General features: G+C 34.8%; 7 protein-coding genes and 2 pseudogenes across 9 annotated transcripts in view; 6 read left to right on the top strand and 3 right to left on the bottom strand.

The window, feature by feature from the left end:
• Positions 1 to 5994: 5994 nt before the first annotated feature.
• Positions 5995 to 7463, bottom strand: LOC106390963. Its single transcript, XM_013831524.3, has one exon. It carries the CDS (start codon positions 7151 to 7153, stop codon positions 6197 to 6199), a length of 957 nt encoding a protein of 318 aa, XP_013686978.2. The 5' UTR covers positions 7154 to 7463; the 3' UTR covers positions 5995 to 6196.
• Positions 7464 to 15666: 8203 nt separating this feature from the next.
• Positions 15667 to 16464, top strand: LOC111203070 (glutathione S-transferase T3-like). Its single transcript, XM_022696470.1, has one exon. It carries the CDS (start codon positions 15667 to 15669, stop codon positions 16462 to 16464), a length of 798 nt encoding a protein of 265 aa, XP_022552191.1.
• A 6341-nt stretch (positions 16465 to 22805) lies between these two features.
• LOC106378000 lies at positions 22806 to 24050 on the top strand (annotated as a pseudogene).
• An 11925-nt stretch (positions 24051 to 35975) lies between these two features.
• LOC106381115 (probable protein phosphatase 2C 15) lies at positions 35976 to 38568 on the top strand. 2 transcript variants are annotated; one of them, XM_013820985.3, is made up of 8 exons: positions 35976 to 36195; positions 36285 to 36614; positions 36690 to 36861; positions 36930 to 37083; positions 37151 to 37322; positions 37393 to 37518; positions 37781 to 38016; positions 38088 to 38568. In XM_013820985.3, the coding sequence occupies exons 2-8, from the start codon at positions 36402 to 36404 to the stop codon at positions 38329 to 38331; spliced, it is 1317 nt and encodes a 438-aa protein (XP_013676439.1). In that variant the 5' UTR covers positions 35976 to 36195; positions 36285 to 36401; the 3' UTR covers positions 38332 to 38568. The 2 variants fall into 2 exon arrangements, with proteins under 2 accessions (XP_013676439.1, XP_022551766.1); XM_022696045.2 differs by having other exon boundaries at positions 35988 to 36195; positions 36293 to 36614.
• Positions 38569 to 39060: 492 nt separating this feature from the next.
• LOC106393102 lies at positions 39061 to 44093 on the bottom strand (annotated as a pseudogene).
• Positions 44094 to 49397: 5304 nt separating this feature from the next.
• LOC106381116 (probable leucine-rich repeat receptor-like protein kinase At1g68400) lies at positions 49398 to 53232 on the top strand. The gene is made up of 2 exons (XM_013820986.3): positions 49398 to 50848; positions 52391 to 53232. Exons 1-2 carry the CDS (start codon positions 49510 to 49512, stop codon positions 53056 to 53058), a joined length of 2007 nt encoding a protein of 668 aa, XP_013676440.1. The 5' UTR covers positions 49398 to 49509; the 3' UTR covers positions 53059 to 53232.
• Positions 53233 to 54388: 1156 nt separating this feature from the next.
• On the bottom strand, positions 54389 to 57089 carry LOC106379364 (glycosyltransferase BC10-like). Its single transcript, XM_013819337.3, has 2 exons — positions 56193 to 57089; positions 54389 to 55143 (listed from the first exon to the last, which is right to left on the bottom strand). The coding sequence occupies exons 1-2, from the start codon at positions 56766 to 56768 to the stop codon at positions 54487 to 54489; spliced, it is 1233 nt and encodes a 410-aa protein (XP_013674791.1). The 5' UTR covers positions 56769 to 57089; the 3' UTR covers positions 54389 to 54486.
• A 6073-nt stretch (positions 57090 to 63162) lies between these two features.
• On the top strand, positions 63163 to 64197 carry LOC106379071. Its single transcript, XM_013819092.1, has one exon. It carries the CDS (start codon positions 63163 to 63165, stop codon positions 64195 to 64197), a length of 1035 nt encoding a protein of 344 aa, XP_013674546.1.
• A 5428-nt stretch (positions 64198 to 69625) lies between these two features.
• Positions 69626 to 72089, top strand: part of LOC106381117 (chaperone protein dnaJ 15) — a 2493-nt gene continuing 29 nt past the window's right edge. The window contains exons 1-10 of one of the 2 annotated variants that reach the window (XM_013820987.3): positions 69626 to 69895; positions 69976 to 70294; positions 70362 to 70466; positions 70547 to 70597; positions 70682 to 70771; positions 70847 to 70955; positions 71032 to 71180; positions 71267 to 71320; positions 71438 to 71656; positions 71958 to 72089. The exon at positions 71958 to 72089 is cut by the window's right edge and continues 29 nt beyond it. In XM_013820987.3, coding sequence (XP_013676441.1) covers positions 69768 to 69895; positions 69976 to 70294; positions 70362 to 70466; positions 70547 to 70597; positions 70682 to 70771; positions 70847 to 70955; positions 71032 to 71180; positions 71267 to 71320; positions 71438 to 71656; positions 71958 to 71984 — 1251 coding nt within the window. In that variant the 5' untranslated portion in view covers positions 69626 to 69767 and the 3' untranslated portion in view covers positions 71985 to 72089. Of the gene's footprint in view, positions 69896 to 69975; positions 70295 to 70361; positions 70467 to 70546; positions 70598 to 70681; positions 70772 to 70846; positions 70956 to 71031; positions 71181 to 71266; positions 71321 to 71437; positions 71894 to 71957 lie in introns of those variants that run through there. The other variant, XM_013820988.3, reaches the window with a different exon arrangement.

Genomic DNA, 72089 nt, shown 5'->3' with positions numbered 1-72089 from the left:
CGGAATGAAGAGTCATGATTGTCATGTGTTTATGCAACGACTACTTCCATTTGCTTTTGCCGAGCTCCTTCCAGCAAATGTCCATGAAGCAGTTGCAGGTAATTATAATTTTATAATATATATACATATGTTATGAAATGTTATTAATTTGATTACTTTTGCAATATACAGCCATCGGTGCATTTTTCAGAGATCTTAGCACACGTATGTTCAAGGAAGAAGTCATCGAACAACTTCATCATAACATTCCGATCATATTGTGCAACCTGGAGAAGATATTTCCTCCTTCATTTTTTGACGTCGTGAAGCATCTAGGTGTCCACCTACCGTATGAAGCATTGCTACGTGGACCTGTTCACAACGGAAGCATTGCTACGTGGACCTGTTCACAAAGGTGGAAGGTTCAATAGTTGCGGGGAGTTTGACAGCCGAAACATCTAACTTCACATCATACTACTTTGCTCCAACTGTTCGTACGAGCAAAAGAGTTCCTAGAAGATATGATGATGGTGGAGTACCGACATCATATCCAATTGATGGTGTTCCTGACATTTTCTGCGAAATTGCACGGTTTGGTGGTAAAACGAAAGAAGTATGGTGGTCATGTGAAGAGGATAAACATAGTGCCCACACTTATATTCTGCTCAACTGCGAGGATGCAGTGACTCGTTACTTTGAAAGGTAAATATTTTTGTGAATGTTAATTATATGAATTGAAGTTAATTATGTATGACTTGATTATTTGTTTAATTTGCAGCATGTTTGTATCTCAAGTTGAAGAAGCAATACCAGGAATATCTGCAACTGATGTGGACACACGTAAAGATAAGCACTTTGTCAAGTGGTTAAAATCACAGGTACGTAATATATCTCATACATCGATTAATTAAGTAAGTGTTTTGATACTTCAATATTAATTAAGAATATCTTATTATCCCGTGTGGTTTCACGAATTGGTTCAAGGTCCAGTTGCAAAGGTCACCACGTCACCTATGTATTTCACACGAGGATTTACCTTTCACACATACGAGTTTGGGAGACATCAGGCAACGAGTAACTACGGAATATGTGTGAAAGGTGAAACAGACTTTTACGGGATCTTGCAGGAGATTATTGAAGTGGAATTTTCGGGGTTATTGAAGCTAAAATGTGAATGGTTCGATCCTGTTGTAAACCGAGGGATTCGGTATAACAAATTTGGTGTTGTGGATGTCAATTTTGGGAGAAGATACAACAAATTTGAGCCTTTCATTTTAGCTTCACAAGCCGAGCAAGTTAGCTTCCTTCCTTATCCTCGGCTTCGAACTTCCGGGATAAACTGGTTAGCTGCTATCAAAATTACACCTCGTGGACGCATTGTCGCTGGAGAAGAACCGCCCTTGCAAGAAGAAGACGCTATCAATGAAGTTGAGGTACCAGAACAACCAACTGATGAAATCCTTTTGATCGACCCGCAAAACTTTCAATATGAAGATATTCCCGAAGATGCGACAGATGAAGCACGTGAAGACGAGTTCAAGAGAAGCGACGATGATGATTGTAATGATAGTGATGAGAACGAAAACGATTTAGAGTGATGTAATATTGATGAGAACGAAAACGATTTAGAGTGATGTAATATATGTAACAAATGTTGTATTTCTCTATTGTAACGTATGTTTAAAGAAATATTGTTTTTTTACCATCTTAATGTATGTGTAACCCAATGTTGTTTTATATAATATGTATTTCTTTAGTTTTTAAAAAAAATATTTGGAGTTTTAGGGTTTTAGAGTTTAAGTTGGAGAAAGAGCAAGAAGTAGTAGAGAAGAAGATATGATGTTAGATGATATGTGACTTTGGGGTTTAGGGATTTCATTCTCGGTGTTTAGGGTTAAGCGTTGTAAAATCGTCGTAAATGGTTATCTATTCCACGTAATTTCGTCGTAAATGGAAAAACGCGGGCCTGGTAACTTCGTCGTAAATGGAAAAATGTGGGCCTGGTAACTTCGTCGTAAACGGACGTTTCAACGTAATTTCGTCGTAAACCGAAAAATGCGGGCCTGGTAACTTCGTCGTAAATGAAAAACGCGGGCCTGATAACTTCGTCGTAATATTACGTCGCGTTTACGACAAACCTTTTCTATATATTGAGACGCCGAGAACGAGGCTGCCTCGTTCTTTCCTCTCAAACTCCTCTCCTCTCCCTCTAAGGTACACTCTCTTTCCTCTTTTTTTTTTTAAGTTAGTTTAGGTGATTAATTAGTTAGGTAATTAGTTAGGTAATTAGTTTAGGTGATTAATTAGGTAATTAGTTTAGGTGATTAGTTAGATGACATAATACTATAGTTTAGGTGATTAGTTAGGTAACAGAATAATTTTTTAATTATGTCGTCATAATTGATTAAATTTATTTAATTTTTTTTTAGATGGCTCCTAGAAGGAAACCAGCAGCACCTACTTATGCCCAGTTGTTTGGCGATGGTTCCGGTACATCTTCTTCCGGTCCATCGTCTTCCGATGCAGTTCCAGACTCTCAGACTTCTCAGAGAGTTTTTTCGAGTCCTCCTCTTCCACCGCAGATGCATCCACCTCCTCCTCCAGCGGCTGCACCTCAGCCTGTCCCAGAAGGTGCAGTTCATCCGGATTTGTGTGTGCCTTCATATGCTCCATTCGCGAGATATACGGTGGAGGATTTGCTTGTCCAGCCTGGACGGGAGGGTTTGGATGTTCTAGACCCCAAGGAACTTATTGGTAAGTTATTAATTATTATTACATTAAAATTTAAATTATTTTTATTTTCTAACGGTTAAATTGTTTTTTTTTCAGGTTTGGGGCTAACAACCGTGTTAGCCAGAGCGTTTCGGCGACGATTAAGGGTTACTACGACGGGGCATATCCGAACTGGAGCAAGACACCAAATCACGTTAAGATCACGTGGTTTAAATGTTTTGCGGTAAGATTTTAAAATTTAATTAAATTTTCACTTTTAAATATATATATATATATATATTTTTTTTTTTAAAAAAAAATATTTATTATTAATTGTAATTTTTTCAAAATTTTTCTGTTTCAGCAAAAGTGGCATTGGTCTTTGGGAATCACCGAGAGGGTGAAGGCGGAATTCGTTGCAAAGGCAAAGATCCGCCTCTGCAACACAGTCTCCGATTGGAAGGACAAGTGGGAGATCTACGGGTATGAGGGAAAGCCCACTGAGCTCACGACGGATGTGTGGGATGGCCTCATCGCCTATTGGGAGCACCCCTCTTCGATCAAAAAGGTCAATTCGTGCTCGGCTTCTCGAAGGACGAAGGATAAAGATGGTCATTTGCCCATGCTTCACAGAACCGGACAAAAACCTCATGCAGGAGTCCGTCTAGAAGCTGTAAGTTTTGTTTTAAATATATATTTTAAAATATTCAATTAATATAATTTATAATATTTAATTTAATTTTTTTTTTGTAGTTCGAGAAGACGGGAGTCTTACCATCTATGTCTGACCTATTCAAGTTGACTCACGCCACATCCGACGGAGTTTTTGTGGATCCTGCATCTGAGAAACTCTTCTAAGCAGTGGCTGGTCGGATTGAAGAACGGGAGACGCAACTAACCCAGGAGTCTCCCGATGGATTACCAGTCACATTGTCCACCGAAGAGGTCGACAGAATCTTCGAAGAGGTACAACTTAAAATTTTTGTTTACATTATTTTAAATATTTTAACATAATTAACTATATTAATATATGTTTTGATTTTATAGGTGGCTCCTAAAAAAAGGGACGAATAGTCGGTATAGGCTCTGTTAACGAAGTTGTAAGGGCAACTTCATCATACACTTCGAGACGGGATGAAGAGACTGCTCAGATGAAGGCTCGAATGGATAGCCAGCAGGTTCGTTTAGACTCTCTTGAGGATTTGCTAGACGTGATGGCCGTGGAAAACCCGGTTATGCAGAGAATGTTGAGTGAGAGACGAGCCGCTCTTGGGTTGTCAGTACGAGATCCCCAAGAGTCAGATCCAACACGACAACAGCCGAGCAACCCCACCAACTACTTCGAGGATATGTAGTTTTTTTTATATTTCCGTTTGTATTATGAATTTAAATATTATTGTATGACTTTTAAATGCCTTTTTAAAATATGTTTTTCAATTTCATATTTCGTTTTAAAATTTAAATTATTTTAAATTCTGAATATTAAATATAAATTAAAATTTATTATATACTAATTAATAATAATATAATAAGAATCGATGTAAACTCCTCGTAAACATTACATGGAGTTTACGAGTGATTAACATCGAAAGATTTACGAGGGTTTTACATCGAAATGTTTACGAGTGATTTACAACGAAAGTATTTACGTGTGCTTTACATCGAAATCATTACGTGGGCTTTACCACGAAATCTTACGTGTCGTTTACGACGAATTCTTTCCCTGCGCTTTACGAGGAATATATTTCGTCGTAAACGTAACGAGTCGTTTACGATGAAACCTCCGTTACGACGGACGTTTAACAACGAAACATCTTTCGAGGTTAATTCGTCGTAACACCCCGTTTACGACGAATTTACAACGAATACTGCCCTAGTAAAAATATGTTTTCTTGTAGTGATATAATAAAACATTGCAAAACTTAAATTTCGTAAGTTTTAAAAATCTAATATAAATAATAAAATTAAATTTTAAATCCTAAATAAACCAAAAGTAAACATAAAAATTTAATATATTTTCGATAACAAAAACTAAATTAACATCAAATTTTATTAACTAGTTTTGGTTGTTTATATCATTGTTCACTATATTATTTTCAGGTAGTATAGTGAAAAATTCATCAAAGTCTAAATATCACATTGAAATAGTTATATTATACATAATTTTACTAAATTGAATTCAATGACTTTGTTCATGACAAAATATTATTTATTTAGAAACATATAAAATCAAGAAAATAAGGTAAAAGCATGTAATTTACTAAAAAGAATAAAAAAACACAGTTTATGTGATAGAAGTTATAATTTAGGAAGTTAGAATAAATTTTATTCACAATGAACAAAATAAGCAAGAGTTTAAAAAGAAGAAGGAGATACAGAATATATGCAGCAACAAGGAAAACGATAAGTTCCCGAAAAAACTAAAAATAAAAAGTTCTTATTTGGAATACAAAAAATATTTAATAAAAAATAAAACCTAAGAAAAAGCTAAATAAAAATTACTCACTAGTTCATTTAGTGGTTCAATCGGTAATCAGATTGCTGGATTTAAGGGTTTTTAACGGGTTTTAAACTAATTAATATTTTAAAATTCAAAGCGAATTATTTAACAGGTTATCAAGTTTGCCGGTTCGACAATGGATCCGGATCGGACGTGAAAACACTGATTAGAGGTAAATTATTATATTTCTATCTCCATTTTTTTTTCTAAAGTAGAATTACAATTTTCTCTATTTATAAAGAAAAAGTAGTATTCCTTAACTTTTATTAAAAATTGTTATTTTGGAAAAATACATAGAAACAAGTCACCCTTTTACCATTTTTTTTTTCTATTTACAAAGAATAAAGTAAATTGCCGGTTTCTGCCCTATACGATATTTTACTCTCGTAATAATTATTTATTTCAAAACCTTTTATAAACTCGAAACCGGCCTTACTGCTGGCTTCGCATTATGTGGCATTCACTTTAAGTGAAGTAACCGACCAAACCATACAGACGACAAAAACACACAAATTATTTACAAAAAGCTTGTCGTTCTCGTTTAAACATTTTCGCCGTCTTTAATTTATAAACGCAACCATCCCAATCAAATCTAAAATATTTTCCTCACTTTAAATTGTTAAAATTAATGAAAGCTTTTTCTTCCATTTTCAGCCATATGTTCCATTAGTCGTAGCCATATTTTTACGACATTATATTCACAATTTATTTCAAACACCTATTAGAAACTTGCAACCGGCCACATTGCTGGCTTCGCATTATTGAGCCACTAAGTTAATCGACCCAAACCAAACACTGAAAAATATATTAAATCATTTTTTTTATAAAATCAACCTCAGATGATTTTATTTAAATTTTAAAATAAAAACTGACGAGAAACAAACATACAACCCAATTATTTACAAAACGTTCGGCGTTCCCGTTTTACACATTTTCGCGTTTAAATCATTCGCCGTCTTTAATTTATAGACGCAACCGTCCCCCAATCAATTCTTAATCATTTAATCACCGCTTCTCCTCAACGAAACCATCAGCCGCGACAACGACGTCAGCGTCCCACCAAGTCTCACCGTCCGATTCCGTCAACGCACCGTTAAACTTCCTCAAATCTCCCATGGCGATTTTCCCGCTGACGTCATCCCTGACATATAACTTCTCCACACCGCCGACGTCAACTCCGACTATGTTCCCAAGAAACCTCCCCGGCTGCCTCCACTCCGCCAGCAACGCCGGCATCCTAAAACCAACGCGTGGATCACACGCCTCCACTTTAACGGCGTCGCTACCTTTCTTCTCCGCCGTCAAGAAAAACGTCGACGGCGAAGAAGAGCTACAGTTTCTGAGAAACGACGCCACCACATTGTTCTGTTGATCATCATCTCCGTCGTAGTCTCCGCCGTCTATATCTAAATGATCCCAAAGCTTCACGACTCCGCTCGACCCGATCCCACCGAGATCCGGCCACGAGAACAAATCCCCGAAGCTACCATTGAAACATGAGAAATTACCATTTTGCCCCTGGTCGTCGTTATTGTAATAATCAGACCCTTTCACGCGGAAGCCTCCGTTGACCCATCCCTTATTATAGATAAAGTCAACATCTTTCTCGTCTTCGTCTTCATCTTCATCATCTTCTCGATCATCTTCGTCTTCGTCGTCTGAAGAAACAGAGGAAGAGCAAGAAACAGAGGAGTCGCTGTCATAATCATCGAAAAGAGTTGGAGGAGATATTGAGACATCGATTTTTCGTAACCTAACAACTAAACTCTTGAGTCTTGTAATGAAATTTGTGAAATAAGCTAAGAAAGCAATAATCAAAGCTCCCCATTTCCAGAAACCGTATGCTTGGTGTAGCTTTCCGATACCGGAAACAGCAACAGATCTGGAGAGAAACGACGGGTCGTTTATTGAGCTCATGCCCACTTCGAAATCTCTAATTATATTAATCATGGGAACCTCCATGGCTAAAAGTGTTTAAGCAACAAAAAAAAATTAGGTTTTGGTTTTGCTAAAGAGAAAATGGTTGAGAGGAGAAAGAAGAAGAGGGTTGAATGCAAGAGGTGAGGTAAGTCTTATAGAGAGAGATGAGGAGCACGGTAGCTAGTGGATGAGCGTGAGAGTTTTGTGGGCACACGTATGAAAAAGTGAGAAAGATAAGGTAACAATCGCAATGAGTTAACTTGTGCCGGATGGATTCTATATAGTACGTGTCTATCATTAAAGTGTTAAACTATTATCTCTCTGCACCACAACAAAAAACAAATTTTCTTGTTTTTTCGGTGTTATTTTAGTAATTAAAATCATAAATACACGAGTAGTTCGAACCACCTACCACAATATAGCTTTCTTTTAGTATTTGCCTTTTCCTGCTTCACAATAATTGAAATAAGGTTTGGATTTGAGGCTCCAAAATAATTGTGTTGGTGGTGGTTACTTTGTTAAGACCACGATTAACCTGTGGTTCTTAGAGTAAAGTTTTTAACGGAAATTAAGAAACTGTTTCTTATTTTTTAACTAAAAAAGTTAAGAACCGGTTATTAAAGTCTTTATTTAAGAATCGGTTATTAAAGTCTTTATTTAAAAACCGGTTCTTAGTTTTTTTAGTTAAATAAGAAACAGTATCTTAACTTTCACTAAGGACTCTATCCTAAAAACTCCGGATTAATCATGCTCTAAGAGGATCATCGAGGTCCTCGAATAATAGATCTTTTTGTTTTTCCTTATGAGCATTTTAAAACAATAACAGGATTATAATATTATTATATATGACAACTCATAAAATATGACAACTGTTTCCATATACATATTTATTTTCTTATCATTATGTACTAAAGAACTTTTAATATACATACATGACTTTTATTTTAGAAAGATACTTAAAAGTATACATAGATATATGTGGCGATTAAATTTACTTTTATCTCTTAGAGTATGGTAAAAAAAGAATTTATCATATTATGTAGTATATTATATTTAAATTACAGAATTTTGAAAACATATGAATATTGTTTTGAGAAAATCAGAATTTTTATATTATATTAAAAACACAGAAAGGGTGCTAGAAACTCTCGTGGACCCGGTCTGAGACAATTTCGTATTGCAAGAACAAAGACATATTAACCACAGATTTCCTGCCACGTGTGTCTCCTGAACGAGCGGGAAAACGAAATAGCATTTATGGCTGATTCCTACCAACATGAGCTGTAGATAGATTTGGTCCAGATGAATCACAATAAATTTTTATATGGTTAGATGCACGCCACGGTTTCTTCTATGAGAAGGTAACATCATCAGATCAAATCTTTACTTAATAGTTGATTAGGGGCTTTACGTTTTCATCTTGACTTAAAACTTGTGTGTTCAACAAAAGAATTCAAAGCAAAGTCTATTTTGTTTTACTCATGTAAATGTTGGACTCTTCTTTTGGGACAGAGTTAGAGATTTTAGTGCAATTTGTATTTTGAAGATAAGATTTTTCAACAGCTAATTAAGCTTATCCTCTCATGATAGTACATTACCCTTACACACCGAATATGCCAGAATGGTGGCTTGACTCGATCCAATCCGTTTATTAGTGAAGGTATTCTTCTACCCTACAAATAATGCATAAATGGATTAACTTTTTAAGCTATTGAATGGGTTACACTAGTAATGTGTTACCAATTTCTATGGTATTGAGCTCTTTGAATGGATTTTTATGTTACTACATTTAATTATAGGGACATGTGTAAATCATGATTTTCTGATTAAACAATACTAAAATTTAACACATCAATGTAAATTATTGCAGAATTTAAGATTCATTTTAATATTTATTAACTTTTTCATTTTATATGATCTTTTCTTATTGAGATAAGAGATGGTTAAATGATCGAAGCTTTGAATGGTAAAAAGTATAATAGAATATGATATATTATTGTGTTGTGTTTGAGAATACAAGATGCATATATATAAGCGGCGGTGACATTAACATAATATATATTAACAATATTAACACTAGATAATGCAAACTTTCATAAACACTTAATATAAATATGTTAAAAATATTTTGAGATTAACTTGTTCTTCAAGTCTTTCTTTTTAATTTTGAGGTCTTCATGAATTTCATGGGCTTCACAGTCTTGTTCCGTAAGATACACATATTTCGGCCTAACATATCTCTAATACTAGTGAATGTTATGAACAAAATAGTAGTATCAATATATATACTATCGGTTTAGATAAGATGTGTACGGGGGGAGGTAAGCTAACAATTTTTGGTAACTCTCAGCATAGAATAATCGTTCAGATGAAGTGTACAATATGATAAAATGTTGATAATGATGAGATTTGATTATTATGCATGGCAATAATGTGGAGTCAAGTTGAGATGCATGTTGTAAAGTGAAAGTGCAAGAAAAGTCATCCATTAAAATGATTTTATGATTTGGATAGGAAAATCTATTATTATAAAGAAGTGTTTGCTTCTCTCACATTAGGACACGTCACTAAGTCGTTTTCTCCTGACCTGACGCGTGTCCCATTCCTTCCAAACGCAGCGCTTCTTTAATAGGAGATGTTGGGCTAGTGCTGGGCATTCGGGTTTTCGGTTCGGGTCGGTTCGGTTTATTCGATTTTCGGGTTATTCGGATTGGGATATTTAGGAACCGTTTAGGAACCGGACATTTTTCGGATCGGTTCGGTTCGGATAGTGTCGGGTTCGGGTCGGGTTTCTATTTTTTTATAAAACCCGAAATGGAACCGTATTACAAATAATTCGGGTATGGTTCGGGTTTAAAGCCCAAAAAACCAAAAAACCCCCGAAAACCCGATCTAAACCCGAAAAAAACCGAAAACATGTCCGGGTTATTCGGGTAGTTCGGATTTTTGTAGATATTTTTTATTTATAAATTATATTTTATATATATTAAAATTAAAAATAATATTTTTTTAATATATTCAAAATATTCGGGTACCCGTTCGGTTCTCGGTTCAGTCCCGGTTCGGTTTCGGTTTTTCGGATTTACAAATATAGGAACCGTTCGGGTTTTTGTAATTTTCGGTCCGGTTTCGGTCCCGGTTTTTTCGGTTCGGTTCCGGTTCGGTTTTCGGGTTTCGGATAATATGCCCATGACTATGTTGGGCTTCGCTGTATCTATTGTGTAATGGATTAAACTTTCCTAGGCCCGACGTGGATGAAAGCATTCTAACCCTAATACGCTGCAACAAAGGTACGGAGATCGTCTCTTCCCTACGTGCGACGGCGATGTGGTGTCGTTTGCGATTCTTCTCGCGGCGAGAAACGGTGTGATTAATGGTTCACTCGTTAATCCCATTGATTCATGTGTCTTCAAAGCGATCTTTAGGTCTCAGAGACGGTGTGAGATTCGGTATAAATATATGTGATATCTCTCACCTTGAACTCAGAGTATACGGTGATATCTTTCTTGACAACATCAGAGAACCCAATCCAAATCCTTTGATGCGAAACTCACGACGAGGTCAAACAAGAAGTGGAAGAAGATGAAGAGAAGAAGAACAAGATCGAGACTTTAAACCTCTCTCTAGCTCTACCTGACGTCTCTCTATCACTCACAGCGTCAAATGCCGTAAAAAACTGAGGGTAAACAGTGAGCGAACGGATCTGGTGCGCCGGCGAAGGAGTGAACGGATCTGGTGCGCCGGCAAAGGAGTGAACGGATCTGGTGCGCCGGAGAAGGAACCAACGGATCTGTCCACAGCCGGTTCAGACCCATCGGCGATGCGCTCGCTAGAACCCCCATCTCCACAAAGCCGTCGAGTTCTTCCGACTACTCCTCCTTCCCTTCCGAGTTACCGGCTTGCCCTTGGATGGAAGTGACGCTCTCCGGCGACTCGAGGAAAAAGTTAGAAGAAAACGACAACGTCAGATCGGAGAGGGTTCTATACGACATCGTCTCGAAGTCTATCTCATCTGCCGCTGTTGATTATTCAAGTAACGGTCCGTGACTTGGGAAGAAGGAGTCTAAATCACAGGCCTTTATTAGACGTGGCTAATGTACCAAAGTCGCTAAATCAAAGGCTTAATTTCGATCTTTTGGCTTATATCATTATTAAATTTTGATTACATTTTTAATTATAATTTATTTATTTTTGAAAGAAATAAAACTAAGAACTTGAACGACTTGAACCAAAACTAGGTTTCAACTTAATCTCCACGCAGTTGAACTCCGGTTTTCTGAAAAGAGGAGATTTAGGAAACAAATTGGCTCAATAAACATTTGGTCAACATATAGACCGACATGTATTTCTAATTTTGAATAAAAATATCTATTTATCATCAAACTATCTTGACTTGACCTATTATATAATCAAACATATACTTGGATTTGAAAAGTACTATTACTATCTTTGCCGGATATATAGAAATATAAGCGATAGTTTTATATAGGTTAAGATAAAAATATAATGTTTCTTTGATACAGCCTAAATAATTTATGTGATAGGGTCTTAAAATTTTGACCCAAAGGAAAAAGTATAGTGTTTCTTTGAATATATGATAGGAAAACTGATTTTTTATAGTTTTGATATAAAATTATTAATTCATTGAATGCATAATTATATCAAAGAATCCATGGTCAATGTTTCTCCCTCTAATTTTTTGACCCAAAGTAGTGTTTCTTTGAATATATAATCAGAAAATCGTATTGTATTCTGATAAGTTTTCACATGAAATCACTCAAATATCATAGCTATATAAAATAATAAAATAGTTCATTGTCAAAGTCTCCTTCTGAATGTTTGATCCAAACAGCTAACAATGAATCAGAATTACATTCAGATAATTAGGAAAATATATATTGATCTTAAAATGTCTCTTGACTCATGTATTAAATTTACGGAAAATATTTATTGCATATTCTAATTGGTTATTTATAAATAATATATCAACAAATATAACAAAGAATTAACAGAAAAAAAAGACAAACAAAAACTTAAAAAAAACAAAACTATCTAATATAACTTCTTCCAATTACTAACACATTCAAAAACAACCATACAATATTAATCAAAGAGTTTCTTTAACTAAATACCTCCAACTACAATAATTTACAAAGTAATTAAATTAACTAAATTCAAAAAAAACTGCAATTAGCTGATTCAGAATTAAAAATATATAACACATTAACAATAAAATAATCACATGTTTTATAATATTAATTGAATAAACCATATAACTAAAAATTATATATATTAAAATATCAAAATTCAAATACGATATTCCGCGCGTAGCGCGGACGGGCCCTAGTTAACAAGGAACGAATGTTTTTGAGAAAACTCTGAAAAGGAGAAGCCACCAATTCGAAGCTGGAAAAGGGTTTCAGAGTTGGGCCAAACGAGTTTCAAAAGAGACTAATATTCAATGACCCACTTGGATTCACTATTGGTCCAAATAAATCAAATCAAAATAAATCTCTTCTGCCCATCAAATGAAAATCCTTCCTCTTTTGCTTTGTTTTCAGCCTAATCATAACAATAAGCACATCTAGGGATGTTAACTAAAGGATTTTGGCCCGGCCCAGCCACATATGATATAAACCCAATTCTATTTGAATCCTATGAATGAGAGAGTTAAGTTCTAAACGGTAACAACAAAGAGAATAAAAAAAAACATTCAATTCCTTATTATTCCTATAAAATTACACTATTTATAAAGAACAAAATTTTCATTTAAATTCGTTCTTATTCCGTTTTTGTAGAAAATAATAGAACAAAATTATTTCTCACCAAATTTGGAAAAGAACAATAATTTTCACTCATTCCAATAATTCGGTGACCATTATGTTCTTAAAATGATCACCAATTAAACACTTAGAGCACTATTATCAGTAAAAACTGTAAAAGGTTCTAAAAGAAAAAAAATCTATCATTATTTTAGTTATATGATTATATGTTTATTTTTAAGAGCATGTTTAAAAATTAACAGGTTGGCACTTGTGTTTTTAGTATATCACACTTTCTTAAAGATTTAGTTTTTGGAACTTTAAATCTTTCTTTTTAATGTATTTATGATTTTATCTTTTCTTTTAGTTCTAAGAACTTATACTAGAATCTTTTGTTGGAGGTGGTCTATCCTATTATAAGTACATTATTTCAATTTATCTTCATTGTACTAAATACTTATATTTTCTGTTAAAGTAAATATATTAAAAATTAATAATTTATCTGTTTACAAAGAGTGTCATTTTGTGTATTTAGTTCTTTTGTGAGACATTTGTCTCGTTTTCTTTTGTTTTTAGACGTGGTGTCATAACTTCAATATACGAATTCATATTTCTATCAATTTGTTGTTTTTGAGTATTCAATCCTATGTGACATTTCTCTGGGGTTATATTTCTATCTGTAATTTCAGGACACAATATAAAATAATTCTCTTCAACTCGTAGTATTTAATTTGAAATATGTAGAAACCAGGTTTACAAGACTCGAACTTAAGAACACTACCAAATACACAAATATTTTAAAATATTCTGAATCAACTAATCTTTGACCAAATTGGGCTCAACAAATTATGCAAAGTACAGCCAAATGCATATATTTGATGGGCTTGTGCTGATGGCCGGCCCTCAATAGCCAATGTAAAAACAAGGTTTACAAGACTCAAATTTAAGAACACTACCAAATACACAACTATTTAAAATCGCCTGAATCAACAAATCTTTGACAATTGGCCTCAACAAATTATGTAAAGAACAGCCGAAAGCATATTTGATGGGCTTGTGCCGATGACCGACTCTCTGCTCTCAATAGCCAATGAAGGAGTTGATCGATACATGATATGATTAATCATGGAGAGATAAGATTCAAAATTCTAGATTATGGGTTTAGAATTAGTTATAATACCCAACAAATAACAAGAATGTGTTTATAATTAATCAAAACCACTATTTTTGACCACATGCAGACCCAACCCTGAAAATTTTTGGCTGGAAGCAGTAAAAAAAACGTGAGTCTGTTATTTAAATAAATAATAATAATGAAATGTTAAAGGTGATGTTAATCAAGTTTGAACTGACCACCTTTTAAAGCACAAGAGCAACATTAAACAATTAAGCTACCGTTGATATTGAAAACATGGCTGGCAAAATATAGATATCTTAACAAGGTTTTGGCCGAAAGCATATGCTTCTATGGCTTTTACTCAGTGTCGCTACTGACCACTTGAATCTGGCTATGCAGTCTAAGAGCAAGATTATCGCCGTCCTTATGGACATATCTTAGCATAATAAACATTTAATTTAAATCAATAATAAGGAAAAAGGAGAGGGATGTTTGCTAATTAAGAAGTTTTTATGCTCGTCCTTAAGGGCACGTGTCAGCCTCCGGAAGGAAGACCGAATCGGGCTTAGGGTTAAGTCGAGTATTACGGTGTCTCTCGTTTTCATCGTCTCCCTCTTCTCTCCCGAAGGCGATTTGCAACACAACCGATCTGTTCTCGCTCAATCTACACCGCTCTGTCCTCATATACAAACCTTCTCCGCCGCTTCCAATCAAAATCAGGTATGTGTTCCTCCTTTGTCCTCCGTTTTGAGAGTTAGATGATTTTTTTGTCATTCTCGATCAATCTCCTCTGTTTCGGGGATTGGTTGGATTTTGTTGTGACGATTTGATTGTATGCTTTGTGTAATCTGATTGAATGGTTGGTGTTTGAGTAAATTAGACTGAAAATTAGGGTAGATTTAGGGAATTGAGCAAATTTTTAATGTAAGAATCCTTTGTGTAATCTGGTTTTGTTCTTGTAAATTGGTGATTATAAAATCGTACTCGATGCTGATTTGAAAGGATTTGTTCATGTTGTTGGTTTCGTATCTGGTTATACGAGTAGAAGGTAGCTTCGTCTGTGTTTGTTTTCGTCTCTTTGTGATTTTCTTTGGGATACAATGGGTTTATCATCTTTATCAGTTTTCGTGCTAGAGGTTTTATATGATCAGTCTGGGTGATTTGAAACTCCTTCGATTTGAAACTCATATAATTCACTCATTTTAGAAAGACATTGGTGATTTAATGGTGATTTTAACTTGATGAGTAATCATTCACTCATTTGATTTGAAACTCAGTTCATTTGAAACTCATATACTGAGTTATATGGGTCTGTTCTCTCATAGCATTAGTAAAAATAGGTTTATTATATGGAGATAGAATAGAATACATGAATTATGTAACCTTTTTCCGGAAATCAAATTGATAACTGTGAATGAGCTAAATTTTTTTTTGAACGAATTCCTCTTTTAATTTAATTGAGTAATGTGTAATATGTAATAACTTCTGATTAGACAGTGGTAGTTTATGCTTAGGTCTTTATGATTGTAACTTATTACCTCTTACTGTTTCACCTATTAAACCTCAACCATCCTTCATTCTATAATATCCTCATCATCTTCTTTCTCTCTTGTTTGTGAAAACGGTAAACCATTCCGGTTTCTGTTCAATAGTTTTCCTTCCCGGTTCTAATTGCTATGGATTCAAGGAATCCATATAGTCAGTTTTCTAGTTATGTAGGGCTCCTTAATAGTCAAAACTTTCCCTGTGAAAGTTTCCCTCCTTTCAGTTCACAACAAACCGAGGTTCCAACACTCCCTCAAGACACAGCAGTGGGCGGTAAGGGAAGAAAGAAATGGAGCCCTGCAGATGATGAGGTTCTAATCAGCGCCTGGCTAAACACATCTAAGGATGCTATTGTTGGAAATGATCAAAAGGGAGGGACGTTCTGGAAACGAGTAGGAGAATACTACGCAGCTTCCCCTCATGCTAGAGAGGGTGGTGTCTTGAGAGCGCACGACCATTGTAAGCAGAGGTGGCACAAAATCAACGATCAAACTAACAAGTTCTGTGCCGCTTTTGCAGCCGCAGAAAGACAGATTAGTAGTGGTCAGAATGAGAACGATGTCCTCAAAGCGGCCCATGAAATCTTCTACTCTGACTGTAAGATGAAGTTTACTATGAAGCACGCATGGTGTGTGTTAAGGTATGAACAGAAGTGGCTTAGCCTAAACACGCCTAAAGCTAATGGCAGTTCGAAGAGAAAAAGTGGTGAGCAAGGTTCCCAATCTTCAAGCACTAATGTTGCTGATCAAGAGGTCAGGCCTGAGGGTATCAAGGCTACGAAAGCAAGAAGGAATAATGCTCAAGAGAAGGTTACCACTGACTATAAGAGCTTGTGGGAAATAAAGAAGGAGGATTTGGAGATGAAGGAGAAACTGTCAAAGCTGGCCATACTTGACACGCTCCTTGCTAAAAAAAGAACCGTTAACTGAGGCTGAAGAAGTTGTCAAGAGGAAGATTATCGCTGCGTATTTCTAAAATGATGTTCTAACGAAGTTTCTATGTTTTACTAGTTTGTTATCTCTGTTTTTATTATCTATGTTTGTTATGTTTGTTAACTCTTTTAACGTGAGACAATAAATAATATATATGTTTGTTCTTTGATCATCTTTATAAGAAGAAATCAATGTTTGTTATCTCTGTGATGATGATGATGTATGTTTGTTATCTCTGTGATGCTGATGATGTTTTGTTATCTCTGTATGTGTTCCTCCTCTGTGATGATGATGATGTATGTTTTAATTTGCTTGGCTACTGATTATAAATCTAATATTTTTTTTTTTATCTTATTTTCAGGTTGTTGCTGATAATGGGACAAGACTATAGCTATTCCCAACCTTCACTGTCAGAAGAGTATGGGAACACAGTGGAAAGTGGCTACAGCGAAACTGAAGACCTTATTCGTCGGGACCAAGCTGAGATGAGCTTCAATAATAGTTTCCCACGTACTTTCCCGTACCCTCCTCAACCAGAGGTTGAGTTTGGCTTCCCGCAGACCTGTTATTGTGGTGGGAAACCTCTTCTAGCAACATCTCACACTGTAAATGATCCATGTAGAAGGTACTATACGTGTGTGAATGTTGATGACGGAGAGTGCCATGTTTGGAAGCGGTGGGATGTGGCGGTGATGGAGGAGATGAGAGCCAGGGACACACACATACTTCAATTGGAGGAAAAGGTTATCTTACCATCTCGAGTGACAATGAGACTGAGCAGAAGTTGGTTCAACTAGAGGAGATAGTGTCTGAGTTGGTTAAGAAGAAATCAAGGTCTGATGTCGACCTTCGTGTTCATGTTGTTGGTGTAATGGTTGTTGTTGTATTTTTAATAGGTATGATGCTAATGTTGTTGGTCTAACCTGAGCATTGTTGTAGTTCTAATCTTCTATCGGGATTTGTAATTTGTAATTTGTTATTTACAAGACTTTGATCTTCTAATTTTAATGGTATCTTCTATAATGTGTAATGGTTATTGTTGTACTCTTTATAATTTGTGTGTGTCAGCTCAATAAGTCGAACATAAAAGTCTTGTAATTTATAAAAAAAATACTTGACCGACATGAATTGTCACAAGAGTACAACATGATGTAAATTACAAAACATATTTCACCGATGTTGTCACAAGATGTTGTTTCTTTCTTCCACAACAATATAAGTTAGTATCACATGCTGCATCCCACTAAAACAATAGGCATCACGGGTGATTCTTACCAAAATATCACAATCTAAAATTCTTGCATCTATAAATATGAGACTCATTCACTCATCACACTTATACAAGTCATCCTTCTTGTTCTCGCTTGCAAAGCCTTTTTTCCCTTTTTCTTTTTAAATGGCATCTTCTTCACATTATCATTACCACCAAGATGATGATGATGCTAATTTTGAAACTCCCTTTGAAGAATTTTTTGAAAACGCTACTCTTATTCCAGAATCGAAAATGCGAAAAAGTGTATTTTTATTGAGAGAAATCGAGAAGAAGGCCACAATAAACTCTGGCATGATTATTTTAGTGAAACTCCAACATATCCTCACTATTTATTTCGACGACGGTTCCGAATGAACAAGCATTTGTTCATGCGTATAGTGCATCGTCTCTTTACAGAAGTTGAGTATTTTCAACCAACAGAAGATGCAGTCGGGCGGTCTAGTCTATCACCGCTCCAAAAATGCACTGCAGCAATTTGTCAATTGGCTTATGGTGGTGGACCTGATACAGTGGACGAATATGTTCGACTTGGTGAAACAACGGCTCGAAAATGTCTGCACGAGTTTACCGCCGCTATAATCCACTTGTTTGGCGATGAATACCTAAGACGTCCCATACCGGAGGATCTTGAGAGACTACTCTATATTGGAGAACAACGTGGATTTCCCGGAATGGTTGGAAGCATTGACTGTATGCATTGGGGGTGGAAGAATTGCCCTACCACTTGGAAAGAAATGTATTCACGAGGAACCGATAAACCAACAATTGTGTTAGAGGCGGTAGCTTCGTCTGACCTCTGGATATGGCACGCGTTTTTTGGAGCCCCAGGTACTATGAACGATCTTAATATTCTTGATCGATCACCTGTTTTTGATGACATTATTAACGGAATAGCTCCGCAAGTGAACTTCTATGTCAACAGAAGGGAGTACCATTTGGCTTACTATCTCACAGATGAGATTTATCCGAAATGAGCGACTTTTATTCAATCTATCCGACTACCACAGGGTCCAAAAAATTCATTATTTGGTAAAACCCAAGAATCTGTGCGAAAAGATGTTGAGCGTGCCTTTGGAGTCCTGCAAGCTAGATTTGCCGTTGTTAAAAATCCTTCTAATTTATAGGATAAAAATAAAATAGCAAATATTATGAGAGCATGTATCATACTCCATAATATGATTGTCGAAGATGAACGTGATTCATACACTCAGTATGACGTTTCAGAATTTCAACAAGGTGAGGGTGCTGATCTTACATATTCCGTCGATATGCCTACAAATCTCGGCAATGCAATTGATCGTCAAACAAGAGTTCGAGATAGACAAGGCCATCAACAATTAAAAGATGATTTGATTGAAAACATATGGGCTAAATTTGGACATCTTCCAAATAACATATAATTTATAAGTTTTTATGAATTGAATAAAATGTTTATGATGTTTGTAATTTTTTTTTTCTGCATCTTTGTAATTTTCTTATGTTTTCAATTTTAATATATGTTTTATTTTAAACTTATCTTTTATATGTCATTACTTATTAAAATAAACAATTAATTTACCAAGATACAACTAAAAGTCGTAGCAATAATCTACATTTAGAGGTTGTGTTTTACCTTTATATCTTATCATAAAAATAATACTAAAATAAGCTAAGAACTCAAAATAAAGTCCTAGCAATAATCTTGCTCTAATAAGAGTGTGTTTATTTGTTAGATATTTTAATGGAGATTTTTTTTTTGCAAATGGCATATGAAATAACTACTAGTCATCAAAATCACAAAAGATACTGTCTCATTCCAAAACGCTGTAACAAGACAAGAATATTTAAAGCTGAAAAGATGAATCTAAGAGCATATTAACCATGTTCTCTTATTTGGGATTCTTAACTAATGATTTGATATTTTTTTTTTACATTTTTCGACTAAGAGACGTCTCTTATATCTCTTATTTAAAAGACGGTTCTTAGGTTTTCTTAGTTAAAAACTAAGAACCGTCTCTTAGCCGAATCTAAGAACCTCAGTTAAGAGACCGGGGTTAATAATGGCCTAAGACCAGAAACATGTGGCTCACATCAGGTTTCGCTATGTACATCGAAAGTAAGAAAAACATGAGAAAGAAAAAGGAATCGAATAAAACAAACACTTTTTCTTTTTCAATTTTTCGGCAAAGATCATCAATAATGACACATTTGGAATTTCATTGGAAACGACGTCACCACAAGAAAACAGCGGCATACTGAAGGAAAAAATCGTCGGTATGTCGTCGGAATAACGCTATTCCGACGACATACCGACGAAAAAAGTCCTCGGAAATAACTCCTCGAAAATTCATCTTTCCTCGGAAATCCCTCGGAAATTTCCGACGGAATTTCGAGGAAATGAATTTCCTCGGAATATTCCGAGGACTTTTTTCGTCGGAAATTCCTCGGAATATTCCGAGGAATATGTCTTCGGAATATTCCGAGGGATACACTTCCTCAGAATATTTCCAAAATTCAAAAAAAAAATTATAAATTTATTTTTTTTAAATTGAAATTCAAAAATATAAAATTAAAATTGAAATAGAAAACATATTTAAAATACAAAAAATAATAAAATAGTTTTTATAAATAAAAAAATGTTTTATAAATACAAAATTAGTTTTAATAAATATAAATATTTTTATAAATATGAAATCATCTTTTTATAAATACAAAATAGTTTTTATAAATACAAAATAATAAAATAGTGTTTATAAATAAAAAAATGTTTTATAAATACAAAATTAGTTTTAATAAATATAAATATTTTTATAGATATGAAATCATCTTTTTATAAATACAAAATAGTATTTATAAATACAAAAAATAATAAAATAGTGTTTATAAATCAAAAAATGTTTTATAAATACAAAATTAATTTTAAAATATGAAATCATCTTTTATAAATCCAAAAAACGAATTTATATACAAAGAACGTTTTGTATATTTAAAAATAGTTTTTATAAATACAAAAATAAAAAATAGTGTTTATAAATCAAAAAAATGTTTTATAAATACAAAATTAGTTTTAATAAATATAAATATTTTTATAAATATGAAATCATCTTTTATAAATCCAAAAATCGAATTTATATACAAAAACGTTTTGTAAAATCGAATTTATATAAACGTTTTGTAAATACAAAAATAATAAACAATTTATAAAAAAAGTTCTAAATCAATTCAACACAACCAAATCACAATTCTAAACCTATTACACAACAAATCACAATCCTACCCAATCACCCTAACAAAAATCTATCAAAAAACTTCTAAAATCATCAAATCTACTTAAAAACCTAACAAATAGGACCTAAGAGAGTGGGATAAGGTCCTTACATGATTTGTAAAGGAATGGAAAGGATTCGCCGGAGAGATCGTCGCGAGAGAAGGTGGAGAACGCCGGAAGGAGAGAGAGATCGCCGGAGAGGAAGAAGAGAGAAATGGGGAAGAAGAGAGAAATGGGGAAGAAGATGCGGTTCGAGTTTATAAAACCTTGGGTCTGACGGATATTTTCCGTCGGAATTCCCTCAGTATTTTCAATTTCAATTTTCGCGAAATATTTGGCGGCTTGTTTTCCCGGTTAAATGAAAATATTCCGAGGAAATTCCGACGGCCACTTAAATATCCGTCGGAATTTCCTCGGAATATTTTCATTAATTCGAGGAAAAAGAATATCATGTGCATGTATTTCTATTAATTTATATTGTTCCTCGAAATTTCCTCGGAATATTCCGAGGAAATACCGAGGAACTAGTGTTTGGGGTTTCAAAACATCAATTTTTTTTGCCGTATTTCATTTCTTATACAATTGTAATGCATACCATTGAAGATTCTTTGTATAGATGAGCATAAACCATGAAATAACAAATTTCAAAACGAATTGTAAGTATTCCCTTTACCGTTCATTAAAGTGTATAAGTGTTTCTCTTATGTTGTGGGGATTTCGTTCATACAATCGGAAAAGTGTTTATTATAGGTTATTGAACAAATTTTTGACTTCATAATGAACGTAAGACACTTAATAAGGGTTATATAGGTGTTATTCAAACCGCAAAACGTTGTTTTCGGTTTAAAAACCCTATTTCCTCGGAATTTCCTCGGAATATTCCGAGGGAATTCCGAGGAAACCCTTTTCTTCCTCAGAATTCCGTCGAAATATTCCGAGGAAATTCCGAGGAACTAGTGTTTGGGGTTTCAAAATCTCGAATGTTTTTTTATAAACGGATCGATCGATGTATTTATGTCCAAAAACGCATCGATCGATCACTAAGATGGACCAAAGCGTAACAATGTGATCGATCGATGAGATTATCCCATCGATCGATCAAGGATATCAAGTGTTCCTCGGAATTTCCTCGGAATATTCCGAGGAAATTCTGAGGAACTAGTGTTTGGGGTTTCAAAATCTCGAATGTTTTTTTATAAACGGATCGATCGATGTATTTATGTCCAAAAACGCATCGATCGATCACTAAGATGGACCAAAGCGTAACAATGTGATCGATCGATGAGATTATCCCATCGATCGATCAAGGATATCAAGTGTTCCTCGGAATTTCCTCGGAATATTCCGAGGAAATTCTGAGGAACTAGTGTTTGGGGTTTCAAAATCTCGAATGTTTTTTTATAAACGGATCGGTCGATGTATTTATGTCCAAAAACGCATCGATCGATCACTAAGATGGACCAAAGCGTAACAATGTGATCGATCGATGAGATTATCCCATCGATCGATCAAGGATATCAAGTGTTCCTCGGAATATTCCGAGGAAATTCTGAGGAACTAGTGTTTGGGGTTTCAAAATCTCGAATGTTTTTTTATAAACGGATCGATCGATGTATTTATGTCCAAAAACGCATCGATCGATCACTAAGATGGACCAAAGCGTAACAATGTGATCGATCGATGGGTATATGTCCAAAAACGCATCGATCGATCACTAGTTCGTCGGAATTTCTTTGGAATATTCCGACGGATTGATGTTTCCTCGGAATTCCGTTGGTATATTCCGAGGAAATTCCTCGGAAATTCCTCGGGAAATTCCGAGGATTTCATTTTCCGTCGGAATGTACGTCAGAATACCGATGTTTTCTTGTAGTGCGTCCTTAAGGTCCACATAAATTCCATTCAAAGCACGCACTTTTGAAAGAAGAGACTGCTTCAAAAGAATAAAAAGACAAAAGTGTTTTTGCGTTTGATTCTCACTTGGAAACAGCTATACTTACAAGGCACGTTGTTATTAGCTCAAGTTCTTCAAATTTGCAAATCGATGGCGACGCTGCAGAGATTCGAGTTCCTAGCGACGCAGTGTGGAGTTGCACCGAGCCCGACATGAAGTCCTAGCCCGAGGACAAGTCCGTTGGTGCAGTTTCGTCGCAAGAAGACAACCTTAAAGATGCTTCTGAGTCTTATACCGCCTAGCCGCAGAGAGCAGCCGCTCATTCATCATGGCCGCTCCTTGGCTGCTGACAAGGACGTAGCTGGACGCAAACTGCGAGACTTATTCGTGACTTCGTCTCCCGTAGAGGAAGAAGAGAAGGAGAGACCGAAAGGGAAGACAAAAGAAGAAGTTCTTGCAGCCATGGCAGCTAAATTGAACGCAGCTGCTATTTCACAGGTGGAGAACAATGCAGCACCGGTTTGGTTTAGATTCAGCAAGCGGCTTCTCCAGCGAGCTTGGCGTCCTAAGCTTGGTACCATTCCTGAGTAATGTATAGCCTGTTTCTTGTCTTTCTTATGTGACACTCAAAACTAATTTGGAAACCATTTGTTTCTCTATGAAACAAGTATATTTATGCTTTCATCAAATCTCGTATCTTGGCAACAAATTATAAGTTTGAATATTCATAAGAGCATATCCAACAAGCACCTTAGTTTTGAATGGAGAATACAAGAAGTTGAAGGTGTATTGATCCAATAATGGTCACTTTTAATTTTTTTTCTTATAAAAATTTGATATTTACATTTTGATTCCTTAATATTATTAACTAGGTGATTTTCCCGTGCTCATGCACGGATATAAATATTTCTAAAGTAAATATAATATAATAATTGATTGCTATTTACTTTTAATTTTAAATTAATTTATAATTTGTATGCATCATTTATATTAATACTATTATATCACTTTAATTATACATATGATTTTATATATGTTATATCTAATCGATTTTATTGTTTTTACAGTCAATTTAGTTATCACTTGGGTAAATTGGATTGCATCTCTGAATTCAACTGTAATATTTTTTATTCTAAATATATTCAAAATTTTGATTAATTTCTTATTTGCATTTAGGTGGTTGTTATCTTAGATATGTAAATATATTTTATGAAGATTATGTATAACTTAAGATATATTGTGCTTAGAATGAAATAAAAAAATAAACTAAATTGGCTGATTCTAAATTACATAAATTAATATAACGATAAAATTCTTAAGTCTCATGCATATATATCAATTTTACAAAAGAACTAAATTGTAACAGTTGGTTAATATTTAATATTTTATTTTTTATAAGTTTTGAGTTGTCCTATGATTTATATTTATAAAATAAATTACTATTCTTATAAAATTATAAATTTTTATCGTAGTTAAACCTATGATTTTAGATATAAGTTTGATTAGTCGAGTCACTCATGTTATGAGTATAGTAAGTTATATATATTCTTCAAATTCAAAATGAAGTATAGTTATTTTTTATTATAATTAGGTCAAATCAAATCAATTTTGTTTATCTTTGAAATTTCCAAGTATTTTCATAATTTTATCAAATTATATGTTGATGTTTTTAAAATAATATTAGAAAGATAAAGCGATGATCAATAGGAGGTTACATGCATAAGCATCTGATACATTTTTGGAAGCTCATGAACACATATCAATATTTACAATAATTAAAATATTTTATAAATTCTAAATAACTTTAATTAAAATATTTTATAAATTCTAAATAACTTTATGCATTTGATTTATTGAATGGAAACTGAAATATAGTTTAAATAATCTAAAAATAAGAATTTAGTTTGCTTTGGTATTTTGATTATGGTTCTATTAAGTTTCACAAACATAAAAACATAAAATTTAAAAGTAAATTTAATATTAATAAAACAAATAACTTTAATAATGATAAATATAATATATCTACCTCATTAAACTATTTTGTGACTATTTGATCAAACGTTGTTTAGTTTAAAATTTATTTTTAGTTTTTTTTTGTATCTCTTAAAAATAAGCAGTAAACAAAATTATGATTGTATTTGAAAATAATATTATATAAGTAAAATATAATTTATCGATATTTTTTTGCTGTAACTGAAAAATATTATAGTCAACAAAATATATGAAAAATAAATAAAACATTTCCATAATACAAATTATAAACTATTTTTAGTCAATTAAACATATATCAGTTTATGTTACTTAATTATTTTATGTAATCATTTAAGAAAATAGATAGATATATAAAAATATTTCTATTACTTTGAGTTTTTTTGTATTGTTTAAAATTATGTTTTAAAAGAAATAATATTTCTTTTTCTAATATCAAGATTATCTGTGTAAATTAATAAAATCACGTAATATACAAATTTATATTTTTAATCTAAGAAAATATAGATATAAAGAAAGTATTTTATTACTTCAAAATTACATTTTATGTTATTTAAAATATTTTTAAACGTAATATTACTATTTTGTGAACTCTCCTTTTTTATGAAATCATATTATATATACATATATTTTTCGTTTTTCAATTCATTTTCGGGAAATTGCCAAAAATATAATTTTCAAAGTACCACTTTTTGTGTTTACACTAACCACTTTTACCCTCATTTTTAATGAAGGGTAAAAGATATTTATAACCTTTTGATTACATTTGACAAAAAAAAACATATGGTTAACTAATCTAAACTTAAAACATAACTCCAAACCCATGAAACATCAACTCTAAACCCTAAACCATGAAACATCAACTCTAAACCCTAAACCCCGAAACATCAACCCTAAACCCCGAAAAACAAAACCATAAACCCTAAACCCTAAAACTTCAAATCTAAACCCTAAAACATCAACTTTAAACCCTAAATGTAAACCCTAAACCCTAAATCTGAACTTAAAACATCAACTTTAAACCCTAAATCATCAACTCTAAACCCTAAACCATGAAACATCAACTCTAAACCCTAAACCCCGAAACATCAACTCTAAACCCTAAACCCTAAACCTTCAAATCAAAACCCTAAAACATCAACTCTAAACCCTAAATGTAAACCCTAAACCCTAAACCTTATATTTTTCTGAAATTCGAACCCTAAACCCTAAACCTTCAAATCTAAACCCTAAACCCTAAACCTTCAAATCTAAACCCTAAAGCATCAACTCTAAACCCTAAACGTAAACCCTAAACCCTAAATCTTCAAATCTAAACCCTAAAACATCAACCCTAGGGTTTTAGGGTGTAGGGTTTAGGATTAGGGTTTAGGGTTTAGAGTCGAAGGTTTAGGGTTTAGAGTTGATGTTTCGGGGTTTAGGGTTAATTTTTTAGGGTTTAGGGTTTAGTGTTTACTTTTTAGGGTTTAGGGTTTAGTGTTGATAGTTTAGGGTTTAGTGTTGATGGTTTAGGGTTTAGAGTTGATGTTTTAGGGTTTAGAGTTGAAGGTTTAGGGTTTAGAGTTGATGTTTCGGGGTTTAGGGTTTAGAGTTGATGTTTCAGGGTTTAGGGTTTATTTAAAAAAAAAAAGGGTTTAAGATTTATGGTTTAGGGTTCGTATTTCAAAAAAAAATAGGGTTTAGGATTGATGGTTTAGGGTTTAGAGTTGATTTTTAAGGTTTTGGGTTTGAATTTCGAAATAGTATAATTCAGAAAAAAATTAACATTTTTTTTTTATTTTTTTAGATTTTTATTTATTTAAATAGTTATTTATTATATATATAAAGAAAATGGGCATAAGAGTCTTTTGCCACTCAATGAAGAAGGTATTTTTGAAAATGTCTTTTTAGTGGTGGTAAAAATTAAAAGTGGTAGCATGAAAGTGGTAAACATGTAATTTCCCCTTCATTTTCTTTACTTTATATATATTTTACTTTTTATTATTTGTATAGTTTTTTTGGAAAATTTTAAAAAGAAAACTAAATAAATAATAAATAATAGTATTTTAAATGTAATATTTTTAATTTATTAATGGTATTAGTGTAATCAACCATCATGAGAGTTAACGTGAGAGCGACACATAGAAAATTGACTTCTCAAATAATATTATAGAGATAATTTACAATAATGACTAAATTTTTGTAAATAAATATAAAATACTATTTGACAAATATTAAAATAAAATATTTTGAGAAAAATATAATAATAAATACTAAAATGTAACTATCAATAATATACAAAGTGCTAATAAAATTTTATATGAAAATATAATTTATAAGTACACTGTACACACTCTAAAAAATGAGAAGACACATTGCGACTGAAAATGCTCTAATAAAACGAATAAACTTTCGTATTGAAAACTTCAACTAACAGTGATCAGAAACTCGTAAGAGATCATGAAATATCAAACATCTTAAAGGATTATGTTTTCGCTCTTTAGTACTTTTTGTGTGTGAAATGTTGGTGTAGTATTGTTGTGGGCACGAAGCTGACTTGACCAGATGGTCGAAGAAGCTTGAATATGATCGACCAAAGATGTGGTCGTATATCGATATGTATGGAATCTGACCTTATAACCTGAAACAAATATAAACTTTATTAGATTCTGATGATAATAATAACAAGAAGAATGCAAAAAGGATAATAAGGATAGATAAGGCGGAATCAAGCTGATGGTTGTGTACACTCTCAGCTTGATCAAATGATGGTTGAAATGGATGTGATGGAACCAATGTATAGATGATTGGCTCTCTCAATCAGTGGCTCGATTGACTCTCTCAATCTGTGATCCAAGTTTGTTTGAATCACACAAACAATCTAGAGTTCACGAAATCAATAGAACAACAAAGAATCATACTTTGAATTCTCTAACGACCAATTTTTATGCAAAGACTCTTCTTTGATAAAATAAGAACAAACTGATTTTACTTCTTAAAGATTGTAAGGTGATTTGTACAAAGAACTAGAATGAGCTTATGTAGGTCGTGGTATTTTCTCAGAATTACAAAACTAAAGAAAGAAAATCAAGCATTTAAAAACTACTTGTTGGAGCTTTTTGTGGGATTTTAGCTCCAATTAAAGAACTTGAATCTTCTTGAACCTGGACAGTTAAGGGGTATGTGATCTTCCTGGGAATCTTCCTTATGGATTGTAAGGTGCTGATCTCGTGCATAAACTCAAGGGAAAAGAGCTATTGGAGTTTGAATGCATGAGACTTCAAATAAGGCAAGCGTGGGCAAGAATAGATCCTCCTGATCCTATGCTTGCTGGTCCATGATAGGATGATGGCAAGTGCTCCTGGATGGTTGGATTTGTATTCTGGAGGTCTTGGTTCAAGTAGTAATCCTGATACGCCCTAAAATAGGGAAGGATCACTCGACCGGACTAAAGGGATATGAACTCGCCAAAAGGGAGAACTGATGGATTGAACGGTGACACAATGGGTTGCGGATGGCCCAATGATACTACCAGACTTCAGTTGGTGCTTGATATGACTCACAAGTCCACCAAAAGAAGGATTTCTAAACGTTGCCTGATATGACGCACAGGTCCAACGAATTAGAGGCTGTTTACTCGGAGATAACCTCACCAAGAAACAAAGAAGTGTTCTACAAAGAACAAATAGATAAACTCAAATAAAAGGGGGAAAAAGCTTATCTTATTTCGTGGCTCTTAGGCCCTATATATAGGATTACAAGTTGTAGAAATCCAAAGAAGAATGTGCTAAAAACAAGACATGGAAACTAGAAATGAAGACTTTGACTAAAGACCGAAATTAATGATTTTTGTTGAATTCTTTTTCCCATGCACGACCAAGACTTCCTTGCTGACTCCCTCTTGTCATTCTTGATGAGAATGGGCTTGAAATGGACTGAGGAAAGGTCTGGTCGAATTTGGTGTAAAACCGACCCAAATTGAATTTGTTATGAATTTTTCTTTGGGCTGAAAAATGCTCATTTCGCCCAGCAACTAAATCAGCTCCATCTTCAGTGTCACTTAGCTCATTCAGCTCCAAGCTAGTATCACTTAGCTTACTCAGCTCATCTAGCTCATCTACTATCACTTCAGCTGGTTTCAGCTCAAGCATACTCTCTTCAGCTGGTTCCAGCTCGTCCTCAGTCTCATCAGCTGGTTTTAGATCAGTATCCTCACCATTAATCCATCCTACTTTGTCTTTTGTTGAAGAATCATCTGGCTCAGCCATGGTCGCATCATCCTGGCCCGGGTCTATGATCCGAGGCGCATCATTCCCTCCCTCTTGAAAAGGATTTGACCTCAAATCCATTTTACCTGTATCAAAAGGAAATGAATCAGACAAAAAGAATTTAAAAATCATGTAAAATTTAGTGAAGGAAAATTTTGGAAAGAAACTTCCTTGGAGTTTTGAAGTTGGTTTCCTCGAGTACATGCATCTCCAAGTCTTAAACTGATAAGCACGATCTCTGCTTCTGTTCCTGACACCTCTGGGAGACTGATCCTGTTTATCCTGGACACTCAAAACAAACATTAAAATACCAGGATCATATGTACAAGACAAGTACTTGTTCAGATCATAAACCAAAGTTTCTTTCCCTAGAACATGTAGCACACGTTTCAGATCATCATGAAGCCTATCAAAGTAAGTCTTGTACACCAGAATGGTGTCAGGGCACGTGATAGCACAGTTCCTAAAGAACAAATTCAAATCATGCGCAAGTTTCTCAGATTTAGAACACAAACGATTAAGTTCAAATTGAGAATTTCTTATCCAAGGCTCAGCATGTTTATCAAAGAAGGTGTTGTAAATCAGAATGTTTTCGAGGCATGAACTACCATAGAACATTTCCAAAACGTGCCTAACTTGATCAGATTCAGAACACAAAAGTTTTAGTTCAAGATCAGATTCAGAATAAGAATGGACAGGTTTCAAAACAGAATCACCACAAAAATCTATTTCAGCTTTATGTGAATTCTGTTCCAGCAATGTGCTAACCATAAAATCTTCCAAAGCATATGAGGATGCAAACAAAATTCCAGTGATCAGTTCATGTCCATAAGATCTCAGACTAAAGCTATTTTCTTTGAAGACAAATGAATCAAACGATTTTCTAGAGCAGAAAACTAGTTGTTGCAAATCAAGCTCAGATGACTTTTCAAGATGATCAAGACCAGAAAGTTTTATGTCATTGGAACTGACTTTATCAAACAGATCAGGCAGAAAATTAATCAAATCAAGTTTCTCACAGTGCTCTTGAATGTATGTGGTCAAAGGCGTAGGAGTTGTGCCGGGATCAAAGCAAAGTTGGTTCTCCATGATGATGGATGTTATGCTTGGTGCTTCCGCTTCAAAGGTTGGACCAGGTTCGCCTTCCTCATCAAATATGGGACCTAGATCATCGTCCATGGGTCTCCTGGTGCCAAGAAGCAGTCCTTGATGTGAGTAGTCGAATGGTTCTTCCTTAAAATCCTGTGAAAATAGAACAAGACTACTCGGATGCTCCGGTTCAAAACAGGTTAGTCCATTAGTCTCTTCATCATCAAACATAAAATCAGATTTTGGAGATGGAAGATCACATTCATCCTCACAAATGATCAAACTTTCAATCATCTCTTCATCATACTCATCAAAAATTGGTAAAGAATCTGAAAAATCTTTTTGATCTTCAAGGTTGTTTTCAGATTTACCTTTGGGTTTTTCATTGATGAATAAGGAAGGCTTAGCTACAGATGCACGTGTGGTTGTGCTCTTCTTTTGGATCTTGCTGACGTCCTTGAGGGCTTTCACCACACCCTCCACAAGGTTGTCACAAAACTCCCAGACTTCAAACTGACTGAAAAGCCTTCTTTGATCAGCTTCAAACATCTTAACCTGAAAGTTCTCAACACAAAAGGTTAACAGATAAAAATAATCCTCACACTCTCAAGTGTTTGATCTCACCCACACAAGTGTTTCTCTCAGATTTTATGGTCACTCAAGAGTCTCCTCTCAAAGTTCTAAGAGAACAAATCAAATAACCCAATGGATTTCTCCAAGCAAGCAAGAGATGAACACAAGATAGAAAGATAAAGAGAATTGTTTCGAAATCCGTATTAACCACTCCAAGGCTGGATTTCTCCTCAGCCAGCAGGATTTCTCTTCCACCACCTAGCCAAATAAATCAAACTTTTTTTTTTTTTCTTTTCTCTTTTTTTTTTGATAGATCTTTTTTTTTTTTCTTTTCTTTTCTCTTTTTTTTTTTATAGAAGAATGGCGATAGGTAAGGTAGTGGCCCGGATTTGAGATAGAAAGATGAAGAAGAAGTGTTTAGAAATGAAAGATGAGAAAGATGGATAGATAGTACCGGTTGAGTGGCTCTGATACCACTTGATACGCCCTAAAATAGGGAAGGATCACTCGACCGGACTAAAGGGATATGAACTCGCCAAAAGGGAGAACTGATGGATTGAACGGTGACACAATGGGTTGCGGATGGCCCAATGATACTACCAGACTTCAGTTGGTGCTTGATATGACTCACAAGTCCACCAAAAGAAGGATTTCTAAACGTTGCCTGATATGACGCACAGGTCCAACGAATTAGAGGCTGTTTACTCGGAGATAACCTCACCAAGAAACAAAGAAGTGTTCTACAAAGAACAAATAGATAAACTCAAATAAAAGGGGGAAAAAGCTTATCTTATTTCGTGGCTCTTAGGCCCTATATATAGGATTACAAGTTGTAGAAATCCAAAGAAGAATGTGCTAAAAACAAGACATGGAAACTAGAAATGAAGACTTTGACTAAAGACCGAAATTAATGATTTTTGTTGAATTCTTTTTCCCATGCACGACCAAGACTTCCTTGCTGACTCCCTCTTGTCATTCTTGATGAGAATGGGCTTGAAATGGACTGAGGAAAGGTCTGGTCGAATTTGGTGTAAAACCGACCCAAATTGAATTTGTTATGAATTTTTCTTTGGGCTGAAAATGCTCATTTCGCCCAGCAACTAAATCAGCTCCATCTTCAGTGTCACTTAGCTCATTCAGCTCCAAGCTAGTATCACTTAGCTTACTCAGCTCATCTAGCTCATCTACTATCACTTCAGCTGGTTTCAGCTCAAGCATACTCTCTTCAGCTGGTTCCAGCTCGTCCTCAGTCTCATCAGCTGGTTTTAGATCAGTATCCTCACCATTAATCCATCCTACTTTGTCTTTTGTTGAAGAATCATCTGGCTCAGCCATGGTCGCATCATCCTGCCCCGGGTCTATGATCCGAGGCGCATCAAATCCTCCTGGTCGAGATGGATTGGTTTGGAACTGATTGATCGAAAGATTGTCCACTATTTCCTTAAATGGCTCCGGGTGGGTTGGATATCTTCTTCAAGGATCCATAACTTCTTGGTCCGTGGATTTTCTGGTAATTTCAAGCCTCAGTGATGAATTGATGAGTTGAACTTCATGGAAAATTGTTTTCATGCTAAAACTCCTTTTGGTTGTCGAGATATGCTCCTTGAACGAAACCTCTATTGTTAGATTCTCCTAGATGGCTTGTGTGACGGTTTGGTGAGACTTTGGCCGAGCCACGGATTTCAAGACCACAACAAGTATTTTGTTTGAGATTATGATTTTAATGCTCTATATTTTTATTATGTTGTATGTTCGTGAAATGTTTTGCATTTTTTGCCAAATGTATTTGTGATACTGAGAGAATTACTGACCGTCAGAAAATCTTTGGTAAATAAGAAATAACATAAATAAAAGAGAACAATAGCATTTGTTCCAGTTAAGCTTCAAAACGATAAACTTAAGACACAATTCAATAGTAAAGAAAGAAACTAGATACTAATTTGGTAGGCACAAAAAACTAATGAAAGACACTCATTTCAGATCATGATGCAAACACATTTTTGGTTTGAATATCATTATCTGGAATGGATCGAGAAACATTAGAAAAGTTGAGTGTAATATACAGAAACACGTGGGTGAAATTAGTGTGTCCTGTAAAGAACGGTATGTGTTACATAAAAAGTACAATACCAGGCCCAAGTTGAGTGTAATATACAGAAACACGTGGGTGAAATTAGTGTGTCCTGTAAAGAACGGTATGTGTTACATAAAAAGTACAATACCAGGCCCAAGTTGAGTGTAATATACAGAAACACGTGGGTGAAATTAGTGTGTCCTGTAAAGAACGGTATGTGTTACATAAAAAGTACAATACCGGGCCCCCTGTGATGGATACTCGTTTTGGAACAAATTAAATTGCTACCACACGTTGTCTCTGATTTCGACCACTGTCCTGATGAGGCACATGTTTCTTTTATCTCTGGATGAAAAATAAATTATGGTAAATATCTACTGAAGAAGTAGTGGTCACACATGTTTAAAACTGTTTCAGAAAGAATGTGATTGTGTTAAGGATCTATATCTGAGTTAAGTTTCTTAAGATGAACTGATTTGTAACAGCTACTTGACTGAGAAATAGCTACAAACTGGAGCTGATGCATTGATTTCATTGAACCTTGGTGACTAGCGGTGGAGCAAGTATGTACAAAAGTAATTTTCTCAGACACAAGAAAAATGGTGGTGACCGTAACAATTCAGTTTTTGTAAATATGTGTTGATAAATTTTTCGATGAACTGTTACGTTGATTTTTATGGGGTCCTTACATCTCTTTTGCCAAAATCTCATTGATCAACATGTTGAGTGCTTGGATAACTTCATCTTTATCACAAGTGGACCATCAAACTTAGACATTTTCTTTGGGTCACTAATGTTTTTGTTTAAGTGCGCTAGAGCTTTGCTAATTTCCCGCTTATAAAAAAACTCTTCCTTGTTTTACATCTTCATCAAAGTAGTGACACACTCTCATCTTGCTTTGTGTCTCTCTCCTTTCAAATCGTAACATGTACCCTGTTCGCCGGAGCACTCGAACAAATCATGCAATTAAAATCTTAAATCTAACAAGTGAATTTACTCAGACATGACAGCAGAAATGCAAATCATATTCTAAATAAATTTCACTAAAAGATTAAGATAATAAATAATAGTGAATCGGTCGAAAACTTGAACTACGCGTTTGAAATTAATCTCTGAAGGAGTTATGACTTTTCTCTCCAAAAACTCTCTAAAATAAAAATAAATCTTAGCTTAAACAATGACTTAAGAATAGACTATATAGGTCAAAATACATTAGGAGTTACAAATACTTCTAGACTCTTTTTGAAATTCTTGAAAACTTGATAAATCATGTCAGCTTTTGGTCTACGTGGGTGTCGATCGACATCCTCCTTGGTGTCGATCTCCTTGGTGTCGATCGACACCGGTGTTGATCGACACCAAGTGAAAAATACAGACTGTAACTTGATCTTTTCAGCATCACTTCACTTCATAATTCAATATGTTCTAGAATCTTCAAAGTTGTCTAGAACATACTTAAACATATAAAAAGTACCTATAAAGATTCTAAAAATGACCCGAAACATTTTTTCCGTCTAAATAGTGTTTTATTTCAATATTATCTATCAAAGACAATAACATAACAGTTGATATGGTACATCACATCAAAAAATCCAAAACAAGCACTTGAGAAATAATCTAACCCGGTAAAAACGATATGGCAAATACTACTACAAAAGAAATCAATGATGAAGCCCAAACCGAAACTTGGTTGGATGATGACAATACATTGATATCATAATGATTTCGTTTCACGTTTTTAACAATCAAAGTGCTTTCCCTCGTTACAACGGGCTGCAGTCATCTTCATTGCCTAAACTTTAAAAATTTTCCAGATAATGATAGATCCTTTTCTTTTGTTAAAACTGTTCGAGAAGAAATTATTTCCGAAAATTTTACTCTAGAACCCGTCAAACAATGTGTGATAACCATTACAACAACAATCAAAGCAAAACGACTGTATATCTCTGATTACAAAAGCTGGCAAAAAACAAAAATATTACTATAAACTTAGAGCAAATCAAAAACAATACTAGAAAACACAGAAGAAAAGTTACCGACCCAGACTCACGCAAAAAATCTCCTTTTTTGACTTAAATATTCTAAAATAAAATTTATATCTTAGTCAACACCTATAAAAACATTAATTAACCCAACAAATAACCCAACAAATAATGAGAATATATTTTGACTAGGATTTTTAACGTTAAAAACCCTCAACTAAGTTTGTTTTGGGTAAAAACCCTCAAACTAAGTATTTAACGGAAAAATCTTCAAACTAATTTATTTAATGAATTAAACCCTAGTAGGTCATAATTACCACTACTACCGATAAATCTTTAGTTTACGAGTTTCTACATTAAATAAACATAGTTGAAGGGTTTTACCATTAAAAATATAAAAAAATCAAAATTTTGTAATATTATCTAAAAAATAGTAACTTAAATTTTTAAAATTAGCATTTTTTTTTGTAAATATATGAGTTTGATGTGTTTTTAACATTAACATTATATATGTATAAATTAAAAATGTAAAATATCAGAAAATATAATAAAAATTATCTAAATATTTATTATTACATTTTTATTTGATGAGATATAATTTTAATTATATTTTATTGTTTTTTACATTTTTAATTTTTTAGTAATTATATTGCAGGTAAATCTTTAGATAATTTTTATTATATTTTCTAGGTTTTTAAATTTTTAATTTATATATATATACATATATAAAATGTTGATGTTAAAAATACATCAAATTCATATATTTACAAAAAAAAAATTAAAATGATAATTTTGAAAATTTAAGTTACTAACTTTTAGATAATATTATAAATTTTAATTTTTTTTTAGATTTTTAATGGTAAAACCCCTCAACTATGTTTACTTAATGTGAAAACCCGTAAACTAAAAATTTACCGGTAGTAGTGGTAATTATGACATGTTATAGTTTAATTTATTAAATAAAATTAGTTTGAGGTTTTTTCGTTAAATACTTAGTTTAATAGATTTTTACTCAAAACAAGGGTTTAACTTTAAAAATCCTTTCGACTAGAACCAAATTAAAATGAAAAGTACCATCATCTTTCTTTCATTGAAGATATGAATTATTGTGGGGGGGGGGGGGGGGGGGGGGGGGTGGTTATTATGGAGTCAGCACCAACAATCACGCGTTTATTTCTCCGCGTTGAGCTTCCTTCACCCTTCGGAAAACCATTTTAATAATTTTCTTAACTCTTTTGTCCTTATCCGTGCCTCTGCCTGAATCGGGCAGATATGCACTTTGCGCTTCTTCTTCTTCTTGTCTTCGCCACCGGCAAATCGCGAGACAGACATTCTCTCGCCAACAAAGAGAGCCCTAAGTGTTAGTCCTTTTACTTCACAACCCATTTCTCTTACAAGTAACAAACAAAAGCTACTTCCTTTACCTAATCTTTTCACTTCTTGATTCAGATTTGCAGGTCAAATTTGTAGCCTCAAGCTCGATTCATGGCTTGGCTCTGAAAGATTGTTTCTTTTAGTAAATTGAGATTGTTCCAAAGTCATCTTGGGGTCTAAGAAGGTGCTGCAATGGCGTATAGAGAAGGAAAGAGGCCTAGTCATGAGAATCTTGTGCCTCTTGCCGCTCTGTTAAGCAGAGAGACGAGAGCTGCTAAGATGGAGAAACCGATTGTGAGATACGGGGAAGCTGCTCAATCTAGGAAAGGCGAAGATTATCTCTTGATCAACACTGATACTCTTCGTCTTCCTCCCAACTCTTCCACTGCTTTCTCTGTCTTTGCGGTAACATTAAAGATATGTTCTGTAATTAATGTATTGATTAATCTATACCTTAGTGTTGTGTTTATGTAATCTTAGATATTTGATGGGCACAATGGAAAAGCTGCAGCTGTTTTCACAAGGGAGAATCTGTTGAACCATGTTCTTAGTGCTCTTCCCCGCGGGCTTAGCCGTGATGAGTGGCTTCAGGCTTTGCCTCGTGCGTTAGTCTCTGGATTCGTCAAGACTGACAAGGAGTTTCAGAGCAGAGGTATGGCCTCTAGTAGTAAGAATTAGTTAATGAATGACGTTGTGGTTTTATTCCTTTTATGATAACAGGAGAAACTTCCGGAACAACAGCCACGTTTGTGATAGTAGATGGATGGACTGTGACAGTCGCATGTGTTGGGGACTCCCGCTGCATCTTGGATACCTCAGGCGGTTCTGTTTCCAACCTCACTGTGGATCACAGGCTTGAAGATAACAAAGAAGAGTATGTATCTCGCTTTTGCTTTTAGATTCTTAAAGCAAACATCTAACCCTTCTATAATATTACTTAGGAGAGAACGGGTGACTGCTAGTGGTGGAGAAGTTGGAAGGCTAAGCATTGTTGGAGGCGTTGAGATTGGTCCTCTGCGGTGTTGGCCTGGAGGTCTCTGCCTTTCAAGGTCTATAGGGGATATGGATGTTGGAGAGTTCATTGTTCCAGTTCCTTTTGTAAAGCAAGTGAAGGTACATATAGATTTGTTTTGCCACTTTACAAACAAACACTCACAATTGTTTATATATATGAATATAAAAGCTATCAAACCTTGGAGGAAGGCTTATAATAGCCTCTGATGGCATATGGGACGCTCTCTCCTCAGAAGCCGCAGCTAAAGCTTGCCGTGGATTACCAGCTGAACTTGCTGCTAGACAAGTAGTTAAGGTAATACTCCCTCTGTTTCATAATAGACATGATGTTATGACTAATAGCACACAAATTAAGAGATTTACTTTTTCAAAAAAAATTATCATTAAAATATAATTTAAAACTAAATTAACTAATCATAAAAAGAACTGGAAAATACCATTGGTTGAACTGTTTTCAATAAAGTTAAAGTGAACATTGAAATGTCTTCTTACAACATATTGTGTAGTTGGGATTTGTAGACAAATGATTTGAGGAGTCTTTGAGTTTTGTGTTGCAGGAAGCATTGAGAAGAAGGGGACTAAAGGATGACACAACCTGCATTGTGGTCGACATAATCCCACCAGACAACTCCCAAGAACCGTCCACTTCTCCTCTTAAGAAACACAACAACTTCTTTAGATCTTTGCTCTTTAGAAAGAAATCGAACTCATCTAACAAGCTCTCCAAGAAACTCTCCACTGTCAGCATCGTTGAAGAGCTTTTCGAAGAAGGCTCTGCAATGCTAGCAGAAAGGTCAGTCCTTATTCTCCCTCAAAGACTTGAGCATGATCTCTTAGCAAATGTTTATGTTGATTTTCTTGCAGGTTAGGATCAGGTGACTGTTCTAAGGAACCAACAACAGGAGGAGGAGGAGGAGGAGGAGGAGGGATATTCACGTGTGCTATATGCCAACTAGACTTGGCTCCTAGCGAAGGCATATCGGTCCATGCGGGTTCAATCTTCTCCACGAGTCTGAAGCCGTGGCAAGGACCCTTCTTATGCACAGACTGTCGTGACAAAAAGGACGCAATGGAAGGGAAACGCCCAAGTGGAGTTAAAGTCATCTAAGATTGAAGAATGGTATCCACTTCCACTTCTTACACACACACACACACACTCTATATTCATATTCATTGTAATTCTTTCTTCTTTGGTTCTTTTTTTATTGTATCCATTCAAATAAATTTGAGTTGGACTGATTCTTTATGCATATGAGAATCAGGTTCAGTGTCGGATAGAGTGTATTGATTGGTATATGGTTTGAGAAGCTTGTGTTCATACTAAAGCAAAAAACTTTATGTATTACCTCTGTCTTCTCTTTTGTCATTCTCTGAAAAAACGAGTTGTTGCATTCCTTTTTTATACTTCATTATAATATTAAAAACCCAAGTACTATGAAATATAGAGGTGAATCCAAACTTTTGAAAAGCTGGCAAGCAAATCCATAATCAACCTTATGGTTTTGTTGGAGGTCTCCATCTCCTAAATATTAGCAGACCAAATATGAATGGCATGACCAGAGTCTATTTCTTAAAATCCTCTGCAGATGAAGTTATCACAAGCCACATACCATTACATTATCTTGCTGGAGCAGGTATTAAAACCAAAGTTAGCAACTTTTATAAACACAAAAAAGAATCAAATATAGAAACTTATGGGCAACCATCTTAAGAAAGCACTAGTTGGAAGGTATTCCAAATTCGGGTTAGACAGTGTGGTACGCTTTCGGGCTAGTCCACTCTGTAGCACTAAGTGTGTTCCTCCCGGAGCCACGACCGGATCAGCCGATAGGGTTTATTAAAAAAAATGAAAGCACTAAAAATTGAATTATCTCTTTGGTCAAAGTGGCAGAAGATTTTTTTTTGTCGATGGTTAATTATGCTATTAAAAACTATGAGAACTATTACAAGACGATTCTATAGCCGGCAATTCTACATGCTTTATGAGGATTCACGTCTGACTGCATCATCTTGAGCCGTGCATCATCTTGAGCCGTCATATGAGATTCATGCCTGACGGTACTCCTTGCGCCATGCCGAAGATCTCCTATATGCTTTTCTCCATAAATCTGCATAATTCGCTTTTGCTGGGATTCAAAACCCATACCTCCTGGTGTAGAAGCATTAATGAAACCTTAGTCAAACCACTGGACTAAAGTGGCAGAAGATTTTGTATAGGTTTTTAATTACGATGCTCCTATGCTAGTCGATATGGACATGTTGTGTGTACGGGTCTGGAGGCAGGGCACAGTCGGTAGTTTCTTGACAGGTGCTTCATGTAGTCTGCAAAACACAATAGAATGATCTATTATTATAGAAACAGTCATGGTCCTCAAAAACGAATTATGAGATACATATAGTATTCAGTTTCAGTTCATGCTTAATGCTTACTCGCATTCGCTTCCTGCATCTCATCGTTTCCACCAAGTCATCTCCAGGTTCGTCACCTAGTTCAGTCTCATGGCAAATACCATAAACACGTGGAAGAATGTTTTGATCACTAAGTCCGTTCTTCGCTACTGAATAGTCTTTGAATAGACTTAGACTTATACCCCATTTCTTTAACTTGAACGTAGACTCCCCATTATTACTTACATGAAGTTGTATATCCACCTGATCGTAGCAAGCATTGTCTTTGTTTAGTAGATGAAGCAGTTTATGAATTTGAGCAGGATGTTTGGTAGATAATTATCTCTGGACATTGCCTCCACGGTTGGACTATCAGTCAATCTAGCTTCAGTCAATGCCCAACAACCTGAAAAGTCAACCTCCTCGAGATGTTTCAGTTTGGAAATGTTAAGGGTAGCATGCTTCAGGTTTCTGCATTCCCACATACTTATCAAGCTTAGATTACTGAAGTTCTCGATCCACCAAGGAACCTCTTCAATCCCTGTTTCGCTTAGAAAAAGCTCTGAGATGTTGGTCGAGATATCAGGAAAACTCCTCAACCGTGAACAACTAGTAAGATCGAGTATGTCGAGAGATTTGAGGTTGATGCCGTTAGGAAGAGTTTCTAAGTTTATGCAGTGTCTAATGCTCAAACTTTTCAGTTTATTGAGTTTATGAAAAGAAGAAGGAAGCTCCACCAAAGTTGGTATATCCCGAGAGGTACAACCTCGTTAAATAGGAAGACAGAGCATGGTCATGAGGGGTGTAAGCGGCTGAAAAACAAACAAAACAAAAACTAGTAAAATAGTTATTTCTGTGAAGGGGAAATTTCCTAAAAATACATTTAACTCAATTTTGTTAAGATCTTTAATACCCAAAATTTTTTGTTACCCAGTTTAATATATCAACTAATTATTTTATTTTTCAATTCAATTCACTAAATTTAAAACTGTAAATTAAAATTATTAATAAATTTCAAACAAAATTTAAAAAAATCTTCAAAATTCAAAAATAAACTTTAAAAATTCTAATTTGATTTCAGAATTTAGGAATGAATAAAAAATTGAATGAAGATTTTATTTAAAAAAAAAAAAAAAATTTAAATGAAAATATGAATTGGTAGTATATTTGATATTAAAACAAAACTAAAATTAAAAATTTTAAGATTAGCCACAGTTTTAGTTTCTTTTATTTATTTAGAATAAAATAAGAAATTGTTTTTTATTTTTTTTTTGAATTTTTAAGATTTTTCAATTTTGTTTGAAACTTATTAATACTTTTTATTAAAATACGTATAGTTTTTGGATGAAAAATAAGTAAAGTTTGAGTATTAAAATAAGTAAAGTTTTGAAAGTTAATGTATTAAAAGAACAAAATAGTCAGTTGAAGTATTAAATTGGCCAAAAAGTTTAGATATTAAAAAGTTTAATAAAATTTAGTTAGAATATTTTTATGAAATTTTCCTTTCACTAATTGCTTCTTACGAAATATAGACCTAGCCACAATATATAATTTCTTATGAAGTGCTTAGAATGGACGTTAGGTTAAGTACATACCTGGACTCTTTCCCACAAATTTTCACTCTTCATTCTACACATTCCAAGCTCAGCAAGATTCTCTAGACGCAAGCTAGATGGAAATTCTTCAATGGCTGTTTCGCTTAAATCGAGCACGGAAATGTTGGTTGAAATATCAGGAAAACTCTTCAACCTCGAGCATCCCTTGAGAGTGAACCGTTCAAGAGACTCCAGATTCATTCCGGTTGGAAGAATCTCCAAATTTTCACAGAATGTCACATCCAAAAAAAAAAAAAAAAAAAAAAAAAAAAAAACTTCTTGAGTTTGTTGAGATATTGAATAGAGGAAGGAAGCTCCACCAAACTCGAGCAAAACGCAAGATTAAGTGTTTCGAGATTAGTGGCCATAGAAAGATTTGGGATTTCTTTAAGATTTCTAGATCTCTGTAAATCCATGTTCCTTAGCCCTGTAAGTGACTATAGTAAAAGTCAGGTACACCTTGTTTGAAATTATTGTTATCTATATTTATATCTAAAAATTACATGAACCCCTTCCCACAATTTCTCTAGCTTGCTCCCTTGCATATGAAGCTTAACGAGATATGTAGGACAAAAGTTAGAAGGCATACATTTCATTGGGTATCCATCCAACCTTAAGAATCTAAGTTTCGGCGGCAAATAGTCAAAGCCTTCCCCAAAACGCCACATGACTTCTTTTTCATGGTCCCATTTCTTAGTGTACATGTTTAGAAAACGGAGATTCCGCATCCCTTTGAAGGCCGTCTTATGTATTCTCAACTCATCAATATCTTCTATATTCAATGATATACCTAGAACCTTTTTAGTACCCTGAAAATATAAGAAACCAATTTATCTTAACCAAAAAGCTTCAATCTTATAAAAGATAGTCGTCATCGAATGAAAAATAAAATCTAACCGTGCTGTCTTCGAGTACATCGCATACATCCTTTGAATCTATCAGGAACTCACGTTCTCCTGGCTCGTCTGACTGTGCACGAACAATTTCTTTTCCCATTTCTTCGATATTTGTATCTAATGATTGTATATTTGTATTATACGTATGAGGGACTTGTCAACAAGAGTTTCTAGACCTATATCAACATTCAACTCACTATCTGCAAGCATCAACTTAATGTTCTTGATTTCATCACCGTTAAGGAAACATCCAATGTGACGAAATAATGCTTGATGTTCCTTCCTCTCTAATCCATCGTAGCTAACTCGTAGGGCTTTTTCTATTTTTCCGTCTAGCCCTTTCCCTAGTGTTGGCAACATGTCTACCCAATACTTCTTGTTTCTCGCCCGCAAACATGAACCTAAAATGTTTAGACCCAAAGGAAGACCACCTGCTCGTGCTGCAACTACAGTAGCGAGCTCCATGAAACCAACAGGTGGATAATTTTGTCTAAAAGCAGATTGACAGAACATTCGAAGAGCTAAATTTTCAGATGGCATACCCACCTCGTAAATACATTTTATCCCATGACCCCTTAGAATCTGCTTATCTTTTGTAATCACAATGACTCTGCTTCGAGGACCAAACCATTCATCTCCACCCACCAAAGTATCTAACACCACTTAGTCATCCAAATCATCAATGATAATAAGAACTTTAAGGTCTTTTAGCTTCCCTTTAACCACACCTAAGTGATCTACCTCTATGATTTTCTTATCTAATATTTTAGAGAGGAAATTTTCTTGCAAGTGCAACTTCATGTTATAGTCATCCGGGTTGGATTTACTATAATTTTCCATACTCTTGGAGATGAAACGTCTGTCTATGTAAATACTACCTTGGAAGTGTCGAGAGAGCCGACCGAACAGAACTCTTGCGATTGTCGTCTTACCAATTCCCGAAGAACGCCATATACCAACCATCCTCACTTCTTCAGATTCCAAATGCAACAACGCACTCATTTGAGCTATATGATCCTCAATGCCAACAAAGTTATCAAAATCCTTTGATGGAGTTAAAAGCAGTTTGTCCAAAACACCATTGGCAATTGCTTCAATCATTGTAGCTTCGTTGCCCCTAACAAAGGACAAAGATAATTTCACAAACATGTTTTTCTTACAGCAAATTGATTGTTAATGAAGTATAAGCATGATGTAATGATTCATAAAATCTCCCACCAGCTCACAGAATGGTATCCAAGGATGTTTGCTACATTGGTCAAAGCTTCCTTCCATCTACTTTTCACTTCTTCTGTTTTGTTGTGGCATGTCTCTTCAAAGATCTTTCCAAAGTCACCGGTTTGTTTTCTTACATGAGAAGGATCCAAACCGTAGAAAACCGGTATCACCATTTGACCAAACTTTTTCTTGCAATTCATGATCTCCACCAATTCGTTAAGGCACCAACTTGAAGAGGCGTAGTTTCTGGAGAACACAACCACAACAATCCTTGAATTCTTGATTGCATGTTGAAGCTCGGGATCAAATGACAGGCTTCTCTTGATCTCGTTGTCTTTAAACGCAGTGATCAGTTTTCTGTCCAGCTCCTTGAGAAAGTGGCTCAAGAAAGTTACGCGGACGTCTTCTCCGCTAAAGCTTGGGAAGACATCATACACACAATTGCGAGAACAGGAGGTAGAAAAAGAAGAACATGATGATGATGAAAGAGCCATAAAGAAAGAACTGAAACTAATTTTTAGAAGAAGAACGGCTTGGTGATGAAGGAGCCATATAATTTAGCAATTTCACCATTGTTTATATATTTTTACTTGCGCAAGTTGACTTAATCACGGCCACACAAGTCACGAAGACCACCGACATAGAAGAATCATTGAACTCTAATTAATGATGGTCGGTCAAAAATTTGCAAACCGGCCCGAAATGTTGGCGACTCGTTCGGACCAAACCTATTGATGTCTCTAGTGACAAACTATCTTAAATGGACCCAAGAAAGACACGAGATTTGTATGATTTGGATTCTACCCTTGGCCTTACGCTCCTTTGGCATATTTCCTTATTACTCAATTTTCGAAAAAGGCCAAAAGATTATTCTATACATGATTTCTTTCGCCAAAACAGTTTTTTAAATATCTGAAATACTTTTCACGAAATTAAGAAAGTTTGGAATTTGAGTTCTAACAAACAGCTTTTGCAGATTTATTTCAAAATTTATCGAAAGTTTCATATATATATATATATATATATATATTGCCCCAAGTAGAGCTATTCTGTATGCAGGAGAGTTCTGTCCATCTTAAATTTGTGTATTTGGAATTGTAGGTCGTGGAGTTGTTGTTCAAAAAGCTATTGATTACAAGAGCATCTCTAACATATTATTATATTTTAAATTAAATATAGTAATTCTAAAATATATATAATTAAATTTTATTTCAATATTCATTTTGATAGAAAAATAGAGTGATAAATAATAATTTTAAGTTGCCAAAAAAAATTAATTTTTACTCTAAATAGAAAATATTTTACTCCAAAATAAAATTTGTAGTAAATATATGAAATAAAAAGGATATTTTCTAGTTGTATGATAAATAAAATTTGATTTGTTTTGTCCCTTCGGGGACATACGATAAAATAACACGGACTTTTTGCAAAATTGACCTAAAACTCAAAGTCAAACACAAAACTAACCCTTTTTTTTTTTGGAAATTGGTTTTGCCCTATTCACCCTACAAGTTCATATAATTCACGAAAATGCCATCAAAATTCTTTTTTTTTTGAAAATGACATTTTTACTCTCGCACCCTCATCATCTTCAAATAATTACAAGATTGTCATTGTCATCAATACCCTAACCACCATGAACAACCAATTTGAAGCTCTTAATGCTCCCAAAATCGATTTATCATTCTTCTTTCTCCATTCTTATGAACTAAACACAACATCTCTCCCACTTTCTCTCCACATTCAGCTAAAAAAACCCAATATTTTGATTCTACATTTTTTATGGTTCATAGAGTCATAGAAGCTAACGATTTTGGGTGGGTCACTTCCGTTTGAGATTCTGTGTGCTTGGAGAAGTCTTATGTGTGCTAAGGAAGTTATCTCACCAATTTAAGGTATGAAATCAAGTTTTTTTCCAGATCTGTTCGTCCAGACGACTGAAATATAAGTCATCTGGTCAATGCAGAGGTTATATTTGCAATTGACTTTGAAATCTGTTTTTTGAGACAACTGAAATACAAGTCGTCTGCTTTTGTTTGGTTACAAAAAAATCTCCAAAGAACCTAGACGACTTACATGTAAGTCGTCATAGGTTAGTTTTGCATTTGACTGGATTTTGTCTGAATTTTGACTTTTCTGGACGACTTATTTTTCAGTCGTCTAATGGAAAATTGAAATATCAATATTTTATTAAAACCCGATGACTTACATGTAAGTCGTCGTAGGTTAGTTTTGCCATTGCAAAAAAAATTCAATATTAATTATACACAGACAACTTACAATTCAGTCGTCTGCCCGACGACTTACATGTAAGTCGTCCAGGATTTTATTCTGAAATTCTGGTCAAACCTCGTAAATCCTGGACGACTTACATGTAAGTCGTCGGACGGACGACTGAATTCTAAGTCGTCTATATATAATTAAATATTGAAGTTTTATTTTTCAATTGCAAAACTAACATGTGACGACTTAATTGTAAGTCGTCGAGTTTTAATAAAATATTGATATTTCAATTTTTCACCAGACGACTGAAATGTAAGTCGTCCAGGAAAGTCAATCTTCTGAAATAATCCAGTCAAATGTAAAACTAACCTATGACGACTGAAATGTAAGTCGTCTAGCTTTTTGAGTTTTTTTTAACCAAACAAAAGTAGACGATTTATTTTTCAGTCGTCTCAGATAACAAATTTCAAAGTCAATTGCAAAAATAACCTCTGCGTTGACCAGACGACTTATATTTTAGTCGTCTGGAAGACTTAGTTTGAAGTCGTCCGCGTCGATCTTTAATAAACTTTCGTTTTCTTTGTTCTATGTTTGCTAATGTTTTTTGTTTTGACTTTTTCAGATGATGCGTCAGTTACATGCAGTGTATGGAGAGTGGTTGTTGAAAGATGGATATTGGAATTTTGTGGTTGATCATTTCAAAAGAGCGAGAATGTTATTTTTGAGTGAAGGTTCGACACATGTTGATCTTGTTGCAATGGCTCAAGAAGATTATAACCTGGACATGAACATAGAGTCTGTGGAGTTAACCTACTCATTACAAAATATGGCTCCAGACCTTCCTCCTATTCATGTTACAAGTGATAGACGAGTTCGGAACTTGCTCGAGATAACTAAAACGCATGAAGTACGTCTGGCTGTAGACGACTTACATGGAAGTCTTCCGGTCAATGCAAAGACTTACATAGATGTAGTCTCGAATTGTTATATGCTTTGACTAGTTACTATTGTTTGTTTTCATCTCTTAAGTATTATTGTTATAGACACTAATGATAATTATTGTTATGAGTTGGAAGAAGGGTTAAAATGCTTCTTAAAATGTTGTATCAATATGAAGCTACCAACATTCTTGTTTATTAAGATGAGAAGAAGGCTATGGGAGTTTATTATTGCATATGGGAGATCCAAATATAAGAGAAAGGCTATTGAAATCTATTATTTCATTGATTTGTAAATGTGTAAACACATTGTTAGCACATGTATTACATCTTGGGAAACATTATTACTGATTTTACAAAAAAAATCACAACTAAAAGAATAGACATGCAAATCACAAAACAGACCACAAACAAAACTATTATAGATCATTCATCGACAAAGACAAGCATGGACTCCACTTGATATGGAAGAAGACTTAGCGCATTATATTTTAGACGACTAACAGGTAAGTCGTCCCAAAAGTCTTCCAGATCTGAAAAACCTGCATATCAAATCCAGATCTGAAAAACCTGCATATAAAAAAACGTTCAAATGGCTTAAAAACAGAGAAAATGAGTGGAAGATTTGATAAATCTTCATTTATAGAACACACAAAAATACATATCTAAAATTAATAGATCTACCTTTAAATGAGTAGAAGATGAGAACCATCTGATTAAAAACCTGCAAAAAAAAAAGATAGATTAGTGATAAATACATGATACAAAACTGAAAAAAATTCATATAAAGTTTGGTGTTTTCAAGTCAAAGAGGTTAGAGTGGGTTTAGAGAGTTTTAGTTTGAGAAAAAAGTAAGACCTTTATACAACAGGAAGCTACCAAATGAAAAAAAATCAGACATAAAAACTTACCAAAACGCTCAGATCTATTATGAAAGGGAGACTTCATCAGAAGACTTCCAAGAAGTCCAGACAACCTCCTGGAAGTCGTCTAGCGCATTATATTTTAGACGAATAACATATAAGTCGTCCCAGAAGTCTTCTAGATCTGAAAAACATGCATATCTAAATCCAGATCTGAAAAACATGCATATCCAAAAACGTTCAAATAACTTAAAAACAGAGAAAATGAGTGGAAGATTAGATAAATCTACCTTTATAGAACACACAAAAATACATATCTAAAATTGATAGATCTACCTTTAAATGAGTGGAAGATGAGAATCATGTGATGAAAAACCTGCTAAAACAAGATAAATTAGTGAGAAAGACATGAGACAAAAACAATAAATTGATATAAAGCTTAGTGTTTATAAGTTTAAAGAGATTAAAGAGAGGTTGAAGAGTTTTAAAATGATGAACATTACATTTTTGTTGCAGCCATTTGAGAGAAGGATAGAGAATGTGTAATTTTTTTAATATAGGGAGACAAAAAATCCAATTAGGTTAAAATATTTTTGATTCAGACGACTTCCTAGATGACTTACTTGTAAGTCGCCCAAAAGACTTTAATAATTTTAGCGGAAAACAAAAATAGAAAACTTCCCAGACGACTTATGTAAGTCGTCTAGTTTAAATTATTTAAGCGGGAAAATAATTTTTAAAAAAAAATTAGGCAGAAATATTTGGACGACTGACTTACATGTAAGTCGTCCAGCTAAAATTATTCACTAGACGAACATAACCTCTAAACTTATTTAACTAACTAAACATTTCATAAAATCAAATTAAACTTTAAAAGTGTTTACTATACACAAAAATAAACACTTACAGGTAAAAATTTAATTTTAAAAAAAAACATTCAGGCTTTCCAAAATCTACCCTAAGAATACATACAATACTACAACATATGTTGCCAAACCCTAGACCAAAGAATACCATGATTCAGTATCTACACTCATCTATGTTGACAACAATTCAGTTTTGTTATATTTTAATTTATATCACTTAAAACTGTTTATAATTACATGATTTTAATTTTTTGCTTATCAAAATATTTTTTTTAAAATTTAAAATTATTTTTAAGATCAGCTACACCAGAAGACTTACTTGGAAGTCGTCTAGAAGAGTTCTAGCATCTCAGACGACTCAGACGACTTACTGGAGCTATATTCGTAAATAGCTTCTGTTTTTTTGTTTGGTTACAAGGGGCTGACTGTATTTTCACAAGAATTTTCGGTTATTTTTGCATTTGATTCAAGTTTGAATATATGTTTGTATTTAAAAACAAGTTGTGAGTCATATTTGGTAAATTTTCCGAATAATATGGACTTTAAATATTTAAATTTTGTAACATCTTTAAATGTTTTCATTATACAGTTAATAAAGTGAAAATACCATTAGATGTCAGAATTTTAGTATTAGTTAAAAATAGTAATGGAATTTGTAAGGTTGCGACGAATGTTTTTGATGGGGAACAATTTTGCATGAAACAAGCAAAGACATTGTTGAAGCAAAAGCTCAGACTTCTTCTGCTTTATTATGAATAAAGCGAAAAGCTCATCTTCTCCTGCAGCGAAAATAATAAATCAACAAACAAAAGTCTCGAGAATCGTTGAAAGGCCCCCACTTTTCTCTTTATTTACCAGATTGTACCATCTTTCAAAATTATGCAAAAATTGTTAATAGAGACTGTTTTCTTGGTTTAGGAGTAATAGTAATTATGAACATTAATCTTCTTCACATGGAACAAAATCTATAGAGTTAACACGTGAGAGAGATCACAGGCACGCGTGTGGCAGAAGCAAATATTACAACCGTTACGGGGAACATCAAAACCCTTTGACTCTCTTTAAACCCCTCTCTATATACTGGTCAAATCCGAAACCATCGTACGGTCCAGATTTCTCAGATATGGAAAATAGCAAAGAAGGGTAAATTAGTCATTGTCGTTAAGTTTTGCGTTACATCACAAAACCAGTACACAATAAACGCTTTGGTTACGACCGACCATACCACTTTCCTCTCAACGCTCTCTTCTTGAAACTCTCTCTATCTCTTGTCTTGTCTGCAAATTTGTCGGAGTGAGAATGGAGAAATCGTCTTTCTTCAACCAGCATTTGCTTCTTTCTCTACTCCTTCTCTGCTGCTTCCTTTCTTCTTCTTCGAGTTCCGATTTAGAGGCTCTTCTAAACTTCAAATCCGCCGCTGATTCCACCGGAAAACTCTTCTCATGGAACTCAACCACCGACCCGTGCAAATGGACCGGAGTCTCCTGCGTCGGAAACCGAGTCACACGACTCGTCCTCGAGAACCTCGAACTCACCGGGTCAATCGCCTCGCTCGCCTCGCTCACCGAGCTCCGAGTTCTCAGCCTCAAACGTAACCGCTTCTCCGGTCCAGTCCCCGACATCTCGAAGCTCACAGCATTGAAGCTACTCTTCTTATCGGAAAACCAATTCTCCGGAGAGTTTCCGGCGTCGGTTACTTCACTCACTCGTCTCTACCGCCTTGATCTCTCCTTCAACAACTTCTCCGGCGCGATTCCACCGACGCTAACCCATTTAACCAATCTCCTCACTCTCCGGTTAGAATCAAACCGGTTCTCGGGTCAGATACCAGACATCAGTCTCTCCGATCTACAAGATTTCAACGTCTCCGACAACAACCTGGTTGGTCAGATACCAAACTCCTTGTCGGAATTCCCGACCTCCGTCTTCGGACAAAACCCATCTCTCTGCGGAGCTCCATTGCTTAAATGCAACGACCCAACTAAACCGGGTCAACCCGATAGAGCAACAGCTTCTCCTCTAAACAACCCAGAAACCATACCTTCCTCTCCGACATCAGTTCACACCGCCAAAGACGGCGACAAAAGCAGCACCGCGAGGATCAGTACATTAGCACTCGTAGCTATCATACTCGGAGACGTCATTATCCTAAGCCTCGTCTCTCTCCTTCTCTACTGCTGCTTCTGGAGACAATACGCCGCAAACAGGAAGAAACACTCGAAGGTTCTCGAAGGAGAGAAGATCGTCTACTCCTCGAGTCCTTACCCAACGGCGGCGCAGAACAGTAGCAACAACCAGCAGCAACAAGGCGGCGAGAGGGGTAGAATGGTCTTTTTCGAAGGAACCAGGCGGTTCGAGCTTGAAGATCTTCTCCGAGCCTCAGCTGAGATGCTGGGGAAAGGAGGATTTGGGACGGCGTACAAGGCGGTGCTTGACGACGGCAACGAGGTGGCGGTGAAGCGGTTGAAAGATGCGGTGAATGTGGCTGGGAAGAAAGAGTTTGAGCAGCAGATGGAGGTTTTGGGAAGGCTACGTCATAGTAATCTTGTGAGCTTGAAAGCTTATTACTTTGCTAGAGAAGAGAAGCTTCTTGTCTGTGAATACATGCCTAATGGTAGTCTCTTCTGGCTTCTCCATGGTACGTCGTCGTTTTCAGTTCTTTCCTTTTATGTTAATCGTTACCAGTTCTGGAAATCAGTTGCTAATCAGTTTAGAGATTTGGGGGTAATTATTTTTTACCAAAAGTTGGCTTAGGTTTATGTTTCCGTAGGAGGAGAAATTATAGAAATGGTAGGGATGTTCTTGTCTGGGCCAAAAACAGGTGATTCCTAATTCCTGGTACATGAAAGGAAATGACATTTAGGGTAAAGCCAAAAGGCATTAAGAGTAGGGTTGATACATTGGACGTATCAGAGGATCTGATTAACCCGGAGTTTTTAGGATGAGGATGAGTTTCTTAACGGAAGAAACACTTAATCATGCTCTTAGTAGCACTGCAGATTTTAACCAAACCGAGCTAACAAAACCAAATCTAGATTTTTGGTTCTTGGTTTGTTTTTAGTAAGGTAGAATTGATTACCAATAGTTCGAAATTACTGCAGTTACTGGTTCTGTTCGGCTCGTTTGGCTGGAACCTATCAATTAATCTTAAATTTTTAATTTTCCTAGATGAGTTATACCAAATTATATAGGAAACTAGATTTGTTTATACCAAAAGTAAACTTATTTTTATCATTACTAGAATTTAGTCATTTGGTTTTGGTTCTGGTTTGGTTAATCTAGTAGAAGTGATTACCAATATTTCAAAATTACTACTGGTTCGGCTCGTTTGGCCGGAACCTATCAATTAATCTTAAATTTTTAATTTTCCTAGATGAGTTATACCAAATTATATAGGAAACTAGATTTGTTTATTCCACAAGTAAACTTATTTTTATCATTACTAGAATTTAGTCAAAATCACGTAACCAGAATTTGTTAATCTAGTAGAAGTGATTACCAAGATTTCAAAATTACTACTGGTTCAATTCGGCTCGTCTGGCCGGAACCGATCAACTAATTTTAAATTTTATATTTTCCTAGATGAATTACCAAATTATATAGGAAACTAGATTGTTTATACCAAGAGAAAACTAACTTTTTGTCATTACTAGAATTAGTCAAACTGAATTATTTGAATATAATTAAAATATTAGTTAAACCTTATTACAAAAAGTTTAATTTTGTTTAGTAAACGTAAAAATCGAAATTAATTCAGAACCGAACCAAACTAAAACTTATTATATTAAAGTAATAATCTTTTGAAAAAACTTTGGTTTACTGATAACCAAAAAGAGCTGGGTTCGGTTAACCAAAATCCAAACTGAATCACTTTCACGTTGGCATTTATTATTACTAAATGTAGATAATTGAGAATTTAAAGTCTCTGGATAGACTTGGCAACAAGTTGGACAACCAAAGTCCTGATCTGTCTCATTTAATCGCTTTTTGTTGTTTCTTCGGCTCGGCTTCTACTCTTTGTCTCTTCCACCTAATCATTTAATTTCATCTAATCACTTCTTTCATTGTTTTACACTACTTTTATAATAAAGCGACTAATTACATTTCTCAAGGTAAGTGTCAAATTCGTAATATTATGAGATATATAGTGTCTAAGTGGTTATTTACCCCTTTGGTGTAGGTAATCGTGGACCGGGTCGGACCCCACTAGACTGGACCACGCGCCTCAAGATCGCAGCTGGGGCGGCGCGTGGAATAGCTTTTATCCACAACTCATGTAAAACCCTGAAGCTCACTCACGGTGACGTAAAATCCACCAATGTCCTACTTGACGGCTCCGGCAACGCTCGTGTTTCCGATTTTGGTCTCTCTATCTTCGCACCGTCGCAAACCACCGCTAAATCTAACGGCTATCGTGCGCCGGAGCTGATCGACGGTAGAAAACCTACCCAAAAGTCCGACGTCTACTCGTTTGGAGTGTTACTTCTTGAAATACTCACCGGGAAATGTCCCAACTTAGTGGAGACGGGTCACTCGGGTGGGGCAATGGATTTACCGAGGTGGGTCCAATCGGTGGTGAGAGAGGAGTGGACTGCTGAAGTGTTCGATTTAGAGCTGATGAGGTATAAGGACATAGAGGAGGAGATGGTGGGACTGCTGCAGATTGCTATGGCCTGCACTGCGGCCACGGCGGATCACCGGCCAAAGATGGGTCACGTGGTGAAGATGATAGAGGAGATACGTGGTGGTGGCTCTGAGACGTCGCCGTGTAACGACGGGATCAATTCTGCGGCGGAGTCCTCTCCGTGCTTGTCTGAGGACACGTGTGGTGGGACTACTAGTCAGTAGCGAGATGTGTTAACTTAAAGTCTTGTGTAAATCACGTAAGCAGAATCATTACCTTTGCTTCATAACACTTACACTTCTAGAGTTCTAGGCGTTTCTTAGTTGTTTTCACTTTTAATTTGTTTTGTAATATTGCTAGTTTCTGTTTTATGGATATTGCTAGTTTCTATTTAGATCTTCAACATCTTCAAAAAAATATTAAGATAACATAAACTGAAAGTTCATAATATTTTGCGTTAAAATTTTACATCTACACAATAAAAATATTTTTGTAACTGAAAGCAGGAATCTCTTTTTTTTTTTTTTTTTTTTATTTGTATGTAAAGCCAAAAATTAGGTTGGTACTTTTGAAATATTGGGTTGCGTAACACACTAGTAGTATTAAACTAAGGAAGAACGTAGTGAGTGATGATTACTTTCGGAAGTCCGGGTCTAAATGCATGTAACGCCGCCCACTAGTGATGCCTTAATGTCCGGTCCATTATTCTTTCTGATTTCTCGGACGATGAAAACTACACGAGAAAGGAACCATGTGCGCGCTTGTTATCGCATAGTATGGTAACATTGTCGGCTACTGATTCTATAGTCTAGCATTACATTAAGAGTTACACGATAGTCAACAAAAGAAACATACAATATTGAATACATGTGATTGTTAAAGGTTATTTCGTTGGCTGATATTACGGACGAACAAACCATTTACGGCAATGTGTAAATGAATCATCCAAAAATCTGTAGAAGTCTTTTTCATGAACCATTACAAATAGATGACCCGGATACTATTATTTCATTTCATGGTGGCCAAGTAGTCTGAAAATTCATCTTGATGCTGGAAAAATAAGACTTGAGAGGATTTATTTCTACAAAGTATTCAATCTTTCACAAGCATCTTTCACAAGCCTTTGAAAATTAATATGACTTTCTATCTAGAATCCATAAACAAACTGTAGGAAGTGGTTACGCCCATAAACAAACTGTAGATTAACGAAACATTATGATCCAAGAAAGAGGTTTAGCTATAAAAAGAGAAGAAAGAACGAGACAATTATAAAGTTAAAGCAAAAAATAAAATAAAAAGTACCAGACAATTATCTTGGATCACGAATAGAGGTAGCAGCATTCTTATACTTCAAACAGTAAGAGGATATTCATAGATATTCATGTATTAGCGTCTATTTCATATCAAGTTCGCATAAGCAAAGTGAAAGCTTAGATCAAAACGTTATGCATGGATAATACCAACAGTCTAAATAAGAAATTTTTGAACAGAGAACAACCCGAGATCTTGACCGGAACTAGATAAGTTGGAACCGACATCCACAGAAATTATTCGCACTTTATAAATGATCATTTATGAATTGAGGAAAAGAACAAAAAGAATACAACGTAAAGTTGACAAATTGACAAAAATAAATTACGAAAGAAGAATTATCAGAAATATAAAACAGAAGGTGCAAGCCTGAGCAACCTGCCGAGAGCAGTGGGCAAGAACTTGCGAGCAAATAAATAACAAACATTCGTCTTCTCTCCGTTGTGGTAACACTGCCTATCCTCACCACCACCATTCCTCAGCTTCACCAACAACTCTTCTGTCACCTCGTATCTGATAAACCGGGTTGGGTGGGGCCCACCGTTCGTCCAGTCAACCCAAGTGAGAGTCCTGTTCGAGTTGCGGCGACCCAAGCTAGATTTGATGTTGAGGAGCGTAGGGATGTAGTGCTCGTCTGCGTAGCAACCGTGGTGGCAATAACGGTAAAAGAGAGGCCAATATGTTGTGTCGGAGATGATCTCAAGGGCCATGGCACGGTCTAACTCGAACCACTGGGAGCCTTTTCGCCAGTGGCGTAGCTGGACACGTGGTTTCATTTCAGGACTGTATCTACCACGTCCAACGCCACCGAGTTGGTCGTAGGACTCGACGTGAGTTTGAGTTGATGTCGTGAGGTAAGAGTAAACGGTTGTGAAGTTGAAGAGAGGGATGCATGATTCGGAAAGAAGTACGAATCGTTCATTTGATATGTCTAACAAAGCATTTGCTAGTAATCTTTGTTCTGCTTCTACCATATTAACATATCCCCAGTCCACTCGCTGCATTATCAATAAAAACAATGTTTTTTTAACATTAATAAAAACAATGTTACAAGACCCGTATAAGTTTATAAAATAAATAACGCAATTTATCAAAAAAAAAACATAAGCTAAGCTAGTTGTGGTCAATTGATATAATTGAACTAATACTAAAATTATATTCAATTAATGACCGCGTGACATAATGGACCAAGAAAAAAAAGTCTCTATCGATGAAGTTAGAATCAAATCCAACTTGTTAACCAACTTTGTAAGATTTATCCTTCTAAATAAAATACGTAACATTAACCGCACTCAACAAAAGTCACATCACAAGAGAAGATTGATGAATCTTAATTAAATTTGAGAAAGTTACGGGAAATAATAAATTTGGAATTTGACTTTTGATTTGAGAGATTACGGGAAATAATCAATTGGGATATGTTTTTCATTTAAGACAGATGCGTTTGTGCCAACTAAGTTAAATTAACCACTAATAAGATCATCTTCCTTTATGAGGTACATGCGTTTGCACCTGCGATTCTTGTTGGCAAAAACGTTTATGTTAACTAACGAAGAAACCATGCAATAATAGATTGACCCAAAAAGAAAAGGAAAACCATGCAATGTATTGTAGCATATACTTTTATAATAAAATAGCACTGGCACCGACGATGGACAACAAACAATTACTTGTTTAAATCTTATTAATAATTTGTGTAACAAAAAGCAACCGTATTGTGCAAGATAATCTACATTCCCTTCACAATCTCATATGAAATTTGAAGTCTTTAATGTAAAATTTTTGTTTTGACATTTACTCAATCACAGTCAGAGCATGTTTACAACAACAAAACAAAGTTTTCAATAAAGTTAAGAGCGTAATTTGTAACATTATTATTTTCAAGAATTTGTATAGCAATTTGTTATTCTTTCCTTTTCGATATCGATTTGACAGCTCGATAGTTTAAATATTTGTTAGGAATGTTACAAAATTTTAATTTTAAATCTTTTTTCGTTTGATCTTTATTTCATTCAAAAACGAAAACATCAAAGTGTAAGAAACTGACCTTGCTTGGGATCTGCCGGCCATGGAAGACGGAACCTTCGGGATATGACTCGTTATTAGAAGGATATGAGTGAACGTAAATATTGAAAAGATCTTCATGTCCTCTAAAGAATTTCTCCCATAAGGGAGCCAGAGGTAAATAACCTTTTGTCAAAAACATGAAAGCAACCTTTGGTGTTCGATAAAAAGGATAACTTCTGATCTTAGGTGCCATTGAAGCTCTCCAAAGAAGCTCTTCATCTTCCATGTCGTGCATGATCTTCTTCGGCGACCTCAGAAACCCTTTGAGCCCGACGTGCACGGGCTTAGAAGGAGGAGGGGGAGGAGAAGGAATAGTAGGAGGAGGAGGAGACGAGACAAGGAAGAGCTGAGAGATCCGTTGGATGTTGAGAGAAGATGTTGAAGATATGTCTTGTAGAGAGGAATGGAGAAGGATACCTATGATTATGCCGCAACATAGAATAAGGGAAAATGAAATGAGATTGAGGAAATGATGGTATTGAGCATTGAGAAGCTTTGCTACTAGAGATGGTGATGAAGAAGACAAAAATGAGCTTTGCTCTTTTAGGTTCTTCATGGAGAGAAAGAAAGAGAGAGTTGTGTTTTAGGAGTGAATGGATTTACAAAGTTTGAAGAGGGAGGAGAGACAAGTTCTTTGCTTTAAGGGCAAGAGATATGATACCCGCTTTTACAAGTGGAGAATTCTATTTATACTATTTTGGGGTTGAAAAGATGAATTTTGCTTACCAAAATAAAGGTTTCATATAAAGTCTATGTACTAAACATTAATGGAAGAATCTGTTAGAAACTAGTTATGGAAGATTTTTAACGGGTAATGGTGATTTAATCGCATATTAAAACTGAATAATTTAGTACGGAAAATGACAGACAATAATATATTCAGGAGAATAGCTGAAATTTATGGAATTGATTCTTTAATTAGTAAGGAAATTTTATTAACTTTTTTGGTCAGCAATATTCTTAAGAAACCTAAGAAGATTACGTACTACTAGTCAAAATAAAATCAATTAAAACGCCACTATTAGTCCTGGGCACGTATCGGATATCCGAGTTTTTGAAGGCATTTGTGATTTGTTTCGTATGTCACGGATATCTAATTTTTTTATTTGCTTTGCTTCGGAAAAATACGGATATTCGGAAAAACGGATATCCGGAAAATAAATAGATATTTGTGGATATTTACGAATACTTACGGATATCTCATATGTTTTGATTAATACAAATAATCTTAAAATTTTGATACAAATTTGTTTTGTAAAATATTTTTTTGCATGATATATATGATAAAAATTAAAAGAATTAGTGAATCTACATATTTTGTAAATTTTTTGAACTTAGTTAACAATTATAATAACATAAAACTTAAGAAAAAAATTATAATTGTCAGAATGTGTTCTCTTCTTTTTATATAATACTTTTATATAAGTAATAATGTGAATATAATTTATCAAATCATATGTTAGAATAATAATTATATAATTTTATACATTAAAAACTTTAAATATAATCAAGATATAAATGTATTTATATATTGCCGGATCGGATCGGATATCCGCTTCTCAAAATTTTAATATTTGTGATTTGCTTCGATTTTAACGGATATTGATTTTTAGTATTTGCTTTGCTTCGAAAGTTTATGGATATCTGGAATTTTCGGATCAAATCGAAACGAATAACAAATCGAATCAAATTTAACGGATAAAATGTCCAGCCCTAGCCACGATGTTAAGTTTTTTTTTTGGCATGAGTTTTTTTTTCATACACAGTAAATGCCAATCGGGCAACTTCGATAAGTTTGGTAAGAAAAACGTAAAAGAACTTCAAAATGCAACATAAATTAATTGACGTTTATTTTTGTTTGAATTAAAACTGTCACTGCCATTTATAACCATAAATTAAAAATTGTTGACTTAAAATGAGTTTTAGTTAAAAAAGCTTCAAGTAAAATAATTGAAGAAAACACTTTTTCAACAAAAAAATTTAACATAATTTTTATTAATTATCCGTTAAATTTTTAGTTTTAGTATAAAATGATTTTATATTAAAACCAACTTTATATAAAAACAACATGAATTTATTTTAAAAGAAAGTATTTAATGGAAACTTTTTCAAGTAAAAATAATTATAGTAAAACCATTATATTAACTAGTGTAAATTTCCATCTCGTTCTATCATCAAAGTGACTGTACTTATTAAATTAAAACCATGGGAAGACAAAAGTATAAAACAGACGAGTGTGAATTATGCAAATGACTGCTTCGTGTCAAAACCTTTTAGGATTTGCATGTTTAACAACTAACATAAAGCGATATGAAATTTAACATTTAGACCAAAAAAACGATATGAAAAGTTGGTGACAAATGTGAAGAACAAATAAGTAGGTTGGTATCTGAGAAATCACAAATATTTTCCCGTTATTACTCGTATTTCCTTGGTTCAACAAGTTCAGCCTTCAACTTTGTTCTAAGGAGCCGGGCCACAAAGTAGGGCTGGGCAAATAAACCGAACCCGAAAATCTGAACCGAACCCGATCCGATAAAAATGAATCCGATTTCGAACCCGACATAAATACCGAGTGAATCTTGTTTTATGGTATTTCGGGTTATGGGTATTATTCGAACCTAATCCGAAATTAAATGGATATCTGATAGAATCCGAAACATTCAAAATGCCAAAAAAAAACTTGTACCAAACATGATCTCGATTCCTTATATATAGCCAAAATACACTAAGATATTATTAAACATCTACAATAACTATCTATTACATGAATGTTGATGGTAGAAAGTAGCGGTTGAGGCTTGAAATTTTTAGATTTTAGTTTTATTTTCATTGAATAATTTTTTTCATTTCATTTCATGAGAACTTAATTTTTCGTTTTATGATTTCATTTATTGGTTTTCTTTCTATCAATAACAACGTTTACCTTTCGTTTGACTTTGAATGATCATGTTTGATGATTTTTTCTTATTTTTGAATCGATTTTACTTATGTTTTCGTTACAAAATAAATACAAATCAAGTACTTTAAACCCGAAGAACCGATTTTACTTATGTTTTGGTTACAAAATGGGTATAAATCAAGTAATTTAAAACTGAAGAACTGGTTGGAACCCAAAACCCGAAAGTACATCGGATTGTACCGGTTCTTTGAAGATTTACTAATCCGATCCGAACCCGATAGAACCCGAACCGGTCCCGAACTGAACTTTTATATAATCCGAATGGGGCTCATTTTGATAAATCCGAAAAACCGAGACCCGATTGGACAAACCCGAAATCCGATTGGGACTCCGAATGCCCATGCCTACCACAAACTTTCAGCCATCATTACTCTTTGTCTAATCTGTCGATTTTCAATTGACTTCCTTTATTATATGCTCAGTTTCACTTCTAGGAAACGAACAAAATCTTATCCCCCAAATGGCATGAAGCTTCCAATAATACTTTATGGTTGAATGATGACCAAAGAACGAAATGAAACACTGAATTCCTTATCATTTCCAAAATAAATCACCATTCACAAGGAATAATTTTTCCTTCTTGTTCCTCCTCATTCCTTTTTTTATAGAGAAATAGAACAAAAGCATTCCTTGTTAAATTTGATAAAGAACAAGCATTCCTTTTCATTCATGCAATTTTATTCCTATACGTTTCTTTCCTATTCGTTTTTCGTGTTCCCGAAAAAGTTACCAGTCGGAGCCATAACTTTCCAGGAAGGATGGCACGTGTTACATAATTATTGTCTCTAGCTCAACCAATTTTTGACATATAATTTACAAAGTATATTTACCAATTTTTGTCATGTATTTTGTTTTCACCGCTTCATACACATGTTTTTATCTTTTTGTTTCATTGTCTGCATTTGGCTAGTTCCATTTTCCCTATTTCGTTTTTACAAAAAAAAAAACTATGTTAGTTTGGTTCTATTTTTGTTTAAAATGATAATCTAAATATGTTGGATGCTTTTTTTAGATTTCAAAATTTAAAATATACTAAGGGAGAAGGTTTATGTGTGTAATATTTAAATTTTATAAGTTTGATACTCCAGTATTAACTATGCCATTTGCGTCCTAACTAATTTGTGTTTGCTCCTCCCAGTGATAATTCTTCTTGATTAGATATAACTGGCTCTAGAGTTTGAACCGCATGTTTCCGAACACATGTATATATATATTTTTTTTGTTTTTTTAAATGTTTGTATTACTATTAGTTTATATGATAAAATAGTAGTTTTGGAGAATACTGGCCGAGATATTCCAAAACTTGACCAACGCTCTATAGATCCGATCATGGCACCACCAGACCCCAACTCAATAAAGCCATTATCTTCCCCCAAGGCTCAAAAGTATGTAGTGCCATGGATGGACATTCAAGATCAACAAGTCTTAAAAAAGCAAGATCTTTATCCTAATTCCTAAAAGAATCAAGAACCTAGAATATTTTGCTAAGTCGAACACTCAAAATTAAGTGAAATAAAAGAGTTTAAATATAATTTTTTGTAACATATTAAATATATTTATTAAACTAGTCCTTTTGGTTTTTCTTTTCTTTCAAATTAGCTTAAATCTTGTTTTTTTTAATAAATGATAATGTACACTCTTATTTATGTTTTTTCGCTTTTTTTTTAATTCGACATTAGAAGATCACCGGAGAACCATTATATAAGATAAATTTTTAGTTTTGTAATTGATAATTTAAAATTCTAATAAAATAACACAATTCTTCCGTTTATAATTTTGTCTAAAAATTTATTTTCAAATGGTTTTTTGATGAGATGAACTTATACTTGACTGAACTAGGTACAAAATAAGAAGTGTTTTAAACACTGCAGAAAATGAATAGAGATAAATTTCATGGAAAGGTGGTCTAAAGGTAGGATACTAAATTTTGGTTTATTCTCTCACTTCTTATATGTTTAGATAAAAAAAACTTGTTTTACTTAACCTTTAATAATTCAACTCTAAATGTAAAATATACTAAACTTTAAAATTAAATATATTTTTAAGCACAAAATAAATTGTACATCTTATAAGTAAACTACAAAGTAACACATAAAATTCAACATTATATAGTAGTACCTTCATAAATTAATATATACAATAAATTACTAAATTTTGTCAGTTTTGAATTGGACGAATGTAACAACAATACAATACAATTCAATAATATAATAAGATAATTATTTTTTTAAAAAACTTATGTAAAAATATGGTCACAATATAAACATAAATTAATAAAATACTGATAAAGTTTATATAAACATAAATTATATATTGTATAGATTGTTTTTAATTCACACTGAAGTCTATCTTTCTTTTTTAAATATTTTAGAATATATTGATGTTATTTTATCATTTTACACTTAGAGCATCTCCAAAAGTTACTCTATAACTTCAAATATTGTTATAAACCATTTAGTGATCGACCCATTTATCAGCCCGTGTAGCAAGACGGGCCAAGCCAAGCCCATCCGCAGGATCATACTGGCGCCTATCTACTCTTGTGTTTATCTACATTATAGTTGGTGTTTATCTTACGTATTGCTAGTCATTATCTAGTTAAGGATAAGTACGATCTCATGTCGATCCAGTACTTAGACCGTCATTACCATATGTATATAAAGACCAGTTGGTCGACCTAATAATACACACAAGTTCCCCTCTTCATTCACAACATGTTATCAGCACGACCTTGTCTCTAAACCCTTCCAAAAATCCACCACCCATAAATCAGAAACCAAACGATCTCTTGCTATTTTCCGGCGACTCCTAAAGCTCTTCCAGTCGCCTCATTTTCTCTCTGTCAGCAACCAGCAGCAGCTCTCTCTCCCCAAAGACCGTTCAACTCATCACAAAAGGTTCAGGTATCTTCAGAAAACTCAAAACAAAACCAAAAAGGATTTAAACCCTCAGCCGCATACATACAGCTACATCTAGCCGTATGTCTTTGCAGAATAAAATCTAAAACCCTAATCTATTTTCAAAGCTTAAATCTCATCTTGTTTCACCCTGTTTAAGCTTGTTTGATTTTTTTTAATCTTCCTGATGTGAGTTAATTGCTAGAACCTTTTAGGTTGACAATTACACCAATTTTTTTTACATATCCGACTGCTGCATCAACTTAATCTGATTGTTTACTTGCATTAAAAACTTGTTCTTGAATGTTTAAAGTCGTTCTCTGATATGTTGAAATCGACTAGAACCTGTCTCAAATTTGAAAGAATTTTTTAAATATTTTTAAGATAAATCCGATTTTTCTTATACATAAATCTGAAATTTTAAAGATAAATCCGATTTTTTTGATAAATCCGACTGAAAACAATATATTATATATTTTAATTCGATTTTCCTATTTTTTTAAAAAACTTTATATCTTTATCTTAAAAAAAAAATATAGGATTTTCAGCATTTATCAGAAAAATATCGATTTATTTTTTTCCTAATCCTACTAGGAATAGGAATTGCTAGTATTTATCTGAAAATAAATAAATTTCGGATTATTACTGATATACTAGCATTATCAAATCATTATATTTAATCTGATAAATATCGAAAACAAATAAAAGTAAGAAATGATTGCATTTTTTTTTTTGAAAATGTATATTAATCTGATTTCATGCATGGATTTAACTTTATCTCGATTTTGTATAGGTTTAACTTTACCTTCCTGCATATCACATGAAATCATCTGATTAGGATAGATCATTCATACTGATTAGTTTACTTTCATGTCGAAAATTGATAAAACTGATCAGATTTCATGCAATGGATTTAACTTTATCCTAGATGTATAGGTTTAACTTTACCTTCCTGCATATACATGAAATCGTTTGGATCATTGAAAAAAAAATATTGTTATTTACTTGCATTGCTTGTATCCGACTGAAAGAGTATGTGAATGATCCGATTATTTTCTTACTAATGGGGATAAACTACAAATATTTTTCAGATGTCAAAGATTGCGAATCTTGATTTCAGTGCTTTGAAAAGCAATGGTGACAACTACCTGGAATGGGCGCTTGATGCAAAGATCATGCTGCGATCAAAAGATCTTGGTGACACAATCACCAAAGACAACAATTCCAGTGACAAAGACAAGTATAGAGCTATCTACATGATACGCCACCATCTCCAAGAGAACTTGAAAACTCAGTACATGACCATGGAAAATCCATATGACCTTTGGATCGCTTTACAGCGAAGATATGACCACCAGAAAACGGTGTTGCTTCCAAAGGCTCAATATGATTGGAAACACATAAGGTTCTTGGACTACAAATCAGTAGACGAGTACAACTCAGTCCTGTTCAGAATTGTGTCCTTGTTAAGGTTATGTGGTGAAAAAGTAACCGAGGAAGAGATGCTTAATAAAACTCTCTCCACGTTTCCTCAAACCAACATGGTATTGCAACAGCAGTACAGAGAGAGGAATTTCGCCACATATACTGAGTTGATAGAATGTCTCTTGTTGGCTGAAGCTAACAACGAACTGTTATTGAAAAACAGTGAGATGAGACCTCCTGGTACAGCTCCATTACCCGACATCTCTAAGCTGGCTATAGAGCCAAAGAAAGAGAGTAACCTTGTCCAACACAATGACCATCCCGGTCCAAACCGTGGAAGAAGTCAAGGACGAGGTCGTGGTTCTTTTAAAGCACACGGGCGAGGACGTGGTCGCGGTACCACACCCGGCTTTAGCCGTGGTCGTGGCCGAGGCCGTAGTGTGTCTTTTAAACCACAGATCAAAGCTGATCGATGCCACAGATGTGGTATGGGTAATCATTGGGCAAAGAATTGCCGAACTCCTAAGCATTTGTGTGAGCTTTACATGGAGAGCTTAAAAAGAAACCCGGAAGCTAACATGGTTCGAGACCCGGGATATGATGGTGATGATGATGATGACTTGGAAGACGTCCAGGATCACCAGCACGAGTCAGACAAAGTTGATCACATGGAGTTTGAAACTTCAGACATACTGAAATAAGGAATTAAAATTCCATATCGTTTTTTTATTGTTTTCCCCTGGATTTGGTGTTCTTTAAGATTGTTTATCAGTGTTTGGCTTTGGATTTAACTTTATCCTTATGAATGAATAATTTTTTTTTCATTTCTCATATGCCTAAGAATTAGATCATTAAAGATACCATCTCTGAAAATTTTATTATTGTTCATTAACTTTATGATTATTGTTTTTGAAGAATGAAAAGTGGAATGGATACAATCGTGGTGGACAGTGGCACCAGCCACACCATTTTGAGAGACAAACGATTTTTCATACATCTCACACATAAGGTAGCTAACATCACCACTATAGCTGGCACGGCTAGCTTAATTGAAGGCTATGGCCACGCCAATATCTTATTGCCAAAAGGTACACATCTTGAGATTGAAGATGCTTTGTACTCACCTAGCTCAAACAGAAGTCTATTGAGCTTTAAAGACATAAGACTGAATGGTTTCCACATCGAAACAATGGGTGAAGGAAGTAAAGAATTCCTACAGATTTATAAAATCACCCAAGGCAATAAGAAAGTCTTTGAGACTATACCTGCGTGTGGGACTGGTCTTTATTATGCCCAGACCAGTCTTGTTGAGGCTAATGCCGTCTTGAATAAAGAATTCAAAGAAGAGTTCACTCTTTGGCACAATCGGCTGGGACACCCCGGTTCGAACATGATGCGAAAACTCATATCAAATTCAAATGGTCACAGTTTGAAAACAAAAAGAGTTATCCCTAAGAATATCACATGTGAAGCATGCTCACAAGGGAAACTAATTACTAAGCCATCACGTACCAAAGTGAATAAGGAAGTGACAAATTTCCTAGAAAGAATACAAGTTGATATTTGTGGACCAATACACCCACCCTGTGGGACATTTAGATATTTTATGGTCCTGATTGATGCATCCACAAGATGGTCACATGTTTGTCTCCTATCAACTCGTAATCTAGCACTTGCAAGATTGCTGGCTCAGATAATAAGACTGAGAGCACATTTTCCAGATTTTCCATTAAAGACTATACGTCTAGACAATGCAAGTGAATTCACTTCCCAAGCTTTTAATGACTATTGTATGTCCATGGGGGTAAGTGTGGAGCATTCTGTAGCACATGTCCATACTCAGAATGGCCTGGCTGAATCCTTTATAAAACGGATCCAGCTGATTGCCCGGCCACTCTTAATGAATACCAAACTCCCAGTATCAGCTTGGGGACATGCAGTACTACATGCAGCTGAGCTAATTCGCATCAGGCCATCTAGTGAGCACAAATACTCGCCATCCCAACTACTAACGGGTCATGAGCCAGATATATCCCATCTAAGAGTTTTTGGATGTGCCGTCCAAGTGCCTATAGCACCACCACAGAGAACAAAGATGGGACCTCAGAGGAGGATGGGAGTATATGTTGGATACGATTCCCCTTCTATTATTAAGTACCTAGAGCCAACAACAGGTGATTTGTTTAAGGCCAGGTTCGCGGATTGTCATTTTGATGAATCCCAGTATCCAGCATTAGGGGGAGATTATGGTAAGCTGGTACAGGATATAAAATGGAATCAAACATCCTTAACATGGCAGGATCCTCGGACTAGAGATTGTGATCTAGAAGTCCGGAAGATTATACATCTTCAAGAGCTAGCTAACAGATTGCCAGATTCCTTTGCTGACCCAAATAGAGTAACCAAGTCATACATACCAGCTGCAAATGCACCAATAAGACTTGATGTCCGTGATGGACATAATCAGGCTGCTACTACGTCTAAACCACAATTGAAACGTGGTAGACCAGTAGGTTCCAAAGACAAAGAAGTTCGGAAAAGAAAGAGTGCAAAGAAATCCGACAAAGTGGAAACTCTAGACATGGAAAAGGAAACTCATGTACCACCAAAAGATACTTGGGACGCTAAGAATCAAGGTAATGAAGTTCCTGACAATAATGAGATCTCAATAAATTATGTCATGTCTGGAAGGAAATGGAACAGAAAACATGTCGACATGAGTGATATATTTGCTTATAATGTAGCAGTCGAATTGATGGATAATAAGGATCTAGAACCCACATCTATACTAGAATGTATGCAACGACCAGATTGGTTGAAATGGAAAGAAGCCATTAATGTGGAGTTAGAATCACTGAAAAAGAGAGGAGTGTTTGGACAGATCATCCGGACACCTCACAACATAAAACCAGTGGGATACAAATGGGTTTTTGTGAGAAAAAGAAATGAGAAAGGAGAAGTTGTGAGATATAAAGCACGACTTGTTGCACAAGGATTCTCACAAAGACCAGGAATAGATTATGAGGAAACTTATTCCCCTGTGGTGGATGCTACGACCTTAAGATTTCTAATAAGTCTGGCTGTAAGAGAAGGTCTTGATATGCGGTTAATGGATGTTGTAACTGCCTACTTATATGGTCCACTGGATAATGAGATATACATGAAAATTCCAGATGGTATTGAATTGAAAAACAAAGAGAGTTCTCGAGAACAACATTGTATCAGATTGAACAAGTCTCTTTATGGATTAAAGCAATCAGGTCGAATGTGGTACAATAGACTGTCCGAATATCTCCTGAAAGAAGGATACAAAAACGACCAGATCTGCCCATGCATATTCATAAAGAAGTTCAATAAGGGTTTTGTAATCATTGCAGTATATGTAGATGATTTAAATATCCTAGGAACCTCTGGAGAAATTTCCCAAACTGTTGAATATCTCAAGAAAGAATTCGAGATGAAAGATCTTGGAAAAACAAAGTTTTGTTTGGGATTGCAACTTGAGTATATGAAAGATGGAATTCTTGTGCATCAAAAGGCATATACAGAAAAAGTACTCAAAAGATTTAATATGGACCAGTCTCACCCATTGACTAGCCCCATGGTCGTGAGAAGTCTTGGTCCGGACACTGACCCATTTGGTCCGAAGAAGAAAAATGAGGAAGTCCTTGGTCCCGAAGTGCCTTATCTCAGTGCCATAGGAGCTCTGATGTATTTAGCTGGCCACACACGACCAGACATCAGCTTTGCTGTGAACTTACTTTCTAGGTTCAGCTCCTGTCCGACCCAAAGGCACTGGAACGGGATTAAACATATACTTCGTTACCTACAAGGAACGAAAGACTTGGGTCTTATGTTTACTAACAAATCTAAGGAAGATTTAGTTGGTTTTGCTGATGCAGGTTATCTCTCTGATCCACATTATGCTAGATCTCAGACTGGTTATGTTTTTACACACGGTGGGACAGCTATATCCTGGCGGTCCATGAAGCAGACCATGGCAGCCACATCCTCTAACCACGCAGAAATATTAGCCATGCATGAAGCCAGCCGTGAGAGTGTATGGATGAGATCCATGACACAGCATATTCGTACCACTTGTGGTATGATCAAAGGAAAGGATCCACCGACCATCCTATACGAGGATAACACAGCATGCATCGCACAGCTTAAGGATGGATACATTAAAGGAGATAGGACGAAACATATTCTTCCTAAGTTCTTCTTTACACACGAGCTTCAGAAGGCAGGAGAGGTCCAAGTATTGCAAGTCCGTTCGAGTGAGAATTCAGCCGACCTCTTCACCAAGTCACTACCAACCTCAACGTTCAAGAAGCTCATATGGAAGATAGGCATGCGTCGACTGAAGGATCTTCGGTGATGCATTCATCAGGGGGAGTTCATGTGTTGTACTCTTTTTCCTGTCTTGTTTTCCCTTTTACCACATTGGGTTTTGGGTTTGTCAAGAGAGGTTTTAATGAGGCAACATCCAAAGCATGAATGAACCTTGACCGGATGTGTCGATCAAGGGGGAGTGTTATAAACCATTTAGTGATCGACCCATTTATCAGCCCGTGTAGCAAGACGGGCCAAGCCCATCCGCAGGATCATACTGGCGCCTATCTACTCTTGTGTTTATCTACATTATAGTTGGTGTTTATCTTACGTATTGCTAGTCATTATCTAGTTAAGGATAAGTACGATCTCATGTCGATCCATTACTTAGACCGTCATTACCATATGTATATAAAGACCAGTTGGTCGACCTAATAATACACACAAGTTCCCCTCTTCATTCACAACAAATATGAAGTTTTTTGCTCTCCAAAAAGAAACTTCAAAACTTCAAATTTGAAGTTTTGAGGATTGAAACTCTATATTTGAAGTTTCACTACTAAAAACTTCAAATTTGAATTTTCATATCTTTATTTGCATTTTGGTCACTACACATCACCTTTATGATTCATAAATATTTTCTCATGTATTGTTTTAATCCTTAAAAAATTATATCTCATAAATATTTTAAATCTTATTTTAAAGTTTTATTTAATTTTATGTGTAAAATTTAAAATCTGTAAACAAAATTTAAAATATTTTAAGCTAGATTTAGACAACACTAATATAAAAAAAATTTAACAAAAAGATTTTTAAAAATTACATGAAGACATAACTATTACACAAATTTAAATATTACAACAACAACACTAATAGTCAAGTAAGGTTGATCCGGAACCTTCAAATTTTTAAATATTGTCCAAATTTTTTGTGTAACTGATGATCGTTGTTGTTGTTGTTGTTTTTGATGTCTTTTTCGTACAATTCTTTTTTTTCATATTGAATATATTCACGAGTATTAATATCATAAAAAAGAAATTAGTCTTTTAACAATATTTTATGTTTCTCTTTTACTTTCTTGTTCCGATCTAATGTATTTACAAGTATCAATATTACCAGATTTCAATAACTTTTAGCTCGTAACTTACAAAGTAAGCAGAGCCATTTTTACTTTGAAATGCACTAATAGATCATATATGCATTACGAAAATCATTTTATGAAATAATATGGTATTTTGTTTGAAGTTTAATATTAATTAAGTTATTTTTATTTAAATTTTTATATTTAATAGAATATTTTATTAATTAATATTGTTGTAATATGTTTATATACGTGCTAGTCATTTACAAAAGTTTTATGAATTCAAATTAGTGACAAATATAAAGACTATATTATAAAATATAAATAGTTTTGAAGTTGAGTTTGAAGTTTTGCTTTTGGAGAAAAACACTTTGAAACTTCAAATATAGGATTTTGGAAACTTCAAAATAGAGTTCCTTTTTGGAGATGTTATTATAGTGTATTTACATTCACGGTACATATTTTTGATACACCATTTAATCATATAAAGTTAACATTAAATTTGTACTTTTAAAATTTAATCAATACGTACTATAAAATCAAGTATGTTTCTTATTTTTACATACAAATATATTTTAGAATATGCAAATCTAAAATGTAAGATTTCTGTATTAATAAATTTATGGTTAGTTGGTGTAATTTTTCTATTTTCTATGTCATGTAAAAAAAAAAAAAGAAGAAAACTTAAAAGACCAGGCGTATGCAACTTGTTTCAAGGGTTTGGTCTGAGTAAATCCGAAGTGGCATCCTCATCGAGTTACAATTTTACAAGAGAAAATCAAAATAAATTTTAGACTTGGTCCTGGAAAACCCTCGTCTCGATTTCTTTCTCGATCTCGTATTCTTGGTAAGACGATGAGTTCCAAAAAGGCTGGTGGCTCGTCTTCTCCGGCGACTCGAAGGGACCCCTACGAGGTCCTCTCCGTATCAAGAACCGCGTCTGATCAAGAAATCAAATCCTCTTACAGAAAACTTGCTCTAAAGTAACCTCCTTTCTTCTTTTTAGATTCTCCCAGTAAAGATGTAATCTTTGATTGGGTCCAAACCATATTGATTTTGATAGGTATCATCCAGACAAGAATGCCAACAACCCTGATGCTTCCGAGCTTTTCAAGGAAGTCGCATATTCCTACAGCATCTTGTCTGATCCTGAAAAGAGAAGGCAATACGACAATGCAGGCTTTGTGGCCCTTGATGCTGATGGAATGGACATGGAAATTGACTTGTCTAACCTCGGAACCGTCAACACCATGTTTGCTGCTTTATTCAGCAAGCTAGGTGTGCCTATCAAGACCTCTGTATCTGCCAATGTTCTCGAGGAGGCTATGAACGGAACTGTCACTGTGAGGCCCCTTCCCATTGGAACATCAGTCAGCGGGAAGGTGCTGAACGAACTCTTATGTCCTTGTGTTATTTGAAAAGTGAAGTGATCTAATCTCTGAATATCAGGTGGAGAAGCAATGCGCTCACTTTTTTGGAGTGACGATAAGTGAACAACAAGCTGAGTCAGGTGTGGTTGTTAGAGTTACATCAGCAGCACAAAGTAAATTTAAGGTATATGCCACTACTGAACCATATACCTGATAGTGTTGACTGTATCCAACTAGCTTCTAACTCTGTCTATCTCTCTGCAGTTACTTTATTTTGAGCAAGATTCAAGCGGCGGCTATGGATTGGCCTTACAGGTAAACTTAATATTAAAAGAATGTTGTTCTTAGCATTACACCATTACGGAACTGTCTTTAACGGCATCAGGCTTGTTCTTGCAGGAAGAGAGTGAGAAAACAGGCAAGGTGACGTCAGCTGGCATGTATTTCTTACATTTCCAAGTCTATAGAATGGATTCTACTATCAATGCGGTATGCAAGTTTTTGAGCTCTTTTCTTTTCGATATTAGAATATGCAGATGTGTGAAAGCATTCCTTATTGTGCAGTTAGCTGTAGCCAAAGACCCTGAATCTGCTTTCTTTAAGCGGTTGGAAGGTCTTCAACCTTGTGAGGTTTCAGAACTGAAAGCTGGCACTCATATCTTTGCAGTTTATGGTAATGAATCATTGTTCTCTTTTACTGGACTGTCTTTGAGACCAGTTAGTTTAACTGGTCTCTAGCTACTTTTCAGGTGATAACTTTTTCAAGACTGCATCCTACACAATTGAGGCACTCTGTGCCAAGACCTACGAGGACACAACAGAGAATTTGAAGGAGATTGAAGCTCAGATTTTAAGAAAGAGAAACGATCTGCGGCAGTTTGAAACAGAGTACCGAAAAGTAACTTTCTGCTATTAAGAGCTCAGTTAGTTAGTTAGTCAGGGAGACCATATATAATTATGACTTTGTTATATTCTTTTCGCAAGGCTTTGACGCGGTTTCAAGAAGTAACCAACAGATATACACAGGAGAAGCAAACGGTGCGTTGATTGATCTCTTTTCTCTACTTTTATTCCTTGCTGCAAGTTTTGTGAACTTTAAGCTCTGAGGGAACTCTTGCATTGATTGATATGTGTCTTCTTTGGATAATGGTGAAGGTGGATGAACTTCTAAAGCAACGGGATTCAATCCATTCCTCTTTCTCTGTGGTGAAGACACCAAGCGGTAGCAACTTGAGCAATGGAAGTAGCAGCAAAGCTCAGGGAGATGAATCTAAAGGCGATGGGGCTAGTGTGGGTGAAGAAGGCGGATCAGAGAGTAGAGACAAATCGAAGAGAAAATGGTTCAACTTAAACCTAAAAGGATCTGATAAGAAGGTTGGTTGACCTCACTTTAAACGCAGATTTGTTGTGTCATTGTTTTATTCGTTAAAACAGATGTGTCCCTGGGGGGTTGCTCTATGTGTAGGCATATATATATATATGTTCATCAGAATGGTTTGTTGATAGAGAGATGCAAAAGCATAACTTGAGGGTGGTTTTGAAATGTATGCAAATGCATCATTGATTCATTGTTTGTTACATTTATTATTGAGACTTGTCATTGTTTCAACACTTCGCTATAGTTATTTAAACTGTACTTGAGGTTGACCAAATGGGTAATGCTGTGGATTTGTAGGTGAGGTCGAGGGTTCGAGAGAGTTAGATTGCGGGGTTTATAGTGAGTTCAGGGTATTTTTGCATTGACCATTTTGTCTATGGTTCTTTTTCCCTGCATGCTTAGTGTCACTTGTCAAAGTACTTCCATCTA

This window comes from Brassica napus, chromosome C2 (genome assembly GCF_020379485.1).
Source record: "Brassica napus cultivar Da-Ae chromosome C2, Da-Ae, whole genome shotgun sequence".
NCBI classification, from domain to species: Eukaryota; Viridiplantae; Streptophyta; class Magnoliopsida; order Brassicales; family Brassicaceae; genus Brassica; species Brassica napus.
This window is presented reverse-complemented; position numbering and strand designations above follow the sequence as displayed.

Coding starts and splice junctions, on each gene's coding strand:
- LOC111203070 (XM_022696470.1), top strand. CDS start 15,667: ATGGATTCAAGGAATCCATATAGTCAGTTTTCTAGTTATGTAGGGCTC.
- LOC106379364 (XM_013819337.3), bottom strand. CDS start 56,768: ATGAAGAACCTAAAAGAGCAAAGCTCATTTTTGTCTTCTTCATCACCA. Junction 55,144..56,192: donor GCCGGCAGATCCCAAGCAAG/GTCAGTTTCTTA, acceptor TTGATAATGCAG/CGAGTGGACTGGGGATATGT.
- LOC106379071 (XM_013819092.1), top strand. CDS start 63,163: ATGTCAAAGATTGCGAATCTTGATTTCAGTGCTTTGAAAAGCAATGGT.
- LOC106390963 (XM_013831524.3), bottom strand. CDS start 7,153: ATGGAGGTTCCCATGATTAATATAATTAGAGATTTCGAAGTGGGCATG.
- LOC106381116 (XM_013820986.3), top strand. CDS start 49,510: ATGGAGAAATCGTCTTTCTTCAACCAGCATTTGCTTCTTTCTCTACTC. Junction 50,849..52,390: donor TCTCTTCTGGCTTCTCCATG/GTACGTCGTCGT, acceptor CCTTTGGTGTAG/GTAATCGTGGACCGGGTCGG.
- LOC106381115 (XM_013820985.3), top strand. CDS start 36,402: ATGGCGTATAGAGAAGGAAAGAGGCCTAGTCATGAGAATCTTGTGCCT. Junction 36,862..36,929: donor CAAGGAGTTTCAGAGCAGAG/GTATGGCCTCTA, acceptor TTATGATAACAG/GAGAAACTTCCGGAACAACA. Junction 37,323..37,392: donor CTTTTGTAAAGCAAGTGAAG/GTACATATAGAT, acceptor TGAATATAAAAG/CTATCAAACCTTGGAGGAAG.